At 35.6% G+C, this 70,358-nt stretch overlaps 5 protein-coding genes and 1 pseudogene across 5 annotated transcripts; all 6 read left to right on the forward strand.

Moving 5' to 3' along the window:
• The first annotated feature begins 12,402 nt into the window (after window positions 1-12,402).
• On the forward strand, window positions 12,403-19,543 carry LOC128196595 (uncharacterized). The gene is made up of 2 exons (XM_052878067.1): window positions 12,403-15,938; window positions 16,117-19,543. The coding sequence occupies exons 1-2, from the start codon at window positions 12,403-12,405 to the stop codon at window positions 19,541-19,543; spliced, it is 6,963 nt and encodes a 2,320-aa protein (XP_052734027.1).
• Window positions 19,544-26,188: 6,645 nt separating this feature from the next.
• On the forward strand, window positions 26,189-26,917 carry LOC108323687 (uncharacterized). Its single transcript, XM_017556200.1, has one exon. It carries the CDS (start codon window positions 26,189-26,191, stop codon window positions 26,915-26,917), a length of 729 nt encoding a protein of 242 aa, XP_017411689.1.
• A 2,292-nt stretch (window positions 26,918-29,209) lies between these two features.
• Window positions 29,210-29,521, forward strand: LOC128196596 (secreted RxLR effector protein 161-like). Its single transcript, XM_052878071.1, has one exon. The coding sequence runs from the start codon at window positions 29,210-29,212 to the stop codon at window positions 29,519-29,521; it is 312 nt and encodes a 103-aa protein (XP_052734031.1).
• Window positions 29,522-33,143: 3,622 nt separating this feature from the next.
• On the forward strand, window positions 33,144-44,330 carry LOC108326371 (uncharacterized). The gene is made up of 5 exons (XM_017559848.2): window positions 33,144-33,252; window positions 33,391-33,476; window positions 34,399-34,991; window positions 42,976-43,151; window positions 43,227-44,330. Exons 2-5 carry the CDS (start codon window positions 33,455-33,457, stop codon window positions 43,681-43,683), a joined length of 1,248 nt encoding a protein of 415 aa, XP_017415337.1. The 5' UTR covers window positions 33,144-33,252; window positions 33,391-33,454; the 3' UTR covers window positions 43,684-44,330.
• A 10,122-nt stretch (window positions 44,331-54,452) lies between these two features.
• Window positions 54,453-58,299, forward strand: LOC108326460 (putative disease resistance protein At3g14460; annotated as a pseudogene).
• A 1,301-nt stretch (window positions 58,300-59,600) lies between these two features.
• LOC108324324 (putative disease resistance protein At3g14460) lies at window positions 59,601-63,612 on the forward strand. The gene has a single exon (XM_017557254.2). It carries the CDS (start codon window positions 59,804-59,806, stop codon window positions 63,362-63,364), a length of 3,561 nt encoding a protein of 1,186 aa, XP_017412743.1. The 5' UTR covers window positions 59,601-59,803; the 3' UTR covers window positions 63,365-63,612.
• The last annotated feature ends 6,746 nt before the right edge of the window (window positions 63,613-70,358 follow it).

The following is a 70,358-nucleotide window of genomic DNA, read 5'->3' on the forward strand; positions in this document are numbered from 1 at the left end:
ACCTTTAAAACGTATTTTTTTGGTATTTTTGAAGAAAGAGAAAAGGTTTTTGGCACAAGGACGATGCGTGCGATCACACATGTGCCTAAACCTTTAAAACGTATTTTTTTGGTATTTTTGAAGAAAGAGAAAAGGTTTTTGGCACAAGGACGATGCGTGCGATCACACATGTGCCTAAACCTTTAAAACGTATTTTTTTGGTATTTTTGAAGAAAGAGAAAAGGTTTTTGGCACAAGGACGATGCGTGCGATCACACATGTGCCTAAACCTTTAAAACATATTTTTTTGGTATTTTTGAAGAAAGAGAAAAGGTTTTTGACACAAGGACGATGCGTGCGATCACACATGTGCCTAAACCTTTAAAACGTATTTTTTTGGTATTTTTGAAGAAAGAGAAAAGGTTTTTGACACAAGGACGATGCATGCGATCACACATGTGCCTAAACCTTTAAAACATATTTTTGGCGTTTTGATGTAAGAAAAAGAAAAGGTTTTTGGCACAAGGACGATGCGTGCGATCACACATGTGCCTAAACCTTTGAAACATATTTTTGGGATTTTGTCAATTCATTATTTATTTTATTTATTTATTTTTGTAATTTTTGTTCAATATAAAAAAGTGAGCGTGCGTAGTGTTTGGCAAATAAACAAAACAAATACAGTACAGAGGGATGGGGGTTACTTTACAAGGGGATTACACGATATAAATTAATGACCAAACAAATAATAATAAAATTAAGAAACTAAAGCGTAAAAAACAAAACAAGAGAAAATTAACAAAATTAAGGGTACAAAGATAAAACCAGGATTGACGTGTGAAATTGATGCTCCTTTGTTTGGGCCAAAAAACCCTTCTCTTCAACCACTTGTCTGCCACGGGTGTAAAGATGAATTTGGGGTTGCTATTGATTATTTGCTTGTCAGGCCCAATTCTTCTTTTTATTTTTTGTTGACAGAAAAGCCTTCTATATATTTTTTTTGAAACAATAGGGGTGCGTATAGGAGACAGGTGTGTGCAAAGAGAGAATAGATATATTTTTTTGATATTTTTCTTTTGATTTGGTCCAGGTTCCTTTGGCAGAAAGGGTTTCTCCTCCTTCTTCCAGCCAAGCCTCCTCGTCGCCGCTGCCACCGGCGACTGCGTCACCGCTTCTACGAGCAAGCTTCCGCACCACCACCTCTTCCGCGGCGTTGCTCCCTTTCTCTTCTTTCGTCTCTCTTCACGCGCGGCCCAGATTTGCTGCCGGTACACGCGACCAAACCGGAAACCGCCTCGGCTCCACCACCAAACGACCTAGGATGCCACCACTGCCACCGCGAATCGCAATCCTTTCCTATCGGACACCGACATTGAAGTTCTCGAGAGGGAGATGAGGATGGTTAGGCTAAACTGGAAAAGGATGAAGATTGAATATTGGGTGAAGATGGATGATTGGTTTCCGAAAATCTGTGTGAGTCTGTGATGGAAGGAATGAAAGAAGAAAAGGGCGAAGAATGAAGGGGTGAGAGTTTTGCAGTGACGGGTGTTGGAGATCTATGGTGTTGAAGATGAAAATTGATGAAGATGGTGGTACTGTGATGGTTGTGGTAAGGTGAAGATAATGATGTTGGCCGGGAGGAAAAGATGAAGAGGGGGTGATAGTAGAGAGGGGTTAGTGATGGCTGGGAAGATGAAGGTTGTTGAAAGGTGAATGAACGGATGATGAGAGTGAGAAGTATAAGGGTGATAGCTGGCTGTAGTGTATGGATGTTGGCCGTAAGGTGCTAACAGTGGTCGTGGGTGTCAAAAATGGTTTTTGGTAGTGAGCGAATATGGAGGATGGGTAGGTGAGGATAGGTGGTGGCCGTGAGGTAAGGGTGAAGATTGATGATTAGGTGTGAAGGTGGAGAAAATGCTCAGAGGTGTTGACTACAGTCATTAACACTTGATGATCAAAATGCAGAAAAACAAGGTGATGATAGAGGTTGGCCGTGAGGTAAGGTTGATCGTGGCATTGGGTTCGGGATGTTGGGGTTGAAAATGAAGAAGAAAGGGATGTTGGAATGGATGGATGAAGATCAAGTGTTGGAGGTGAATGAAGAGATGAAGATGATGGGCTCCTGGACACAAAGGCTCCTTCAGAGTTTTTTAGTTCGGCTCTGGTATCCCCATCTCAACTGTCCTCCTGCTTTTTCTGATGGTAAGTGTTGGTGAAAAATGAAGATCAGCCCCCTCCTTCAGTAGATGTTGAAAGTGCAGATTTTGGTGGGAATCAAGTGGGAATCATTAGTGGGAATCCGTGGGATGGTGGAAGCTGTTGGTGGTGGTGAGTGGGAAACAGTAGTGGACGTTGGTGATGGTGGGGAATAGTGGGAAACAGTTGGTGAGTGCAGCACTGGAGGTTGGATGGTTGGAGCACTCAAGAATGACTGACCCTACCACCCACCAGATGTCTCATCTTGCTTCTCTTTTCTCTACTGTTGCACCTTTGTTGAATCTTCTGGAAATAGTAGCTCTGTGGTGCAGGCCGTGAGCTTCACAGCTGCTGGATGGTGGACCGAAAATGCTTCCCAAACTGCTGGAAGCGTGAGCTGCTGTTGCAATTTTGGAGATGCGCTTCTGCTGAACGTAGAACACCAAAGTGAAGACGTGAAGGCTTGCTTCTTCTCCCATGCTGGATTGGACCGTGATGTAGATGAGTTGATTGAAGCTGGAGCTGCTGTCCGTGTGTGCTGGACGAGCGGCAGACCGGGAGTGATAAGGACGAGCGTCAGAAAAGCAGGACGAGCGTAGATGAGGGGGAACGAATTCGGCGAGCGGTTGTGCAAAGGACGAGCGCTCAAAACCGAATGGAGGGAAAACGAACGCTGGAGGAGACCGAATGTTCAAAAGAGAAACCGAACGTCCAAGTGATGACCGAACGCTCATTAAACAATAAAATCGAACGCTCAATAAACAATATAAACCGAACGCTTAATAAACACAATGACCGAACAGTAAATATGAGAGGTTGAACAGTTGAGGGCGAGGACGAACGTCCAAAATGAACAAATGGCCGAACGGTCGAATAGTGAACGTTTGAGGATGACCGAATCGGTTGACGATGAGGACGAACGTCCTAAAAGAAACGAAATGCCGAACGGTCAAACAAGGCAAAGGACGAACGGTCGAACAGTGCAAAAGGACGAACGGTCACTGTTTGGACGAGCGCCACAGCAACAGTGGGGAAGGACGAACGGTTTAGGCAACAATGAGGAAGGACGAACGGTTGAACAACAGTGGGGAAGGACGAACAGTTCAACAGTGGGCAAGGACGAACGGTTGAACAATGGGGAAGGACGAACGCTTCAACAGTGGGGAAGGACGAACGGTTCAACAACAGTGGGGAAGGACGAACGGTTCAACAACAGTGGGGAAGGACGAACGGTTGAACAATTTGGACGAACGGCCTCAGCAACAGTGGGGAAGGACGAACGCTTTCAGCAACAGTGAGGAAGGACGTACGCTCACTATTTGGACGAACGGTTGATCAATTTGGACGAACGGCCTCAGCAACAGTGGGGAAGGACGAACGCTTTCAGCAACAGTGAGGAAGGACGTATGCTCACTATTTGGACGAACGTTTGATACCTTTTTTTTTTTTTTTTTTATTTATTTTTTGCTATTTTATTTTATTTTTTAATTTTTGTTATTATATACCCTTTTTTTTGTATTTTTGATATTTATTTCTTTTGTTGGTGAAAATAAATTTTATTTAATCAACCCGGACGAAATTGAGTGTTGACAATATATATATATATATATATATATATATATATATATATATATATATATATATATATATATATATATATATATATATATATATATAATGAAAAAAGTAAAAAATATAAAAAATAAGTATAAAATGAATAATTTTTATGTAGGTAGGTTTTTTAGATGTAATCATTGAATTTAAAAAAAAACAGTTTCAAAATCGTAAAGCAATAAAATTATTTATATAGATGAGTGTAAAACTTGTAGTAAAATGTATATACCAAAATAATTATAAAAGTGAATCTCATTAGAATAGTTATAGATATATAATAATATTGTAATATAAATAATTAATATTTTTAAATTAAGTTTTAATTATTATTAATAATAAAGTAATTTAATAAATTAATTTAATAAATAATAAGTTTTTCAATTTATTCAATCAAAGATGTTACTTCTCTAATTAAAGATCTAAGAAATATTTAAATGATTAAGTGTTGTTTTAAAAGAATATTAAAGTAAGAAATTTGGTCTGAAACAAAGTTTTAATCAGTTTGATCTCCCTAAGAATATGACACTATAACGGAGTATATAATTATATTTTAAAAACTGAGTTTAAATATGGATTATTTTTTATTAATTCAAAATACGATTTACGCATTAAAAATATTAATTTATAAACACATGTCTAAGCACAACTCTCTCTTCATTCTTCTTATGATAAAAAAAAAAGAAAAATTATATTATAATATTTATTAAAATATAAAAATTATTAAATTATAAACCATTTCATAAAAATTATTACAAAAAGATAATTATTAAAATTTTATTGTAAATAAATAGTTAAAAGGTATAATTGTTATAATGGTATAGATAAATTCTAACCAATATAATCTTTTTAGTTTCCTAATTATTTTTGTCTATAAATAAAATCAATATAAAAGAACAATTAAAATGAAAATATAAAATGTCATACCGTTATTCTGTATAATTATACATATATTTCATATTTACTACTCTAAAAAGAAAAGAAGATAAGAATGTATATAAGGTTTTTTTTCAAAAGTTAACTATATTAAACTAACTATTATACTCCAACTATAAATTATTGTGTATAACAAGTCAAACTATTAAATATTAGTTTTACGATTATCAATTTCTGTTTTTACTGATACGTTATACATTCTGTATAAAAGTTGCATTGCTTTTCTGTTTTCAATAATACAGATATTTCATTCTTCACTTTTCTCTCTTCCAATTCTTCAATAAAATTGGTATCCAGAACTAAGGTTTTAATAATGCTAATTCTTACCATTATCTAAGCATCATTTTAGTAGCAAAATCAACTCTTTTTTAGCTTATTACTTGCTTAAATCCTCTCTTTTATTTAGTTTTAGTATTTATCTATATTTTGGGCTACATTACGTAAATAATACTCTAATCCCTTGTTTTCTTTGATCTATTTTGATGTTAGGAAGATCCTCCATTACATTGAAGAGCCTCGATGATCCAGGAAGTCATTGATTTAACAGTCATTTTCGCTTAAGCGAGAATAATTTAGCTTAAGCGAGAATGACTATCTTCTCCAAGAAGAATTCTCGCTTAAGCGAGAATAATTTAGCTTAAGCGAGAATTCGGGCAGTATATATACTCACGAGGCAGAAAGAAAAATGGTCTTTGGTTCTTTGGAGGTGCGATTTCACGTCTGGAGCTCATGGAGGGCGCGAGGAGCTTGTGGGCACATCTCCTCCTCTTCCTTTGGGTCTTCTTCTTCTTCCATCTTCCATGTTTGTAAGCTTTAGGGTTCTCCATGGAAATGGAGAACCAGATTCATCTTGTTAGGGTTAGATGTAGCCTATGAACTCTTGTGTAATGAATGATTGTTTCGTATTTATAAATGCATTTTCTATCTATTACTAGTATTCTTGTTTCCGATCTTAAAGCTTGCATGTAATGGGGACATTCATGACTTGATTTTAGGGTTTCATTGAGCCAGGGATGGGATATGAAATCTTGAACTGAAACAAGAGTCCTTGTGGGTCATTGAGCCAGGGATGGGATATGATTCACATGTTGTCTTACATCCTAGTTCTTAATGCGGGTTTGCTTGTTAGATTGTCCAAGGGATTGGAGTTTGATAAGGAAAACCTAGGCTCTTTCACCTAAGGGATTAGGGCTAGAGTGTTTTAGTGGATTGACTTTAGTAAATTGATAGAGAGGAGATGAAATTGGTTATACACAAGAGTGCATTGGTGAAAACTAACCTTAACAATGTCATTTCATACTGTCAACACTCAATTTTGTCCGGGTTGAAAAAAAAAATGTGTTTTTATTTTATTTTTATTTTTATTTTACCTTTTTGTTTTACTCTACTTTTATGTATTTAGATTTTTGCTTTTAATTCAATTTCTATTTTTCTTATCTTCAATTTGTTTTAATAGAATTAATTAAAAATTTAGAAAAATAAAATTAAAACTGAAAATAATTAAAAAAATAAAATAAAATTGAAAAAAAAATAGAAAACGTGGAAAATGGCGCGTATGGAAGGCGTGTCTGAGGGGAGGGGACAAGGTGGTTAAGGAGAATTTTTCCAAGATTTTTGGAAAAAGGGGGGCCAGGTAGTTAGAAGGGGATTTTGCCAAGATTTTGGGGGAGCAGAATTTTGTTGGATCAGAGAGAGAAAAAAGGAAAAAGGGTGCACACGAGAAACCATCATCTGGGATCATCACCCAGAATCATCATCGGCACTGGCACCGGCAAGAGGAGGTCACCGGATACACAGCTAGCAGTAGCAGCAGCCATAGCAGCAGGTAGGTCTTTTGTTCACCTGTATGCTCAAATTCATCATGTATGCTTACTGCATAAGCTCCATGCACCCCTGTCTCGCCAGCCCATGCACCATTGTCACAGAATCATCTATCCCACTCATGCTCATATGCACACTACACACTCATCATTTCCAATACCAAATGGACAAGATTCAACCAACATTAAACCCATCAGTAAACATTAAAAAATTAGGGGAGGCAGAGAGGGAAAAAATGGTGTTGCAGGGGGGCATTAGGCCTTCGAGAAAATCCTCGAATGGGGAGGAAGAGGGTGGCTGATTGTTTCGTGGTTGGCGGTTTGGAAGTAGTAGTCTGCTGTGTGGTGGTGGCAGTGGCGTCGCTAAGGTCGTCCTGGTAGGTGATGGTGACCGTGTGGGTGGCCGAGGAGGTGGACGAGTATAGGCACGGGGGGGGGGGGGGGGGGGGGAACATTATCGTGACAGTGGTCGTGTTCTTCGTGGAGGTTTTAGCAATGGTGAAGTTGATGTTGATGGATGATGATAGCACGAGCGGATCGGAGATGAAGACGGAGGAAAACCATCCCTGAGAATCTCTGGTTTTCGAAGAGAGAGAAGTGGAGACGGTGGTGTCTTGGCGGACGGTGGTTCTGGTGGTGCGAGGGGTAGCCAGAGAGGCCAAGGCGCGTTTTGTTTGAGGTGACGGTGGCCGGCTATGGCAGAGGTGGTGATCAGTTGTGGTGCTGAACAAGAGACCTTGAATCTCTGGAGAAGGTGCGAACTGGCGTGAAGGAGTGGGAATGAGGATGAATCTCTGAACCCCTAGGAAATTCTAGGTTAGAAAGCATTGGACTAGGCCAGGCCCAGAAATGAGCGTACGTTCGGGAGCCTTGGGCCTCTTTTGGAACGCTCGTTATATAGCGTCCGTTCGCCATCTCCCCAACACGAACGCTCGTTATCAAAATGAACGAGCGCTCGTTAAACTTAAGCCTTTTAGACCGTTCGCTCATCCTTCTCACTAACGAACGTTCGTTATCCAAACGAATGAGCGCTCGTTAGCTAAAGGAATGAGCGTTCGTTAACCTTAAGCCTTTACGTCCGTTCGCCATTCAATAACGAACGTTCGTCCTTAAGCTTCCATTTTTGAACGTCCGTTCGTCATGTCAATAACAAACGTTCGTCCTTAAGCTTCCATTTTTGACCGTCCGTTCGTCGTTTCAAACAACGAGCGTTCGTCCTTAAGCTTCCATATCTGAACGTCCGTTCGTCATGTCAATAACGAACGTTCGTCCTTAAGCTTCCATTTTGAACGTCCGTTCGTCATGTCAGTAACGAACGTTCGTCCTTAAGCTTCCATTGTTGAACGTTCGTTCGTCATTTCAATAACGAGCGTTCGTCACTCAGCCTCAATTTCTCAACGTCCGTTCGTCATCTCTTCAACGAGCGTTCGTTATTCAGCCTTCGTTCCCAACGTCTGTCCGTTATATCTCTCGACGAACGCTCGTCATTCAGCTCACATTTCTAAACGTCCGTCCGTTATATCCCGCAACGGACGTTCGTCCTCTCCCCAACGAACGCTCGCTATCCTTAATATTGTCCCCAACGGACGTTCGTCCTCTCCCCAACGAACGCTCGCTATCCTTAATATTGTCCCCAACGTCCGTTCAGTCTCTCCAATTTCTTTTGTTTATTTATTTTTCTTTATTGTCTTATTTTATTTTGTTCTATTTATTTATTTTAGACATTTACTTATTCTAAAATATATATTTAATAATACAATATTTATAGTTTAAATAAAAAGAATTTAATAAAAATATTTTGAAAAGGTTTAAGCACACGTGCGACCGCTCGCGTAGGCCTTGTGTTGAAAATCTTTTCCTTTTCTTTTACAAAAAGTTAAAAATCAAATAAAAATATTTTGAAAAGGTTTAAGCACACGTGCGACCGCTCGCGTAGGCCTTGTGCTGAAAATCTTTTCCTTTTCTTTTACAAAAAAGTTAAAAATCAAATAAAAAACATTTTGAAAAGGTTTAAGCACACGTGCGACCGCTCGCGTAGGCCTTGTGCTGAAAATCTTTTCCTTTTCTTCTACAAAAATTAAAAATCAAATAAAAATATTTTGAAAAGGTTTAAGCACACGTGCGACCGCTCGCGTAGGCCTTGTGCTAAAAAACCTTTTCCTTTTCTTTTACAAAAGTTAAAAAGCAAATAAAAATATTTTGAAAAGGTTTAAGCACACGTGCGACCGCTCGCGTAGGCCTTGTGCTAGAAAACCTTTTCCTTCTTTATTAAAAATACTAAAATATTCCCAAACTACAAGTAATCTCTCAGCTAGAACTACGTTACCCTTGATTCTTCACCAAAAATGGAGATACGTAAGAGCAAGGCCAGTCCTTGTCAGGTTCATTTCCCAAAAATACAAAATCATTTCCAAACAAATTTCTCAAACAGTTTCAGAAAGAACTACGTAACCCTGATTTCTCATTTTGAATGAGAATACGTAGGAGCAAGGTCAATCCTTGTCGGGCCCAAAAAACTAAAAAATATATTTTGTTTATTTAGACTTTTATTTTAGGGGATAGTTAAACATTTTGAAAACCACCTCACATTCGCGTATTTAGTTAAAGGTACTGCTTTTGGGCAGGCGCTGTAGGGTGCTAACACCTTCCCTACGCGTAACCGACTCCCGAACCTAGAATATGGTTTTCGCGGACTGTGTCTTATTATTTTATGGTTTTTCCGTAGTTTTCCATAATAAACTATGGTGGCGACTCCAAAATCTCTTTTCGAAAACCCGTTTCTTTTTGGATCGTCGTCCCGTCGCAATTCCGGTTGCGACAGATGGCGACTCCGCTGGGGACTGTTAGAGAGTCGAGCCATTTAATTAAATGCGCGAATTCGATGTGGTTTTGCTTATGTGTTTTTCTTTCCCTTTTCTCTATTTGTGCTTGATATTTGGAATAACTGCAATAACTGTTGGATATTGAACCCTAGGGTAGATAATATGTTTATATCTGCCTGAGGATTTTTTCTGGTTGTTTTGCAGGTGAGGGTTTGGGTATGCATAATGTTCTCCCTTCACACACACTTCTAGCATATCATGAGTGGGGCCCTATACCCGGGTCTGAGCGTAGCTTAGAATTAGAGGAGTTGTGTAGCGGTGTCACTCTGGGATGTACTTCCTGTTTGGCTATCTTGAGAACTCCAGCTAGAGTCTGTTCTCTTCATATGTGTTTCCACACCTAGTTGATTACTCGACTGTTGTGGAGATGCTATGAAGGGGGCCATAGCTCTAGTGACCTTTGACCTTTAGGTTCAGGGAATCATCCTTGTGAGATTGCATATACTTGACCTTGAACTCCAAGCAGTGAACCTTTGGTAGGGCACGATGGGAGGAATATGTACTTCTGTAACCCTCACGCTGTTCATTTTTTTTTTGTGATATTACATTTCATACCATGCATGTGCTTTGTTTCGTCATGTTGTTTTATTATCATGCATCATATTCATACATCATTTAGTAACATGTTAATTTTAAAGGAAATCACAGGTACCTACTTGACTTCATACAAGATGGATGTTAACACAAGATCCGATGCTACACGGCACACCGATTCTTCCGATTTAAGAAAGAAGTATAGTCTAAGAACCTGTGTTGGAAACTTGACCGGGCTGATAAACTTGGGCAAAAGGCTTAAGACTATAAAGAGAGAAACCTTTCAAAGAAGATATGGAAATTTGTTGAATTTAATGGAGGTTGAAGTACAAATACCCGCTATCACAGCCTTGGCACAATATTATGATTCTCCGTTTCGATGTTTCACATTTCAAGACTTTCAGTTGGCGCCAACCATAGAGGAGTTCGAGCATATCTTGGGTTTGCCACTGGAGGGCACCACTCCCTATCAACATTTAGAGCATCATGCCTCTATACCCACCATTGCTACCATTATGAAATTACATCCCAAGGAGCATGAAGACAGGATGATGATGAGGAATCAATTGCATGGGTTATCACAGGGATATCTAGAGCAGTATTTACATCACCTGGCTGATAAAGAGGATTGGGAAACTTTCATGGATGTATTAGCCCTCACCATATACGGCATTGTCTTGTTTCCCAAAATAGAAGAATTCGTGGATTACACCGCGATAGACGTCTTCGTGGCGAGTAAAACCAGATCAGAGAATCCTGTAACAGCAGTCCTTGCGGATGTTTATGGGTCCTTGAGTTTTTGCCATGAGAGAAAGGGAAAGAAGATTCTTTGTTGTTTACCGGCGTTGTATACATGGATGACAGCGCGCGTGTTTAAGGAAATGGTCGACATTAAGAGTCTATCGGAGACTTTGTCACACCAAAGGCTTAAAGGTAAAGGAGGAAACGATTGGGCCGGATTCCTTGTTGGCTTGAACGAAAGAAGTATAAAATGGCGCCTTCCTTGGCTTGGAAATAAACTGGCTATACAGCATTGTGGTAGTTTTCCTAACGTGCCTCTCATAGGTTCCCGGTACTGTATAAATTACAATCCTCTTTTGGTGCAAAGACAATTTGGGCATCCTATGAAAGGGGCACCTTCATCAGATTACCTTGCTACCCTATTCATTTATTACGAAGACGGGCATTTCATCGAACCGTTAAGAAAGGTTAAAAGTGCCTGGGAAAATGTTGTTCGAGCAGAGAAGGACTTGAGGGATGGAGTAGTGGATAGCAGGGTTAGTTATCACACCTGGATTCTGGAGAGAGTGAAAGTAGTCAAGCTGCCTTTCAAGCCAATCAAGGATCAATCAGTTAGTGAAGGACCATCCCAAGCTCTAGAAAGTGAAGAGGTGCAACAATTAAAAGCTGAGATGGAGAAATTGAAAATGAGGAATGCTAGGTTGGAAAACGAATTACAAAGGGCGCGTAATGATCTTGTGGATATGAAAAATGATAATGAAGAAAAGTCGCGGGCTTATGAAAACCTTGTCAAAAGCCAGAAGGCTGAGAGGGATTACACATTTCGAGTGAAACAAGATCTAGCTGCTGCGAGTAAGGAATTATCCATGAGGGTAAATGAGAAGAAGGTGGCTTTAGAAGAGGGGAAGGAGTGGAAGCACCTCTACAAAGAAGCCAAAAGAGATAAGCGAGAAGCCCTGAAGAGATTAAGAGAAGCGCAGATTCAGATAGAAAAAGCGGGGCATGAGATGAAAGAGATGGCCATGTCGTTTGAGGCGGATATGAATCGGGAGCGTTGGAAGCTAACAGAAGCAGAGGAAGAGCATCGAACTCTGATAAAACAAATGGAGGAATATATCGAGGAACGGGAGGAGCGATGGAGGTCGATAGAATTTGAAGAAAGGCATCAGGCCTTGATAAAGCGAATGGAAGAGCACATCGCCGAGCAAGAAATGGCTGTAAAGCATTGGAAGGAAAGATTTTCTCAGTTGGCTGCTTTGGCAAACGGGGCAATTGAAGACATCCCCAGGATGGTGTCGAATGCTGAAGCAAGCACTCATTTTTGTAACTCACCAGCGGAAATAGAATTGTTTATTAATCATTGTAAATGGTTGGTGCGAGAGATGAAATCTTTCATTGCTCGGGCGCGGGATTGATGTACATCAGAATTATGTGTTTTGTTCCTTAGACGATGTAATGGATCAAATTTTCTTGAAATGAAAGATAGGGGATGTTTGTTTGGTATCGGCTTGTGTTAATTTTCCATCAGTATTGTCATTGTTATCTTGTGATTTCCACTTATCACTAGCATGCATCATGTTTTCTTTTTGCATTTTTCATCCTTATCTAATTTAATTTAATAAAAAATAATCATCAGTACAAGTGAGAGAACAACGACAAGTTTTCCAAGACATCCGTACAGGACCAGAGCTAATTCGAAGGTCATGGAGAATTGGGAGCAGTCACACGAATCTATTAAGGCCGATGTCAGCCAGTTGAAGGATCAGATGGCCCAGATTGTGGCTGCTCTCGAAGCCCTGAAGACTACGGGAGGGGTGACGCCTGCACAAGTTGAGGGAAGTGCTCAATATTACCCTCCGTTGTTCAATGCTGGGAGCCAATCTGTTTCGTTCCCAATGTATGGATTACCTTCAGGTTACACCCCGCCTGTGGGAGAATACACAGAAGGGGAGCAGACTTCATTCTCTTTCCCTACCACTGCTAACGTACCGCCAATCAGTACTCAGGGACCTGTTGTAATGTCTGCACCTATGGTAAATGAAGGGATGCATGCAAGCATGACTGATGGAATACGAATAACCCCGGTGCCACCTGTGATTACCGGAGAGGGCTTTTCTACAAGGGTTGCGCCATATACTTCGTTTCAGGGGGTAACTAGTAATGTTGATGGGGCGAAGGATAAACTGGAGAGCCTAGAGGCAAGATTGAGGGCTGTTGAGGGGTATGAAAGTTATGGATTTGGGGATGTTTCTAGATTGAGCTTGGTTCCTGGCGTCAAAATACCACATAAGTTCAAAGCGCCAGATTTTGAGAAGTATAAGGGAAATACATGCCCAAAGAGCCATCTAACCATGTTTTGCAGAAAGATGGCTGCATATGCTTATGATGAGCAGCTGCTTATCCATGTTTTTCAAGATAGTTTGGCTGGAGTGGCGTTAAACTGGTATACCCATTTAGAGCCGACTCGAATTCGTTGTTGGGCGGACTTGGCTGATGCTTTTGTGAAGCAGTATATATATAATACACATGTTGCGCTAGATCGTTTACAGCTGCAAAACATGTCAAAGAAAGACAACGAAAGTTTTAAGGAGTATGCTCAGCGGTGGAGGGAATTGGCTGCACAAGTTGAGCCACCTTTGTATGATAGAGAAATGGTGGCAATGTTTGTAAATACGCTCCAACCACCATTCTATGAACATATGGTGGGGAATGTATCTTCAAATTTTGCCGATATCATCGTGATAGGCGAGCGGATAGAGATCGGGTTGAAGAATGGGAAGATTGCATATGGCTCATCGGTGGTTGCAAATTCCAAAAAACCCAATTTCAACTCAGGAAAAAGAAAGGAAGGAGATGTGCATGCAACATCTGCAACCCCGGTGTGGAGAGGTCAGGCTCCCACTCATAACTATCGACCATACTGGGGTCAACATCCACATGCAGCTAACGCGTCATTTGGTCATCAAATTAGGCCTCAACAGCAACCAGGGTACTATCAACCACAATACATTCCGACGAATAATTGGAGGGGAGGGGCAAACGTAGGTTCCAATATGAATGTGGGTCCAAATACTTATCCAAGAAGTAACCAAGAAAGAAATTATGTTAACTTTACCCCAATTCCTACTACTTATACGGAATTATTGCCTCATCTTATCAAACAAGGTCTGGTTGTCGTTTGTCCCCTGAAGCCTTTGCAGCCTCCATACCCAAGAGGTTATGATGCAGATGCAAAGTGTAGTTATCATGGAGGGGCCGCTGGTCATTCCACTGAGAGCTGTCTGGCTTTCAAGCATAAAGTGCAGACTCTAATTGATTATGGGTGGTTAAAGTTCCAAGAGGATAAGCCTAATATTGAGGCCAATCCTTTATCTGGGCATGAAGGTGCTTCGACGAATGCTGTCGAAGTGAAAGAACATGAGCTGGTGAGGAATGTGAAAGAAGTCACGAGCTCTGGGAGGTTTATTTTGGAGGCGTTGCTGAAAGTGGGTATCTTGAAGGGTGATTATGATGAGAGTATGGCATGCGCGCTCCACCCAGATGCTGAGCACTCTATTGAGGAGTGTGTTAAGTTTGAAGAAATTCTGCAAGACCTGTTAGATCGTGGCCTGATGCAGGTATGCTACAAGAAGGAGGAGGGAAATGTATTTGCACAAACTGGTGATGAATCCGGCATGATTTTACCAGAACCATTGGTGATTCGTTTCACTAAGACTACCTCTATCCCACCAACTCAAGGAAGGTCGCCCGTTGTTATCCGTGTACCAGCTCCTTTTCCTTACAAGAACGAAAAAGTCGTCCCATGGAGATATGGGACACATGCGTCAAGCGAAGCACAAAGCGCTGACCCTGTCGTCAAAAACATATCAGGGATAGGTGGAATGACTAGGAGTGGTCGAATTTTCACATCACCAGAGTTGGCACGAGAAAGAGTCAATGATAAGGAAGCAACGATGGCCGCGAAGGCAAAAGAATTCTTAAAGGGGAAGGGTGCACAGACAGAGGAGATCCCCGACAAGGAAGAGAGGAGAGAAGTTTCTGAAGAGGAGGCTTGTGAATTTTTAAAATTCATACAACAAAGTGAATATAAGGTGGTGGAACAGTTAAACCGTATGTCTGCTCGTATATCCTTGTTAGACTTGCTCATGCATTCAGCATCACACAGAAAGTTGCTAATGAAGATACTCAGTGAGGCTCACGTAGAGCAAGGTATTTTGTTGAATAAATTCGAAGGTATTGTTGGCAATATTGTTGCTAATAATTATCTCACCTTTACGGATGAAGAGATACCAGCTGAAGGAAGAGGGCATAACAAGGCTCTTCACGTCTCTGTGAAATGCTTGGATCATGTTATAGCACGTGTTTTAGTGGACAATGGGTCCTCTTTGAATGTCATGCCGAAAGCAACCTTGGAAAAGCTACCTTGCGAAGGAATGCATATGAGGCCGAGTTCAATGATTGTGAGGGCGTTTGATGGTAGCAAACGAGAGGTAATGGGAGAGGTGGAATTACCAATGCAAGTTGGCCCGTGTGTTTTTCAAATAACATTCCAGGTTATGGATATTCTGCCTGCTTATAGCTGTCTGCTGGGACGCCCATGGATCCATTCGGCTGGGGTTGTGCCTTCTACACTACACCAGAAGTTGAAGTATGTGATGGGAGATAAGCTGGTGATAGTATCAGGAGAAGAGGATCTTCTTGTGAGTGGGCCATCATCCACACGCTACATCGAGGCGGCTGAAGAAGCTCTCGAGACAGCCTTCCAGTCGTTGGAGATTGTGGGAAATGCTTGTGTGGAACCGTTTCCAGTAAATCCTCGTCTATCATGTGCTTCTATTATGATGGCCAAGATTATGATAAAAGAGGGCTATGTATATGGGGAAGGTTTGGGCAAATATCGGCAGGGGCGAGCATTCCCTATAGAAATCGTTGAAAACAAGAACAGATATGGCTTGGGGTACAAACCTACCAAGGAAGACAGGAAAAGGATGATTGAGGAAAGAAAAGAACGCAGTCTGGCCCGTGCAGAAAGACGAGGGCCCAAAGAGAGGAAAATTCACATTGTTGACATCAAGGAAAGCTTTCGCAGTGCTGGGTGGATCAACACTGGCCAGATAGCAGCTATGGAGGATGAAGAAAGGCCTCAAAGTTTGAGCTTTGTGTGGGCTTGCTCCCCTGATACTCAACTCAACAATTGGGAAACACTGGATTTACCTGTGATGCTTAATGTGAACAAAATGTAATAGTTTTAATTAAGCTTATAGTTTCGATTGGGGCTTTAGAACTGAGATTTTGCGGATTGATTCTTTTTTTACTTTTCACTCAGCGTGATAATAAAGATGCATTTCATCATCATTTGGCATTTTTCTTTGTTTATCTTATTTATTTATACTTTTTCATAAATTTAAATGATGCAGATGTGACAATGATTGTTTTGAAAATAACGATATCAATGTTCCTAATTTTGAGCACCCTATCAATAATACGGAAGATGATTTCGAAGATGATGTGGAACCCTCTCCAGAATTGTTGAGATTAGTGGAACAAGAATCTAAGGAGATAAAACCCCATCAGGAGGAGATTGAAATACTCAACTTGGGGGAGAAGGATGAGATAAGGGAGGTGAAAATCGGTACTAGTATGAAAACGGAAGTGAGGGAAAGATTGCGTGTCCTGTTGAAGGAATTTAAAGATGTGTTCGCATGGTCTTACAATGACATGCCGGGTCTGGATACCGATATTGTGCAGCATAGGCTCCCACTCAAGCCGGAATGCCCTCCAGTCAAGCAAAAACTGAGAAGAATGAAGCCGGAAATGTCCCTAAAAATTAAAGAAGAGGTCCAAAAGCAATTTGACGCAGGATTTTTGGCTGTGGCAAGATACCCACAATGGGTAGCGAATGTTGTACCAGTGCCTAAGAAAGATGGGAAGGTTCGAATGTGTGTTGACTATCGTGATTTGAATCGTGCAAGTCCGAAAGATAATTTCCCGTTACCACACATCGATACTCTGGTTGATAATACGGCCAAATTTTCGTTATTTTTGTTCATGGATGGATTCTCGGGATATAATCAAATTAAAATGGCACCGGAAGATATGGAAAAAACGACCTTTATCACGTTATGGGGAACATTCTGTTATAAGGTGATGTCTTTCGGACTCAAGAATGCTGGAGCAACATACCAAAGGGCAATGGTGACACTCTTTCATGATATGATGCATAAGGAAATTGAAGTTTATGTGGATGACATGATTGCAAAGTCGGAATCAGAAGAGGAGCATATTTTCAATTTAAGAAAATTATTTGAGAGACTGAGAAAGTACAAACTCAGGTTAAATCCTGCTAAATGCACGTTTGGTGTAAAGTCTGGAAAATTGTTGGGCTTTATTGTCAGCCAAAGAGGGATAGAAGTTGATCCTGACAAAGTAAGAGCGATAACGGAAATGCCTGCGCCTAGAACAGAAAAGGAGGTTCGAGGTTTTCTGGGAAGGCTGAACTACATTGCTAGGTTCATCTCCCAATTAACTGCTACTTGTGAACCAATGTTTAAGTTGCTACCGAAAAATCATGCTGTAGTCTGGAATGAAGATTGTCAAATTGCTTTCGAAAAGGTCAAACAATACCTGCAGGACCCTCCTGTATTGCGTCCACCTATGCCAGGAGGACCGCTCATTTTGTATTTGACCGTACTGGATAATTCAATGGGTTGTGTATTGGGTCAGCATGATGAAGACGGGAAAAGAGAGCATGCCATATATTACTTGAGCAAGAGGTTCACAGATTGCGAACAACGATATTCGTCGTTAGAGCGAACTTGTTGTGCACTGGCGTGGGCTGCTCATCGTTTAAGGCAATACATGTTGAGTCACTCTACTTGGTTGATATCTAAAATGGATCCTATCAAGTACATTTTCGAAAAGCCCGCTCTCACTGGAAGGATAGCTCGATGGCAGATGCTACTATCGGAGTACGACATTGTATATGTTACTCAGAAATCTATCAAGGGTAGCGCTTTAGCAGAATTTTTAGCCCATCAGCCCATTAGTGATTATCAGCCGATGCAACCTGAGTTTCCTGATGAAGATATCATGGCTTTATTTGCTGAGAACAGAGATGACAAAAATGAAAAAGCTTGGACGGTTTTATTCGATGGGGCATCGAATGTAATGGGGCATGGAATAGGGGCACTGCTTATCTCTCCTAAGAATCAATACATTCCAATGACGGCAAGGTTGTGTTTTAATTGCACGAATAATATCGCCGAATATGAAGCCTGTGCTATGGGTATTAGAGCAGCAATAGAGTCTAAAGCAAAAATTCTGGATGTATACGGAGATTCAGCTTTGGTTATCCATCAATTGAAGGGAGAATGGGAGACTAGGGATACTAAATTAATTCCATACCAAGCTTACATCAGGGGATTAATTGAGTATTTCGATTCCATCACGTTTAATCATATACCGCGAGAAGATAATCAATTAGCAGACGCGTTGGCTACCTTGTCGTCGATGTTTGAAGTTGATCGAGATGCAGAATTGCCAATGATTGAAATGAAGAGTCATGCGGAGCCAACTTATTGTCATTTCATCGAGGAGGAAGTAGATGGTAAACCTTGGTACTTTGATATCAAGCATTATCTTAAAACTCGAGAATATCCAGAGAAGGCATCCGAAAACGATAAAAGGGCGTTAAGGAGGTTGGTTGGCAGCTTCATTTTGAGTGGGGATATTTTATATAAGAGGAATCATGACATGGTTCTCCTTAGATGCGTAGATGCAAAAGAAGCCGAGCTGATACTAAAAGAAGTACACGAGGGTACATTTGGCACGCACATGAATGGGCACTCAATGGCCAGGAAGATACTGAGAGCGGGGTATTTTTGGTTGACTATGGAAAATGATTGTTGTACACATGTGAGAAAGTGTGAGAAATGCCAGGTGTACGCAAATAGTATCAATGTGCCACCCACGACCTTGAACGTGTTGTCTGCGCCATGGCCCTTTTCGATGTGGGGAATAGATGTCATCGGAGCTATAGAGCCAAAGGCGTCAAATGGACACCGTTTCATATTAGTCGCAATCGATTACTTCACCAAATGGGTTGAGGCTGCTTCTTATGCTAATGTGACTAGAAAGGTGGTGACCAAGTTCATAAAAAGGGAGTTGATTTGCATATACGGGCTCCCTAATAGGATCATCACTGATAATGCCACTAACTTGAACAACCAGATGATGACAGAGTTATGTGAGGAGTTCAAAATTCATCATCTTAATTCTTCTCCTTATCGTCCAAAGATGAATGGGGCAGTGGAGGCTGCTAACAAAAATATCAAGAAGATTGTGCAGAAGATGGTGGTCACATATAAGGATTGGCATGAAATGTTTCCTTTTGCTTTACATGGTTATCGCACTTCGGTACGAACATCGACTGGGGCAACGCCTTTCTCGCTTGTATATGGAATGGAGGCAGTACTTCCGTTTGAAGTGGAAATTCCGTCCTTACGAGTTTTAATGGAAACCCAATTAGAAGAGGCTGAGTGGGTTCAAGCTCGTTTCGACCAGCTCAGTCTCATCGATGAAAAAAGATTAATAGCAGTATGCCATGGACAATTGTACCAAAGAAGAATGAAGAAGGCATTTGACAAAAAGGTACACACAAGAGAATTTCATGAAGGTGAACTGGTGTTGAAGAAGATCCTACCTATACAAAAAGATCATAGAGGCAAATGGACTCCAAATTATGAAGGGCCATTTGTAGTGAAAAAAGCATTTTCTGGTGGGGCACTAATTCTCACGAGAATGGACGGAGAGGAGTTACCATTGCAGTTAATTCTGATGCAGTAAAAAAGTTTTACGCATGATGATTCCGTGATAGTGGTTGCTATTAAAGGGATGTTGATATTATCGTTAAAGATTATTGTACTCTGTGTTTTTTTTAATAAAGGAAGTTCACTTGGTTCATTCATATTTTGGTTGTTTGCATTCCATCTGAAATATTGCATGTCACGCTGAGCTGTTAAGTAATCAAGGAAAAATGAAAATGAAAATAAGTAAACGCATGTTGATAAAAGCATCACAGGTATATCAGGTTGGTGAGCTCGGTCCTGGAGGATGTCGAAAAAGGAAAACGAAAAAAAGGTCACATGTTGAGTTTGTTGTTAATAAAGTTGTCAAGGACATAGTATTTTCACAAAAAAAAAAAGGAGGGTTTTGAAAAAATACCGTTGGAGAGCCCTTTCTTGATTCAAGGTTTTGGGTGTAACCGGTGTTCTTTTCTTGATAAAGCGTCTGCATTCACATTACTTGAACCCTATTTTTTCCGTTTCCCACAAGACGAAGGATTTCGCCATACGCCTAATATTGGGGCAGTTTTCATCATGTTACATATCACCGATAATCTGTTGATTAGGGAGATAAAAAAAAAGAAGAAAGAAAGAAAGAGAAAACAAAGGAAACAAAACAAAGCAAAAATAAAGTTGATGTGTCAAGTACTACATAGTTTAGTTTCAGGGTTAAATTCAAGAGAAAGTCAGACAAACAAGATTCAGAGTGACGTGTGGCCGTTTTTTTTCGTTACCCAATCGTCAAAAGCAGTTCATCCAATTGCACCCCTTTTGAGCCAAAATGCATAATTGTTTTCATCACCCTAGACAAGAATCATTAGCAGGTCGACGTCAATTTAAAAGGGTACATCATAAGCATCCAAAGAAAAAGGAAAAAATGAATGAAAAGGAAAGTATCATAAAGGATCACAACAGGGGCAACGAAAAGAATGATCCAAAAGGAAAGAAAGAAAAAACAACAATAAATATGCCGGAAGTTCAAATCCCTAAAGACAGTTGACTGGGCACCTTGCAAATGATTCTTGTCTAAAGACTTTAACCGTCAAACAATTATTTGGGCCTTCATTATCCTTTCTTTCAAAACCCTTTGACCTTTAGCCACGGTACAAGCCGATAAAAGTCCACGCTGACTGAAGACTGTTGGTCCTAATCTTTCTCACGAATTTAACTTTGAAACAGAATGATGTGGTGAACGACGCATTCAGTTTTATTTTCAAAAAAAAAAAAATAAAATAAAATTGGAGGGAATCCTTCATACCCAAATCTTTTCACTTATCTATTGTGCAAAATTGGGGCGGTATGGGAGCACAACATGTTAATAGCACTTTCCCCCAAATGAGGGACACACGTACGTTAATTTTTGCTCACAGAAAATCATTATTCTTCCACATCATACGGGGTTCAAGTTAATTTGGATTGCAAAAAAAAAGCGATAAAAAGGATTTTAACTCAGGGTTACACTTTCTTCCTGCTCATTAAAGGGTTCTATACCTATCAACGTTGTTGTTAAGGAATGCGTTTTGAACGTACATCGTGTTTGATGACAATATTAACAATGGATTCCAAGCATGGAATTTTCAAAAAAAAAAAAAAAATGAAAGTCTCATGTGTCTATGCATTCATGCACCATCATGACATAACATCATCTCAGAGGGAACGAGGAGAATTGTTTGTAAAATCTTCATGTTTAATTCGGCATTTATCAACTTTTCAAAGCTACAAATTAAGGTTTTAATTTGCTGTTATCGGCCCTCTGCATGGCAATGGTCAGATTTAAATTTTTGTTCTGTGAGTTTGGCCCTCTGCGAGGCAATGGTCAAATCCAGGTTTTAGTTTTCTGTTATCGACCCTCTGCATGGCAATGGTCGGATTTAAATTTCCGTTCTGTGAGTTTGGCCCTCTGCGAGGCAATGGTCAAATCCAGGTTTTAATTTTCTGTTATCGGCCTTCTGCATGGCAATGGTCGGATTTAAATTTCTGTTCTGTGAGTTTGGCCCTCTGCGAGGCAATGGTCAAATCCAGGTTTTAGTTTTCTGTTATCGACCCTCTGCATGGCAATGGTCGGATTTAAATTTCCGTTCTGTGAGTTTGGCCCTCTGCGAGGCAATGGTCAAATCCAGGTTTTAATTTTCTGTTATTGACCCTCTACATGACAATGGTCGGATTTAAATTTCCGTTCTGTGAGTTTGGCCCTCTGCGAGGCAATGGTCAAATCCAGGTTTTAATTTTCTGTTATTGACCCTCTGCATGGCAATGGTCGGATTTAAATTTCTGTTCTGTGAGTTTGGCCCTCTGCGAGGCAATGGTCAAATCCAGGTTTTAGTTTTTGTTATTGATACTTTACTTGACATTGGTCATTTGGCATCGTGACTTGAATTATTTTGTTCGTTTTCTTTCATGATTGAAACCCGGACAAAATTAATGTCTTTATCTTTACTTAGCTTTACTTAAATAATACGAAAAGATTAAATTTTCATATTATTTAGTAATATCTAAGTAAAGAGGGGCAGCTGTCAACACTCAATTTTGTCCGGGTTGAAAAAAAAAATGTGTTTTTATTTTATTTTTATTTTTATTTTACCTTTTTGTTTTACTCTACTTTTATGTATTTAGATTTTTGCTTTTAATTCAATTTCTATTTTTCTTATCTTCAATTTGTTTTAATAGAATTAATTAAAAATTTAGAAAAATAAAATTAAAACTGAAAATAATTAAAAAAATAAAATAAAATTGAAAAAAAAATAGAAAACGTGGAAAAGGGCGCGTATGGAAGGCGTGTCTGAGGGGAGGGGACAAGGTGGTTAAGGAGAATTTTTCCAAGATTTTTGGAAAAAGGGGGACCAGGTAGTTAGAAGGGGATTTTGCCAAGATTTTGGGGGAGCAGAATTTTGTTGGATCAGAGAGAGAAAAAAGGAAAAAGGGTGCACACGAGAAACCATCATCTGGGATCATCACCCAGAATCATCATCGGCACTGGCACCGGCAAGAGGAGGTCACCGGATACACAGCTAGCAGTTGCAGCAGCCATAGCAGCAGGTAGGTCTTTTGTTCACCTGTATGTTCAAATTCATCATGTATGCTTACTGCATAAGCTCCATGCACCCCTGTCTCGCCAGCCCATGCACCATTGTCACAGAATCATCTATCCCACTCATGCTCATATGCACACTACACACTCATCATTTCCAATACCAAATGGACAAGATTCAACCAACATTAAACCCATCAGTAAACATTAAAAAATTAGGGGAGGCAGAGAGGGAAAAAATGGTGTTGCAGGGGGGCATTAGGCCTTCGAGAAAATCCTCGAATGGGGAGGAAGAGGGTGGCTGATTGTTTCGTGGTTGGCGGTTTGGAAGTAGTAGTCTGCTGTGTGGTGGTGGCAGTGGCGTCGCTAAGGTCGTCCTGGTAGGTGATAGTGACCGTGTGGGTGGCCGAGGAGGTGGACGAGTATAGGCACGGAGGGGGGGGGGGAACATTATCGTGACAGTGGTCGTGTTCGTCGTGGAGGTTTTAGCAATGGTGAAGTTGATGTTGATGGATGATGATAGCACGAGCGGATCAGAGATGAAGACGGAGGAAAACCATCCCTGAGAATCTCTGGTTTTCGAAGAGAGAGAAGTGGAGACGGTGGTGTCTTGGCGGACGGTGGTTCTGGTGGTGCGAGGGGTAGCCGGAGAGGCCAAGGCGCGTTTTGTTTGAGGTGACGGTGGCCGGCTATGGCAGAGGTGGTGATCAGTTGTGGTGCTGAACAAGAGACCTTGAATCTCTGGAGAAGGTGCGAACTGGCGTGAAGGAGTGGGAATGAGGATGAATCTCTGAACCCCTAGGAAATTCTAGGTTAGAAAGCATTGGACTGGGCCAGGCCCAGAAATGAGCGTACGTCCGGGAGCCTTGGGCCTCTTTTGGAACGCTCGTTATATAGCGTCCGTTCGCCATCTCCCCAACACGAACGCTCGTTATCAAAATGAACGAGCGCTCGTTAAACTTAAGCCTTTTAGACCGTTCGCTCATCCTTCTCACTAACGAACGTTCGTTATCCAAACGAATGAGCGCTCGTTAGCTAAAGGAATGAGCGTTCGTTAACCTTAAGCCTTTACGTCCGTTCGCCATTCAATAACGAACGTTCGTCCTTAAGCTTCCATTTTTGAACGTCCGTTCGTCATGTCAATAACGAACGTTCGTCCTTAAGCTTCCATTTTTGACCGTCCGTTCGTCGTTTCAAACAACGAGCGTTCGTCCTTAAGCTTCCATATCTGAACGTCCGTTCGTCATGTCAATAACGAACGTTCGTCCTTAAGCTTCCATTTTGAACGTCCGTTCGTCATGTCAGTAACGAACGTTCGTCCTTAAGCTTCCATTGTTGAACGTTCGTTCGTCATTTCAATAACGAGCGTTCGTCACTCAGCCTCAATTTCTCAATGTCCGTTCGTCATCTCTTCAACGAGCGTTCGTTATTCAGCCTTCGTTCCCAACGTCCGTCCGTTATATCTCTCGACGAACGCTCGTCATTCAGCTCACATTTCTAAACGTCCGTCCGTTATATCCCCCAACGGACGTTCGTCCTCTCCCCAACGAACGCTCGCTATCCTTAATATTGTCCCCAACGTCCGTTCAGTCTCTCCAATTTCTTTTGTTTATTTATTTTTCTTTATTGTCTTATTTTATTTTGTTCTATTTATTTATTTTAGACATTTACTTATTCTAAAATATATATTTAATAATACAATATTTATAGTTTAAATAAAAAGAATTTAATAAAAATATTTTGAAAAGGTTTAAGCACACGTGCGACCGCTCGCGTAGGCCTTGTGCTGAAAATCTTTTCCTTTTCTTTTACAAAAAGTTAAAAATCAAATAAAAATATTTTGAAAAGGTTTAAGCACACGTGCGACCGCTCGCGTAGGCCTTGTGCTGAAAATCTTTTCCTTTTCTTTTACAAAAAAGTTAAAAATCAAATAAAAAACATTTTGAAAAGGTTTAAGCACACGTGCGACCGCTCGCGTAGGCCTTGTGCTGAAAATCTTTTCCTTTTCTTCTACAAAAATTAAAAATCAAATAAAAATATTTTGAAAAGGTTTAAGCACACGTGCGACCGCTCGCGTAGGCCTTGTGCTGAAAATCTTTTCCTTTTCTTTTACAAAAGTTAAAAATCAAATAAAAACATTTTGAAAAGGTTTAAGCACACGTGCGACCGCTCGCGTAGGCCTTGTGCTAAAAAACCTTTTCCTTTTCTTTTACAAAAGTTAAAAAGCAAATAAAAATATTTTGAAAAGGTTTAAGCACACGTGCGACCGCTCGCGTAGGCCTTGTGCTAGAAAACATTTTCCTTCTTTATTAAAAATACTAAAATATTCCCAAACTACAAGTAATCTCTCAGCTAGAACTACGTTACCCTTGATTCTTCACCAAAAATGGAGATACGTAGGAGCAAGGCCAGTCCTTGTCAGGTTCATTTCCCAAAAATACAAAATCATTTCCAAACAAATTTCTCAAACAGTTTCAGAAAGAACTACGTAACCCTGATTTCTCATTTTGAATGAGAATACGTAGGAGCAAGGTCAATCCTTGTCGGGCCCAAAAAACTAAAAAATATATTTTGTTTATTTAGACTTTTATTTTAGGGGATAGTTAAACATTTTGAAAACCACCTCACATTCGCGTATTTAGTTAAAGGTACTGCTTTTGGGCAGGCGCTGTAGGGTGCTAACACCTTCCCTACGCGTAACCGACTCCCGAACCTAGAATATGGTTTTCGCGGACTGTGTCTTATTATTTTATGGTTTTTCCGTAGTTTTCCATAATAAACTATGGTGGCGACTCCAAAATCTCTTTTCGAAAACCCGTTTCTTTTTGGATCGTCGTCCCGTCGCGATTCTGGTTGCGACACATACCATTTCTAGTCTTTTCCATTTCCAAGTGCCTTCAATACCAAAGTCCAACCTTGTAATTACTTGTGAATTTATCTTTTTGCACATATTCTTAAATGATGAGTTGTTCTTGAGTCTAGATGAGTTGTTAATCGCACAATTTTCTAGTATTACGAGTCTCTTGGGAAAACGATACCTGGTCTTACCACGGTTTATTACTTGAACGATTTGGTGCACTTGCCAAAGAGTTTAACAGGTTTGCGGAGAGACATGTGGTGCTTTAGAATCACAAATACAGTGCGACTAGTCAGTGGCTGAAGCAAGAAGACGAAAAGTTGATTGTTAAGACTTGAGTTCTTGAAAATTAAGTGTTTGAAGAATGGTAGAGAGCGATATCTCAACATCTAATCTTCCAATACTCAAAGAAGAACTACAATAGATGGAGCACTCAAATGAAAGTGTTGTTCAAGTTTCAAGATGTGAGTGACGTTATTGAAGGAGATGACCGAGAGCTTGGTCTTGGTGTTACAGAAGATCACAAAGCTATGATCAGAAAGAAGGAAAATAAGGAACTATTCATCATTCATCAATGTGTTGACGATGCACATTTTGAGAAGATTCAGAATGTGAGTACTGTCAGAGAAGCCTATAGTATACTTGTTCGTTGTCATGCAGGAGGGGAGAGGATCAAGAAAGTGAAGCTTTAAACCCTTAGAAATGGAGGACATCAATCGGTTTGGTGAGTATTTTAATCAATACTGACCATAACGAATCGAATGAAAGGGTGCGGGGAATCCATCAATGATATGATGATCATGGAGAGAATTATGAGATCGTTACCACGAAAGTTTGACTATATAGTTATTGCAATAGAAGAGTCTAAAGATCTTTCAAAGATGAAGATTGAAGAGCTTCAGAGTTCACTAGAAGCCCATGAAATGAGGATGATTGATAGGAATCCAGTCAACAACGATGAACAGGCCTTCAAAGTGCACCATTCAAGAAATGATGAGAAGAAAAAGTCAAAGAAGTGGAAAGGGAAACATACAAAAGGGAGTTGGAAGGATTATAAGACTAAGGATGATCAGGATGATAAGTCTGTATTAGTGGAGAAAGATAGAAGAGTAGAGAAGAATTATCCAAAGAAGGATAAAAGAAGTATCGAATGCTTCAACTGTCACAAGTATGGACATTTCTCATATGAGTGTTATGCGGAGAAAGGGAAACAGAAGAAACATCAAGGAAAAGAAGCGCGTGTTGCTCAGGAGGATTCAGATTCAGAACTGCTAACCTTGATGGTGACTACTTCGGTTGAAAGCTCTAGTTCTTATGCTGACTTATGGTACCTAAACTCTGGGTGCTCAAACCATATGACGTGCCATCAAGAATGGCTAATCAATTTTGATGCCATGAAGAAGAGTAAAGTAAAGTTTGCAGATGACAGTACTCTGAAGGTGGAGGGCATGGGATATGTTTTCGAAGGAAGAATAGCTCGCATGCTATGATCACTGGCGTGCTTCTTGTTCCTAACATGAAGTGCAATCTGTTAAGTGTTGGACAGTTGATCCAAAGAGGGTTTAAAGTGGTGATGGAAGATAACAAGGTCGAGCTATTTGATGGTGACAATAATTTGATCTTGAAAAGCAAGATTTCCAAGAACAGAACATTTCAGATTAGCCTGGAAGCGGTAGAAAGTTCTGAGTGCATGACTTTAGTGAAGAATCGTGATGAGAGCTGGCTATGGCACCTGAGGTATGGTCATCTAAATTTCAAGAGTTTGCAGCAACTCAATATGAAGGAAATTGTTTCTGGCCTGCCTGGAATCATCTTGCCAGAGGAGGTTTGCGAAACCTGTATGGCTGGAAACAGACGAGAAAATCTTTTAAAACCCACTTAAGCATGAGAGCAAAGGATTGTCTAGGAGTAGTACATTCAGACATTTGTGGTCCAATTAAGGTGCCTGCAGTTGTTGGAAATAGGTACTTCATCACATTCATTGATGAATATAGTAGGATGATCTGGGTGTATTTGATTAAAGTGAAGAGTGACACATTAGAAATCTTCATACGATTTAAGGCACATGTTGAAAGGGAAAGTGGTAGACAGCTGAAGATACTCAGGATAGACGGGGGAGGAGAATATACCTTTGCCGCTTTCGAGAGTCACTGCCAGATGCATGAGATCACTCATGAAATCACCGCTCCATACACTCCTCAGCATAACGGGCTTGCAAAAAGGAGGAACTGAACGATTCTCAGCATGACTAGAAGCATGTTGAAGGAGAAGGCGTTGCCACGAAAGTTGTGGGGCGAGGCAGTGTCCACAGCTGCCCACTTGCTTAACAGGTGTCCAACGAAGAAGCTAGAGGGAAATGTGCCACTTGAGGCGTGAACAGGTGAGAGGCTGACAATTGGCCATTTGAAAGTGTTTGGCTCACTCACATTCGTGCATGTCTCGGATCAGAAGAGATCAAAGTTGGAGGATAAAAGTAGGGCGATGTTGTTCATTGGTTATCACCCCACTGGTGCTTACAAACTCTTTGATCCAGTTGAAGAGAAAGTTACCTTGAGCAGAGACGTGGTGGTTCTAGAAGACAAAAGTTGGGATTGGAATTAGAACCACACCAGTCTGGTGAAGACCAAGATAGTGGAGGATGCTGATAACTCTATCTCAACAGAGTTAGAAACGACATTGGAAGACAAGAGGCGAGTGCCGAATAGTGAAACTAGCAGACCACGAAGACAGCGAGTGCAACCACAAAAATGTGGTGAGTGTGAAGTTTACTCAGATGCACAAATCGGTAATGAAGGAGATTTGGTTCACATGGCTTTGTTGGCTAGAGCAGAACCTATACATGAAGTTGAGGCATTGAAAGAACCGGTGTGGGGAAATGCAATGAAAGAAGAGATCGAATCCATTGAGAAAAATGGAACATGGCGGCTTGTTAATCTTCCAGCTGGGAAGAAGAGTATTGAAGTGAAGTACGTGTTCAAATGCAAGCTAAAGCTTGATGGATCAGTCTCCAAGTATAAAGCCAGACTGGTGGCAAAGGGCTTCCTCTAGAGGCAAGGCTTAGATTTCACTGAGGTGTTTGTGCCAGTTGAAAGGATGGAGACTATTCGATTGGTAGTAGCTGTGGCATGCGTAAGGTGCTGGTCTTTGTTCCAGCTCGATGTGAAGTCCGCCTTTCTCCATGGTCCATTGGAAGAAGAAGTATATGTACAACAACCACCTGGGTTTGTTGACAAAGGTAGAGAACACCAGGTGTACAAGCTGCAAAAGGCATTATATGGATTAAGACAAGCTCCTAGGACATGGAATAAGCGCATTGACTTGTTCCTGCTGAAGCTCAATTTTGCCAGATGTGTGGTTGAACACGGTATTTACTTAAAAGAGGGTGAAGGAGAGGACTTGTTGATCATCTACTTGTACGTGGATGATTTGCTCATCACTGGATCAAATCCAAAATGTATAGACGAGTTGAAGAGGGTTATACAGTCAGAGTTTGAGATGACTGACTTAGGCAAGTTGAGCTACTTCTTGGGCTTGGAGTTCACCTATACTACAACAAGGTTGATCTTGCATAAGAAGAAATATGTTAAGGAGTTGCTAGAGAGATTCGGCATGACTATGTGTAACTCAACAAGGAGTCCAATCGAAGTAAATCTGAAGTTGGTGAATAATGAAAATGAAGAAGATGCTGAAGAAACCGTGTTTAAGCATATTGTAGGCCTCTATGATTTTTATGCAATAGTAGACCAGACTTGTCATTTAATGTGGGACTGATAAGTAGGTTTATGGACAGTCCAAAGAAATTGCATATGCTTGCAGCCAAGAGGGTGTTGAGGTACGTTAGAGGCACTACAGACTTTGGGATATTATTTCCAATTGGAAGTAATAAGAATGATGTAGGAGACTTGAAACTTGTTGGCTTCACGGATTCAAACCATGGTGGTGATTGTGTTGAGAGGAAAAGTACATCAGGTTATATATTCATGCTAAATGGTTCACCCATTTCATGGTGTTCCAAGAAGCAGCCAGTGGTGGCGCTATCCAATTATGAAGCGGAATACATAGCACATAGTTATGCAGCATGTCAAGGGGTATGACTGGAGGAAGTGCTGAAAGAATTGATTATTCTTGTGAAAGCACCGTTGCATCTTAGAATTGATAATATGTCTGCCATAAATCTTTCCAAAAATCCCGTGAGCCATGGTAGAAGTAAGCACATGGAGATGAAATACCACTTCCTTAGAGATATGGTGAAGAAAGGAAGAATAAAGTTGGTGTACTGCAACACTGAAACACAATTAGCATATGTCTTTACAAAAGTTGTAAACATTGAGAGATTTGGATGGTTGAGAGAGAAAATTGGAGTTAAATCCATTTGTGAATGTTCGACTTGAGGAGGAATATTGTGTATAGCAAGTCAAACTATTAAATAGTTAGTTTTATGGTTATCAGTTTCTGTTTTTACTGATACGTTACACACTTTGTATAAAAGTTGCATTGCTTTTCTGTTTTCAATAATACAGATACTTCATTCTTCACTTTTCTCTCTTCCAATTCTCCAATATAAATCTGCACTATCACCTCCTAGCATCTGCGCCATCGAAACATCCTCACCATCTGCTCATACCAACCAGGTGATCATTGTCAAAGAGATCAAACATACACAAACAAATAAATAAGAAACACACAAAAGGGTAAGCTAATGTAAAAAGAATGAAACACATGATATTAAGGTTCATCATGCAACACTTTTTATACAAAGCTAAACAATCATCCTAAGCATACCATCAACCTAGACTTGAGCATCATGATATGAATGTCAAGCTATGACAGGTCATGCACTTGTGGTGTCCTCTATTTCTATATAGAAACATTACCAATGGATTTCACCCTACCACACACACAAGGTTAGTCTATTCCATGTCTTAGACCATAATGGAGCACCTAGACTAGAATCTCATGCTACTCTTACCACATGCATTACTCCTCTTTAATTAAAAATGAATGACCATTAGAGTGTCAGGATAACCCCCAAGACTAAGCTTCCTACATTCATACCAACAACACTTGATACAACCACTTAGAATTTTTTCTTAGAAACTCTTATTCCATCACACTTTGAAACATACATCAACCTCATTCAAAACCATTAATAACACTTCATAAATCATACCAAACATATCATACAATATCATCAAATCCATAAAAGAAACCACAAAAGCCAAAGAAGGAGAAAACAAAGATAAAAAGCTAAGTAAACTAGCATTGAGCGACACCTCCTCGCCGTTGAGCGCCATCCCTCTCGTATTCCTAACGTCTAACCGCCACCCTCTACATCTGGGCGTCAAACCTCTCGCAATTTTGGCGCTCAGGCCCCGCTAACAGCTATTGAGCGCAACACCAGAAAATTCTAGTCGCATGTCTTAAACTACGAATTAAAGAAAAATGAGCATAAACTTACTTAGAATGAAAACTAATAGGTAAGGATTAGAGATCAACACCGTGATCTCCTAGACACTTCCAATCAATTAAATGAGTACAGAGTCAGAAATCTTAGAGAGAAGAGAAGAAAACTCAAAGAACAAATTTTTATAAAGATGATGAGTGTTTTAGATAATAAGACGAGTTTATGAAATTCTATTTATATTATTGAATTATTTTAACTTTAAAATACTCGATCTCATTATTTTAAAACACCAATAAATTTTAATACTCTATTTTCTATGTTCTTATCATTTTCTTACCAATTTCAATAATATCTATATTTATATATTATGAGATTTTTTTCCTATGTTTATATTTATTTTTCAATTTTAACTTTTAAACCAAACTTTTTGAATTAAAATAACTTCTTTTATTGATTTTATTATTTAAGTAACTATTTCTTTCAATTTAATGATTTTTTTAATTTAACTTTTTTTAAACTTAATAATTTATTTAATTATAAAACTACTTGACAAAATAAATAGAAATTATTTATAATCATAAAAAATATTTATATTTAATTTTATAATTATTATAACAACAACAACAATAATTTTATTATTTTTTATTATCATAAAAAAATAATTTATAAAAGTGAATGTCCTATAAGTATAAATATAATTTTTAATAATTACATTAAAAAATTTAAATAATATAGTTCAAATTACACATAACTTTGTTAGAGTGACATTAAGAAATGTATATGATAGTTATTTTTAAGTTGAGAAATTATCATTTAGTTATTTCAGGAGAGACAGATCCTCAATTTTTTTTATTAATAAAAAATAATTAATTTATTAATAAATAAAACTATTTAATTGAAAAGTAATAAAAAGGAAGTTACAAAGAATATATGTCTTCCATAAAATAACATAAATTATAGATAATTCAAAATAGAAGGTATAACTCCCTGTTCGGTACCTCAACCACAGAAGTTTTATTTAAAACCAACGTCAACCTGGGTCCACCAAAATGTTCGGTCCAAAAATTGATGGTCAAGATACAGTTACATTCATGATGAATCTTTATAACAGTTGAAAAGTAATACAATTGAACGGTGGAGATTCATTTATAACCTTTAAGGGATGGTCACACACAAAACAAAATATCTCACTAAAGTTATCTCTTTCCCTTTCCACAATCTCACTCTTACACACGTGTCCTCTTCTATTCTAAGTGTTCTTTTTTCCTAAACAGTTTTTTTTAATGGTTTAATAATAAATTTCAAATTTAATTAACATGTAATAAAAAATTTATTTGTAACTTAGAATAATTACATTAAACGTCTATGTAACTCTTTCAGTGAGTTCAATTTAGATTTTTTAATGTAATTATCTCTTTAATCTCTATTTTTTATATTTTAAATTGAATTTAGTATTTTAAGTTTCAATTATTAATAATAAAATTAATTTTATAACATAATGTAAAATATTTATCATAAATATAAACTAAAATTTATATGTTCAAAAAATATTTATTACAATTTAAAGGATAAATTTTATTTCATGTAGATTTTACAATTTTCATAAAATAAATCTATATATGTATATTCACCCTTTTAAAATACTTGTTTTTAATTAATATATTTTAAATGAAAAAAAATTATAATGTCCATTAATGAGATTTTAATGTAGCGCTATAAAAGTTAATAAATAAATCTCTCTTATATATGTTTGTAATTGAATAATTTTATAGCAGTTATTACTAATCTATACTATTATAGACATTGATTTTATTGGGTGTTTACATTTTATTTCCTATTTTTTCTTTAAATAGTTATAATAAGAAACCTTTTTTAAAAAAATATAAAAATTTCTATAACAAAATTATAAAATTTAATATTACACAGTTATCTTTTTCACTAATATTAATTATGTGTACTAAATTGTTTAACTTTATAGCAGTTACTATTAAAATAAATTAAGTATAGTATTAAATTGTTTGATGATACATTTTGTTTTATATTATTACCCATTAAACATTATTTTGAAAAGAATTTATTAAAATTTATTTTTTTGAAATAAAATAGTACATGTAAAAAGTAAACAATTAAGAAAATCAAGTATTTAAATGAAAAAAATAATAAAAGATAATGGATAACTTTCTTTTATTAATTACAAGAAAAAAAATATGGATAATAGACTGAAAATATTCATTATACAATTATCTAATTTACAATATAGATATATAAATATTATTTTACTGCCGGTGGGTCCCACTTTTCTCTTTGTAATGCTTAACTCACTCTCTATGTAAGAGAAGAGAAAGAAGAGAGTTTTTGTGTATATAAAATTCAATAAGCAATTTCACTCAAACCCCTCTCTCTCTCTCTCTCTACAATCAGGTTCTCTTCTCTGTAAAAGCTTCTCTCTAATTTTCTTGCTGTTCCTTGTTTTCTGGGGTTTTCTAGCCTGTTATTTCACGCATGATGTGCCTTTGGTGGTTTTGCTATGGATGTTGATGGTTTGTGTTTTCTATGCAGCGGAAGTTTTGTTTATAGGAGGATCTGATGTACTCGCTGGTGGATCTCAATTATATTCACGATCATGATGGCCCTTGAAAATTCGGGTTCGTATTTTAATTGCTCTAATTGCTAATTTTTGTTCTGAAAATTTATTTTAAATTGGTTTTTTTATTGAGGTAAATTTTTTCTATGGGTATAAATTTCGGCTTCTGGTTTTATGGTGCGGGTGCGTTTCTTTTGCGTGTGTAGTGCTTGATTAGGATTTTTTTTCCTGTGGGGAGTACTGTGTCATTGGCTGCTTGCTTCATGGTGGTTCAATTTTGGTTTGTTCCGTAATTTGGTGCGACTGGGAGTAATGCATGTGTTAATTGGGTTTGGAATGGGTGGTTTTTAGTTGTTTAGGGTTTGAATTTGCTGGTTGAACTGCAGGGAAGGTGGATTTTTCGGTTATGCAACTGAGGTGCTTAGATTTTGATTATTAGACATTTTGGAGTGAGGATGGGAAGTGGGTACCTAGTGTGAGAGTGTCTGTTGGTTTGAGTTGGAGGATGCGTGAATAGCTTAGACTTTAGTGTCAAACGTATATGCCAGAATGAATAGTGTAGGAATTCTGACACGGGGAGCAGAATTTTGGAACTTAGTTCATTAGATAAAATATATAAATCTTTTGGATAGCAATTTATTTGACTATACTTGGTCAGCAGACCCATATTGGTTAATGTGCATCTGATAGCAGAGTGTGAATAAGACTTTTTTCGTGGTGAGAGATATTTTGATTACTTGTTGTGCATCTTAAGTGTTTGTTGAAAATTAAATGAAAATTGTCAGTTGTCATCTTTCATTAGAAATAGATTCATAGTTTCAGTTTTGTATATTATCCAATCCTTTGGGGGAAAACTGAATATCTTAGTGTTATATGTGCACATAGATTCTCTTTAGTCTCTGGTCTTTTATATGCAAATTTTTTTCAAGATTTCCATGTTCATGTTTCGGCCTATCATGATCCTTTCTATTTCTTTTGTGCAGAAAATATGCAAATAAACTGTGAGGCATCTTTAAAATGCCTCCCGGGCAAGGTATTTCCTTGCAATTTTCAGAGTAATGGAAGTTCTATGGAAGGTTTTACAGAGGTTAAAAATGAGCCTGGTACTCACCCAGCTGGGGATGTTACTGAGCCTAACTGCCATTTGGGCAGTGAGTTTCTTGAGCCTTCCAATGAATTTCACAGCAAACCTACTTATCATCAAAACTACAGCACCTGGACACCCTGCCATTTTAGTGCTCACAAGGTGCAGCAATGCCAAATGAATGGTTTTGATGGCCATTTTTATCCTTATCCTGTTGAGAACCAGCTTCAGTATGTTCCAATTAACATGGTTGCTCAAGGTTATCCACGTGAGCAATATCAAGAATTTCAGTATTTTGTGGTGATAGACTTTGAGGCTACCTGTGACAAGGATAAAAATCCCCACCCTCAAGAAATAATTGAGTTTCCATCTGTTATAGTGAGTAGCATCACTGGCCAGCTGGAAGCTTGTTTTCAAACATATGTGAGGCCTACCTGCAATCATGTGCTGAGTGACTTCTGCAAGGATTTGACTGGTATCCAGCAAATTCAGGTGTGTTAAGGAAAATATTACAAGCCATTATAAGTGTTTTTATTTGTTGTGATTTTTACCTCTTCATTTGTCCTTACGTAACTAACAATTATATTGCTGTGATTGTCAAATGTCTTGATTTCTGAAGTATTCATAAATGGTGATTCCCTGGGCACAATATAGGTGCCCATAGTACTCTTGTTAACCAGTAATGTCTGCTGGAGAGTGGTAGTATACAGCAAGATTTTATGGAGTAGAAATTAATTCATTATTTGTATTGAATTAGAGAAACGCTTGAGGCTAAACTTATGTCTAATCAACCCACAGTGGAAACTATCTATACAGTATGCAATATTAATTATTAATTACAGGAAGAATGGTTTGTTAGATTCTTACCCAATAGTAATGCCAGCAAAACTCACACTTACACATAAGCTTAATTTTAGCATTCTACCTCTAAGCTGGAACATATATCTCATATGGCCCAAGTGTTCAACAAATTAAGTCAATCTGAGCTGCAAGCTTAAGAGATTTAATAAATAAGCTAACAATGTTTGAGTTGACAGAACAGAACCAGTAGCAATTTCTCTTGCAAGGACCCTTTTATGAGAAAATGGTAGCCAATCTAAATGTCCAGTGGATCTTGGTGTACACGAATCTATTTCATTCTGTTAACTTCTTCCATTTTCGAGTTCATTGGTTTACAAATTTGTTAGCTACTCAACTTTTGCAATAGATCTATCAATTATGTTCTGTATTTTGTAATTCTCAATGAGATTAAGTTACTTTCTGTCAAAAACCAATACTCTGTAGTTTATGTTCTATTTGATGATAAACTTGCTCAACCAGGATCAAAATAGCCAACAATTTTAGCATTGCCTTTGTTTTCATAAAGTAATTCTTTTGCTATTGCTCTCTTGATGAATATAAAAATGCAAACACATCCCAACAATCATGACAAGAGGCATTTAAAAAATGGCTTACCACACTCAAAGCAGAAATAGCTCCCTCCAATTAAGGTTAGAAGGTAAAGTAAATGATTTATGATAAGATGTCTATATCCAATAGGGTATGTAAGTGGCTCCCCTTAGGACTTTGGCAATCGGATCTATCAGAATATCTATGTACTATGGTTTGTTCTTTTGACTACATCTATAAGCATACTTTCTTCTGAGTGATGACAACATCTGCATTCAGTTGGGGAACTTGATCTACTATTCTTTTTGGGTAAAATTGATATAAAATGTTGTTTAAAATTATAAATTCTGCTTTGATCATTACTTTTAGAATAATTGCTAAGTCTATGTATGTTAGAGTAATCATTAAAGTCTAAAAGTAGGGAGTAGTGTGTTGGGAACCTCTTCCCGTTGTACCTAGTTCTATACCTAGGGGTCTAGGGCAGTCTTTTGATCTTTCATCTTCCCATTGTATCTATTTTCTTTCATTATAAATAGAAGATCATAAGAGGGGTCTTTCAAGCCCTCCAAAATATATTTTCTCTCTGGTCGATCCCACTCTGTAGGTCTCTATCATCTTTGGCGCATTATCTCGCCGTGTTTGCCTTTCGTCATCGGGCCCTGCCGGCCACCATCATAGTTTCTTCCGGCGACCATTAGATCTAGATCGCCTCTTTGAGTGACAGTCAACCCTGTCCCGCTCGTTTCCACACTTGGCCTTCTCCTCGTGTGAACTTCATCGCGCCACCATTATAGGTATCGTGGAAGCTCCCTTTCTTTGTTCTAACCATTTAAACTTCATTTCGACAAAGTCCAAAAGTCATCCTAGTTATGGTCATCCTAGGGTTTTCTCTACCCTAGTTGTTTTCCTCTTCTCTGTCAAAGGAAATGTATATTAGAGTTGTTGTCTCATTCTTGGGAAGTCTTTCCATTACTTCCGAGAAACTAAAAGGATAAAATTACCTCTCTTGGTCTGCATTTGTTGAAATGTGGTTCCTTGGCTAAGGTTATCATGAAAACCTTGAATATGATGGAAACAATGTGTCTCATGAGAAAGATGAGCAGTGGAAGCAAGTTGATTTCCAGCTGTTTGTGCTGCTGTGGCAGTCGATTGAACCAAGACTATTGGGAACACTTAAAGCTTTTAAAACATGTAATTCATTTTGGAAGAAAGCTCAAAACATTTTTGCGAATGATGTTCAACTTCGTTATGACTTTGCCAATAGGCTTGCGTCTCTTAAAGAGACTAATCATGATATGGTATCCTTCATGAATGAAACCCAATATGTAGTTGAAGAACTAAAGATCTTCTTGGAGGTGGAGTTTTTGGATGAGATCAAGAACAAACTTGACATACTACATGGTGATGATCCTTTGTGCTCTACATCCAAACTTTGATCATATTAGAGATCATCTATTAACAAGTCATGAAGTCCCATCAATGGAAAGTTTGACTACACAACACCTCTGAGTTCCAACACCTCAAAGTAAGGAAGTTCATGAACCTGTGGAACCCTTTGTCATGGTCTCCACATGAGGAAGAGGAGGATGATATACTAGAGGAGGACATGAAGGTTGAGGACGTTAACAACTTGCATTTCACAATTCATGGAGGGACAAAATTCATGGATAATTGACTCAGGTGCTTTTGATCACATATCCGGTAATACTTCTTTGTTCTCATCTCTCTCTTTTGAAAAAGACCATCATTTCATAACCTTAGCAAATGGTTCTAAAACTTCTTCAAAGGGTGTTGGTCAAGTTTCCCTTTCTTAAATCTCAAATCTGTTCTTTTTGTTCCATATTGTCCTTTTAATATGATTTTATTAAGCCAATTAATCAAAACGTTAAATTGTTCAATAACCTTTGATAACAAGTCCTTTGTGATACATAAGCGTGGTTTGGGGAAACAAATTGAAGAAGGATATGATATGGAGGTTTATACCATTTTGGATGTAGTTCGCATGTGTCTTGTTTTGTATCTCTAAGTCCTAAACTTTTACATGATTGATTAGGCCATCCCCACTTGTCCAAATTGAAAAAAATGGTTCCTAAGTAGTCTCCAGAATTTGGAATGTGAGTCCTATCAACTAGGAAAACATATTAGATATACCTTTCCTAAAAGGTCTGAATCAAGGTGTAATTCTAGTCTTTCTATTATTCATTTTTATTTTTAGGGACCAAGTTGTGTCTCATCCTTTTGTTTCAAATATTTTGTAACATTCATTGATGAATATTTCAGATATACTTGAGTTTATCTTATGAAAGATGGTTCTGAACTATTGCCCATCTTTACATCATTTTTGAATGAAATCAAGAATCAATTTGGACAAACAATTAAAATTTTAAGAAGTGATAATGCCAAAGAGTATGTCTCCTTTAATTTTTTTTACAGTGTTAAGTTCACGTGGCATATTACATCAGTCTACTTTGTCTTCATACCCCCAACAATATGGTATTGTAGAAAGGAAAAATAGACACTTGTATGAGATTGTTCACACCTTAATGCTTGGTGCTAATATTCTGGTCCATCATTGGGGGATGTTATTGCATGTTTTCTTATTAATAGGATGTCATCCTCTTCTCTTGGTAATAAGGTTCCTTTTTCCATTCTATTTCCAAATGATCCTTTCTTTCATGTTCCTCCTTGTATGTTTGGTTGTATATGTTTTTCTCATGATTTGTCTTCACGGATAGATAAACATTGTGCCCGCGCTATCAAGTGTCTTCTTGGGTTACTCTCGACCTTAAAAAGGTATCAATGTTACTCTCTTGCGACCACAAAGAACATGAACACGAATCCTAATGCAAGTAGAAACAGGTTCGTTTTGGATTTAAAGAAGAAACCCTCTTGACTTGCCAACTCGGTTGCATACTTGCGAGTTCAATTGAGTTCACAACTAGTTTACCGAGTTTGCTTCAAAAGTGAGTTTGCTCCAAAAGCGAGTTTGCTTGAGTCAACTCACCCAAGTTGAGTGGGAACGTAAACTCGGAAGAGTTTGATAAGCATGGAACACAAACATGTCGATATATATATTAAAATGTACTAATTATACTTTATAATCTACGAAAAATCAAGGGAAACATTTATAAAAAGTCTATATTTAAATAACTATATTAATAAAAAAATTAAATAAATATATTGAAATAGTATATAAATATAAATAATATATTAATTAATATTTAAATAATCAATCAGAAATTTTAAATAATTATATATAAATATAAATAATATTTAAAAACTATATGAATAAAAAATTTAAATAACTAAATTTAAATAATATATAAATATATATAAAATACTAATTGATATTTAAATAACTATATTAATAAAAAATTAATTTCTTTTTGTAGTTGAATAGAGTATATGATGGAAGAAGAAATAGGAAACATTTATAAAGTGTAGAATTGTGATTAGTGAAAAGCATTGGGTTGGGTTTGTAAAGTCAAAATTTAGCATATAAAATAATGCAACAATTATTAAATCATTTAGAAAGAAAAGTTTTCTTTTATCCATACTCTTCTTCCTTCACACCCCTTCCTGTTCCTTATTTCCTTTGTGAATCTGCAACTCTACTTGTGTCCATGGTGTCGAATCTGGCGCTTCTCTAGTGCTTCTAAGACGTGGACAATGTCTTCTTCTGTGTCTGGAAACAAGGGCGTGTCTGGCCCAAATAAGTGTGTCTGACACTGCGTTGTGCACACACTTGACAGGTGTCCATATCCGGAACACACTTGACAGGTGTCCATATCCGCACACATCTGAAGGGAAACACAGCTCAAAGGCCATGTCGGAGCTTCATAGGTTGTATTTGGGTTTATTTCATGAAAGATAGGTCTAAACTATTGAAATTTTTTGAGATTTAATTACTGAAATTAAAAACCAATTTGGCCAAGTAATCAAGATCTTAGGGGGTGATAATGCCAAAGAATTTTTTTCTCCTAGTTTTTCTACTCTTTGAAAGTCACATGGTATTTTACAGCAATCCACCTGTCAACATACATCCCAACAGCAAAAAGAAAGAACAAACACAGATGAAATGGCCCGTACATTATTGATTGGTGCCAATGTACCTGCCCATCATTAGGGTGGTGCCATTCTTACGGTTTATTATCTTATTAGTAGAATGTCGTCTTCTTCTTTGAACAATAAAGTTCCATATTCCTTTGTGTTTCCAAATGAACCTCATTTCTCTATTTCTCCTTGAGTATTTGACTGTGTGTGTATTTGTTCATTATGTCTTCAGATTTGGACAAACTCCTCTGCTTGGGCTATTAAATGTGTCTCTTTAAGATATACTCATCTGCAGAAAGGATATCAATGTTATTCTCCTAACACTAAAAAATATTACATGTCTGCAAGGGTCACCTATTTTAGAGAAACTTTGTTCTTCCCTTCCTCTACACAAGATGTAAACTCTGTCCAACAGGTCTTGCCTGTGCCTTTTGTTGAACCCTCTATTTATACAATTCCAAACACTAGTCCAATACTCCAAATTCTTCTCATCAATGTAGTTCTCTTAGACCATCACCTCTGACTCAAATGTCTAGTAAAAAATGCCACATGTGAGTCCTCTTCATCAAGTCCCACATTATGACTCCTAATAATAAGGGTTCTTGTTGGCCTATTGACATTTGCAAAGGTACTTGCAACCTTTATCCTATTTATAATTTTCTAACTTATCATTGCTTGTCTCTTGGTATTATTCTTTTATCTCCTCAGTCTCTTCTATTAACATTTCTAAAAGTGTGAAAGAAGCACTTGATCATCCAGGAAGGTGACAAATCATGATTGTTGAAATGCATGCCCTTGAACAAAATGGTACATGGGAATCAGTTCCTCTTCCATCTAGAAAGAAGACAATTGGTTGTCGTTGGGTCTATTCCATAAAGGTTGGTCCTAATGGTGGAACTGATCGCTTTAAAGTCTGATTGGTAGCAAAAGGATATACTCAAATCTATGGTTCGGACATAGTGATACTTTTTGTCCATGTTAAGAAGTAGACTTTAAGCCTAATTCGATCCCACAAAACCGGCTTGTAAGATGAGGTTTGCACCCATTTATATACTATAAATTGGTCTTATCTTTAGTCGATGTGAGATTTCCAACACACTCCCCTCACATCGAGATATATACATCTCGAATGTGAGACTAGACATTAATGGATGGTCCAATAACGGCTCGATAGTGGGTGGAACAATGTGCCCAACAAACAAATCTCGCTAAGATAGGCTTTAACTTGACTCTGATACCATGTTAAGAAGTGGATTTTAAGCCTAACTCAACCCCACAAAATCGGCCTTAAGGTTGAGTTAGGTTTAAAATTCATTTCTTAACATGATATCAGAGTCATTGGTTAAAACCTATTTTAGAGAAATTTGTTATTTGTTGGGTTTATTGTCTACTTGCTATCGAGTCGCTATTGGACTACCCAATAATGTATAGTTCCTTGCTTGAGATGTATGTACGCAGTGTGAGGGGTGTGTTAAAAGTTCCACATTAACTAGAGATAAGACAATTTCATAGGATATAATAAGTTGGTGCAAACCTTACTTTAAAAGTTGGTTTTGTGGAGTTGAGTTGGACTTAAGATCCACTTCTTAACACATACAATTTGTATGCTCTAGTTCCAGTTGAAGGGGGAGTGTTAGAATAAATAATCTTTCATAGGATTTATTGTTAGGTGTTGTGTGTTGGACCTAGTTCCTAGCAGCATGCTTTGTGCTAGATCTAGTTTCTAGGAGCATCTTCTAGAACTCTTTTTCTCTCTCATTCATTGTATATGTTGCTCAAACTACTATAAATATGAAAACCTAAGAGAGGGGAATACAAGCTCTGTCAATTACTCTTAAATATAATCTCTTTTATTTATCTTGACTTATCCCAAGTTATTATAAATATGAAATTCTAAGACAGTGGAATGTACTCTCCAAAATGCATTATAATATTCTTGGGTATCTTTCTCAAGTACATCAAATGGTCACCAAGCAATCAGAATTGTTCAGGTTCTTTTAAAGACAATATTTCAGTGCCACTTGATCTGGTATAAACATTTGCAAAAATGCTCATCACTGGAAAAAATCCTAAACCTGCAATGCCATTGACATAAAATGTCATATTGCTCAACTCCACTATGCCATAACACCATGTTACCACCATTATCGACATATGACATTTAGACAACACTGCATAGTGGGTTAGAATGAGAAGGTTTGAGGTAAAACTGTGTCTCCAATCAGATAATGCAGAGAACTATTTATAGTATGTGCAGTATTAATTGCAATAGGCATCATTATTTAGATTAGAGGTAATCATCACTGATTAGGAATTACATGTGAGTTAGTGGCTTAGTAATGTTACTCTTTGTTCACGTGCTTATTTTATTCTAAAGTAATTATTCTATGTATTGTGGAAGTTACGAGAGGAGTCATTTCCTAATGAGAGCTAACCAGCTCCGATGACCTAAGAGTTAATGATAGCAAATTGCTTTCATTGTACATGTGCTTAAAGATAACATATAGTATTAACAATTTGAATTCCTCTATGGTAGGGACGATCTATGCTTATGCAGTATAGAACTAAATTATGATGTGCTTTGCAATTATGATTTAAAAGAACAAGGATGCTGGAAAAAATTATCAATGATATCTTTATTTGATGCTCCTGATCCCCTCCCTTTTATTCACTAGGTTTTCTTTGAGTATGGATGTGCAGTGCTTTTATGGCTTCTCACATAATTTTGCATCTGTTCATATTTATCATCATCTGTGTGCATTAGTGCTTGTCTATTCTGTCTGTCTGGACAATAAGTAATATCCATTTTAAGGTTGACCCAGCTCTATGTGGGATGAGCCCACTAGATTTTTATATCCTAAAGTTACCTTTCTAGACACAAAAGTTGCGTCCCAAACTGACTGGAATGGTGTATTCCATTGCTTTATAAACTTTTTATACCTTGTAACACTTCTGTTACTCCTCAACTCTTGCATTCACCCATTCAATATTGCTGCAAATGATTGCTAATTGGATTTATTACCATTTGGTTCAGGTGGACAGAGGTGTTACATTGAGTGAGGCTCTACTTAGGCATGACAAATGGCTTGAGAAGAAGGGAATAAAGAATTCCAACTTTGCTGTGGTTACATGGTCTAACTGGGATTGTAGGGTGATGCTTGAATCTGAGTGCCGATTTAAAAAAATACGGAAGCCTCCTTACTTTAACCGGTAAATGCTGAAGCATAGAAATGTCGTGTTTACCAGAATTTCATTTCATCTGACTTTTGTTTATCTGCTTGTTAGCTGGATCAACTTAAGGGTTCCTTTCCGTGAGGTATTTGGTGCTGTGAGGTGCAATCTAAAGGAAGCTGTTGAGATAGCGGGCCTGGTCTGGCAGGGCCGTCAACATTGTGGCCTTGATGATGCCAAAAATACTGCTCGCCTGTTGGCATTGCTCATGCACCGGGGTTTTAAATTTTCCATTACCAATAACATGATGTGGCAGGGACCTTCTGATACGTCAGTGGGTTCGAAACAGTCTCCAGAACAACCAATCATTTTCCCCCATTGCCCCTACACAGCAAAGGATGTCACCGCCCTCACGGCTCAGTATAACCCTTGTTGCTACTGTGGGGTGAAAAGCAGCAGGGGCATGGTGAGGAAGCCAGGTCCCAAGCAAGGGAGCCTTTTCTTTGGATGTGGAAATTGGACTGCAACTAGAGGTGCTCGCTGCCATTACTTTGAATGGGCTTCTAACTGAGTGCACCTTTTGATCAACTGTGATCAAATCCTAAGTTTTCTTATCTGTTCTATGTAAAAAAGGAAATGAAAAAAAGAAAATAAAAAAGGGAAAAGAAAGAGAATGTGAGTTATGAAAGTAGTGAGTGGTATTGTCTCTAGTGGAAGCATGTATTCCTGACTTAGCGGTAAGGTTTCTGCTTCTTGATGAAGTGTAGAGAAAAATTAGATGCTCAATTGCTATTACTCTTGACTGCTAAACATAAAAGTAGTCTTTGTGTCTGTCTTGACTTAAGAGAGAGGGAGCTTCAACCTGTAAAGTTGACCTGTTGACTGGAGAATCATTGGGGAATGTGAGGAATGGTAGTGGTTAGGATTGATGCTTAGGCATGGTAAGTTATCATTAAATAATCCGTCAATAGGACTGGTTGTTTCCTTGCTCGGAATGGGAATTGCTATAGTTTCCTGTGCTCCCCTTTGCTGCATGTCAGTAGTCATTATTACATTTTAACTCTCACCTTTGATGCACTGGCACCCACTTATGTTAGGGAAGCCTGTAGTGTGTTGGGGGGAAGGGTTTATCTTAAAAATGCTTATAATTGGTTGCCACCAAAGGGATAACAAAAGAGAGCAATTGAAGTTAATCATTTAGCAGAGTTTGTTGTTTCCTCTCTTGTTCGTTGATTTTTCCTTATGTGTTATATCTATCTATTGTTAACTTAAAAAAGAGATTAGGGATATATGGCCAAGTATTACTATGCAAAAAAATAAAATATATAATTTAGGCTCTAATGAACTTCAAAGCTTAATGTAGTTTTAAACATGGCAACGCTCCTACAATCTCAATAAATTCTTTCAACACCAACTAAGAATTTTCTTTACCTTCTCAATTGCCTTATCTAGATCTAATTTTAGAGTAAAATTTTTACATTCTGGAATATAGAAAGAAACTAATGGACTGTGGATTGTAGCCCTCTTGAACACTTTGTTTGTTAGGAGACTGGCTGTTTGAGGAATGGTTTGATATGATGATTGTGTGTGGTTTATCTTCTGTGGCAATATTTACATGCTTACTTTTTTTAATAATTATTATTGTATTTTTATAAATAGTAATTTTACATCCATAATAGTTTTTAATAAATAATTACTTAATTTTCTCTATTTGTCTTTTTTCAATTCAAAATATGCTTAGGTTTAAAAAGTTATGCTTGAGAACAATTTTGACATTATATTAGAAGATAAACTACCATGGTTTATTAATTCAATTAAACCAGTTACATAAAGTAATAAATATTTTATTCATTTTTATTTTTTCATTAAACTAAATAATTTACTTTTCACATATTTTCTCTCTGAATTAGTTCAAATTAATTATTATTTCCACACTCCAGCCAAACAGTGTAAAAGATAAAGGTAAACTAAGTATCTACGAGACTCTGAAGCATGGTAATTATGGGTACAAAAAATTACACTTTCAAAGAAAATTTTGATAGGTACCTAAATATAACTTTATATATATATATATATAAATATATATATATATAAATATATATATATATATAAATATATATATATATATATATAAATATATATATATATATAAATATATATATATATATATATATAAACAATATAATTAATTGTAAATATCATTAAATTTTAGTTAAAACATAGTATAGTAACTAGTGAAAACAGATCGCATGCGTATTATTATTCTTTTATAATAATAATAATAAAATTATTATTATTATTACTATAATTATAAAGATAAATATAAAAAAGTTTTACAATTTTATTATATATATTTTTTATTTATTTTGTAGATAATTGTGGTATTATAAATAGTTATTTTAGTTTAAAAATAGTTAAATTTAAAAAATTAGTCAAATAGTAAAGGATCAAATTTAAAAAATAATTATTTAGGGGATAAATCGTTAAAGTAATATTTTTAGTTTAAAAATGTTATTCAAAATATAAAATTGAAAAAAAAATATATCAGAAAGAGAATAAAAGAGAGAGAATCTTTGATGTAATAAGATAGTTGGTGATGAGATAATTGGAGATAATAAAAATATGGGTATATGTAGATAAAATTCACATAACTTAATAATCATATATATTCATTATTTGTAAATAGAAAATATTTCAATATCTTTTTATAAACAGATTATTTATTATTGGTAAAAAGTTAAAATTAAAATTACTTTTTATTTCATTAAATTAAATTAAATTAAAATTTAAAATAAATTATAATTTTATTAGATTAAATTTAATTAAAATTAAATTTTAATTTAATATTTATATTGTATTTTGTAATTTTTTATAATTTTATTTATTTTTTATTTTAAAATTTAATAAAATATGTTTTTTAAATATTCATGAATATTTATAATATTTTTAAATTTTTAAATATTTACGAGTACTTTTTAAATAGGTATACGAGAATAATAAATATATTTTTTATGGTGAGTTAGGTGAGGGATGAACAGTATCTAACTTAATGTTATATTTGCAACTCAAAATTATAAATTAACATGATTAAAATATATCTCAATAAAAAGCGAAAATATGTATATTTTAAAAAGTATATATACCAGAAGATCTATAATTATTTTGAATTAATAATTATTTTCTTCATGCTTTTTAGACGATTTTTTTAAAATCTGATTAGATAATGACTAATAAACTTTAAAAGCTTTAGTCTCTTCGGGTGTACGGATCTCATTTATCCCTACTAATTTTTCATATTTTGTTTTTATCCTTTTCATAATAATAATTATTAGCTTTTGAGAATATGTGCGATTTTTATAATAATTATTAGTGTTTGAGAATATTTGAGATTTTTATATGTAAAAAACTAACTCTTTATAGATCTTTTAGGATTATATCTATTTCTTTCAGTAGAATAAATAAATAAATTTGTTCTACTTTTTTTAATCTATTGAAATGTGGAAATTACAATACTATATATGATTCATCATCCTTTATGCTTCAATCTATCTTCTAAAAAATTAAAATTAGTCAAAATCTTTTCTTTTGTAAATACGTGTTTACATATTTGAGTTTGAATTCGTTAACTTAATATCCAATGGAATTATTGTTCAATAGTAATTGGATTTGCTTACTGATATGTCTGCTTACACTATTGAAGAAATGTTGATTTTTTTACTAAGATAACTTAAGATAATGAGACAATTATATTAACATATTTTCAGTTTTCGAAGTATTTGCTTAGCCATTTTGAAAGACAATTAATTTTTTTTTTTGATTATTTCTTAACAAATATTTTGGAGTAATATAACTTACTATAAACGCATTCCGAATAAATTATCTGAGTATGAATATTACTCTAAATAGAGGATTTATAATAATAGAGTTTGAACGAGAAAGATGAAAATAAAATTAAAGGCACCAGTCGTGTGACTTTGTAATATTATTACGGTGTATTATTGGTGAGAAAAACTAATACATTACACTCTGTTATGCCAGCTGAACTTAGAAACAAAAAAGGAGTTACAAGGCAGTTATGGACAGTTATTTAGGGTATCAAATCAATGTAACTTTCGAAAATTACAAATAAAAGAAAAATAGAAAAACTAGATAAAGCCATCACAGTACAATTAAAACAAACAACATACATATAGCACTAATATCCTGAAACTCAAGGTCAGGTATCTGAGCCAATGAAATTCGTTATATTGAGTTTGCTTATGAGCAACTAAATAAATGGTTTGGTGAGAACATGGCCATTGATAAGATTGAGAATGTGAAACAGATTTGATTGGAAAACACTTATTCGTGAACAGAAAAGACATCTATTGTTATAAGATTGAAACTACCACCTCCTTCTGTCTCTTTCTAGTAAAAAATTCTTTAGTTTTCAAATCAAAATGTTTCAGAATTTGAATGTAGTCTCGTATAGAGGAAAAGTGTTTCAGAATTTGAATGTAGTCTCGTATAGAGGAAAAGTGTGTTCCAACTTCATACTTTCAAACCGAGATTAAATCTACATCTCTTCAAGACCGACGGGTGGTGTGTTTACAAAAAACACTTCAACAATCAAATTAATCAAGTGTATTAGATAATTGTAAATATTGTAATAATGAGTATATGTGTCATTACCTTGTGAATAATACTATTTATCGTAGACTTATGGGTCTTTACTTGAGTTGAACTTGCGAATAATTACCTTAATCAATTTTGATTGGCAACTTGTGTCATCCTTCTTAACCTTAAGTCATATTTTCAATTAACCAAAATTATCTGAACCATCTTAGGTTAATAGCATATAGGCCATCATAGGCTAGTGTTCAGACCAACATAGACCAAGACGTATCAGGCCAACATAGGTCCATATGTATCAGGTCAACATATGTCGAGAAGTATCAAACCAACATAGGTTGATATGTATCAAGTTAACATAGGTCGTGATGTATCAAGAAAACATAGTTCGAGATGGATCAAGCCAACATAGACTAAGATGTACCAGGCCACTTTAGGCTGTGATGGATCATGCCAAGATAGGTCAAAATGTACCACGAGACTATAAGTTGAGATGTATATCAAGCCAACATAGACCGAGATATATCATGCAACATAGGTTGGGATGTATCAAAGTAACATACGTCAAGATGTATCAAACTAAATAGGTTGAGATGTATCATACCAACATAGACTGAGATGTTTCCATATGTATAGGTCGAGATGGTTTTGGATTCATATAGTACACTAGCCTCCCATACTTGATATGATCCAATTGAGAGTCTTGAAATATCGAGAGGATCTAGGCAACAATGGATCAATATGATGCAGAGTAATGCAAAAACAATTTCATATTCTTTGGTTATCTCGTCCCATAATTATAATCTCCATATGTTTGATCTTGGGGTGAAAACATGGTTATGAGTGATAATATAGAGGACCAAGAATTCATGTGGATGTAATGAGGGATTGTAACGTCCCGGCAACTCACCCATCCCATAATTGCTCCAGGCTAAGCACGCTTAACCATGGAGTTCTTATGAGTTAGGCTACCGAAAAGCAAATGCATTTTGGTGATATGAGTAGTCAAATCAATTCCTTTAAGATATCCTTCAACTGTATAGTCCCATACATACATAGTCTCCAGATCCCTCTCATTCCGGTGTATGTTCGATTCATCCATGTGTCCCTTCCATTGAAAGCCTGCCAGGAGCCACTCCTTGTCTGTGTCCCCTGTACCATGCCTCTTGCACCGGCGTCACTCCCCGCCCTCGTCAGTGCCCGGGTGTTACAGGGATCAACACGAAAATGGTAGACAATAGTGGTGTGACCATAATTGAGGAAAATTTGACATTGGAAATTAGCAAAGTTACAACCACAACCCCGACTAATAAAATTGTCGAGCACTACCACTATCTGAGAAGGAGGTAGAACTATTGTCGTAAGGGGTGGAAATGTAAGACCTAGGAAAAATAAAGGTTTTAGGAATAAATTTTTAAGACTTGAGTATGTTTTCTTTTAAGAGTTTATATGTTTAATAAGGTGTTGTGTGTGAATATCTTTGTTAAAACATAATTATGTTAATTCTTTGATGTTATTTTAATTAAGTATAAAACATGATTGGTATGTTGTTGATTTGGTGATGTGTGTGTTTGATAGTATCAATGTGATGGGTTGACTTGTTGATAAAAGGGTGGTCTAGGATTAAATGGTTGTGCGTTCAATTCTAAGTAGGAAGAGAGTTAGGGGAAACCTTTAGTTATTTTATTTTTGTTTAGGGATAAAATGGTCTTTTACTTTATTTAATTGGTGTAGAAATTCAAAAATGGGGTGTAGGAAATAAAAGGGGTGTGAATTAAATAAAATAAAGAAAAATGGGATAATGAATGTGAGATAAAAGGAGAATAGAGATTTAGATAGATTTGATTTTTAAAATATATTATTATTAGTGGTAAGATATTAGAGATAGAGTTGGGTTCATTTATAAATATTAAGATATAAAGAGATGGATGGATTGTGTGTTTGAGAAACCCTAGAAACTCTAAATTTAAGATAGAAGCAAAGGAGAAAGAGACGTTTAGGAGAGAAGAGAAAGAGCAACAAAAACCCTTAGAGCAAAGGGAAGATTTCTGGTGTTTTGGGTTGTAGATAAAGCCTTAATATTGACCAAGACATGAGTAGGGCTGGGCATAATTCACCAAACTATATTGAAACTACAATTAACTGAATTATATTATACTTAAAAAAACTAAACTTATTTTAACTAAAACTAATTAAACTATTTTACAGTTCAGTTAAAATAAACTGAACTCTACATAATTTAAGTGTAGTTAACTGTGAACCACAGTTTCTCCCTAACTGAGAATTTCACCCCCAAATTGAAAACCCTTGAAGCTAGGGTTCGAAAGGATTAGGGCTGCTGTGTGCTTCTTCATGTGGCAGTCGTTTTTTTCTCTGTGTGGGATCTTCTTCCAACTCTCCAATCACCATGCCAATCTTCTCTGCTGCTGGACCGTGAAGGTCTTCTTCAAGGTGCTGGACGTCTTCTTCTTGTTGCTGGACCGTGAAGGTCCTTGGACAGCCATCCATGCATCCACTTCTTCCAGCTGCAATTTACGTGAAGTTTCTTCTCCTCCGTGAACATGCTGGCTGGCTTTTCCAATGAAAAATATCACTTTCTTGGGTGGATGGATCCCATAGGACGAGACATCACTCCTCTTTGCTCCGTGTTCTTTTCTTCCTTTCGGCATGAGTTCCCATGTGTTTGTCGTTTACAAATTCTTTAATCAACAAAAGTAAGAAAAGGGGGCCATGTGTCCTTGTGTTATTTTATTTTCCAGACACTTAAGCAAATGAGCACAAAGTGTAATATAAATTAGGTTACTGAACTGCACTGTACTATGAGTGAACTAAAAACCAGTGCAGTTCAGTTCACCCGAACTACTTTTAGTACAGTTTAGTTTAGGAGAACTGTTTTATAGTTAACTGCAAATTTTTATAGTATAGTACAGTGCAGTATACTTTGCCCACCCCTAGGCATGAGAAAGCTTACCTTTATTTTCCTTTTGTTGTATGTTATATGTTCTTGATTATCTTGATTAATAAACCTTGTTTTGATGCATGCATACATGATTATGGTTATGATCATTTGTGGTTATGGTTGAGTAAGAGTTTGTGTATGCATGTGAATAGGATTTATGTAATATTTGTGATTGGTTTTGCCCCATGAATGTATGTATGGTTTTGTTGGGTTATCCCATAATAGGGTTTGTTGCTAAGGGGGAACAAAGTTGTGATGCTTAGGGGTTTTACTATGCAAATATATGTTATAAAGATGGTATGGTAATCATATGTGGAATATTGAGTTTGCTGGGGTTATAATCTGCATAATGATGAGTTTTAGATGATTCAAATGATGTAATATATATTAAGATCTGTTCATAAGGGTATGTGAGACTTGAATGCATGCATGATGTGTTGGGTATGTTCCCTCGTGATATAGAGTCAATGTGTGTGTGTTTTGGAACACTTAAATTTTGTCCAAGATGTGTTTTGATTCGATAATAATCGATTATCATTGGTTATAACCGATTATCACTACAAGAAAAAATTGAATTATATACCACTGAAATTCGTATATAAGGCCACAAATCCGTATATAACACTTGGTTATATACTACTTATATATGGACAAAAATCCATATATAAAACTGTCACAGATAAATTATATACAAATATATCTGTATATAATTTATATACGGATTTTTTTGTATGTAATTACATACGAAAAAATTTATATATAAAATTTATATGTAATTACATACGAAAAAATCTATATATAAAATGTGTATGTAATTACATACAAAAAAATCCGTATGTAACTATGATTTAATAAAAAGCACTCAATAAGTAAGAGTTATTTATATCTAATAAGAATCAAATACAATTGTCAAATTGCGAAAAATAGTACCGAATATGTTAGTTTTTATTAAAATGTATATATACAACAATAATAAATACACAAACTATATATATAGAAGAGTGACTTCAAATAACTAACATAATTAAAGTGTATAGTTAAAAGTGTAATATATATTTATACAAAGTTCCAAAGTTCTTTGATTCTCTTAAGTTTCCTAATCCCTTCCTTGCTGCTTTAAGCCTTACGTTTGTCTTGCTGTCTCAGTCTCTCAGATGCACACCAATCACGAAAACTCCTTTCTTCTTTGCTATTTTCTCTTCCCTGTGTTAGCAAAATGGTAAGAGATCATAAAACAATATCAATTTCCTCATATATATATATATATATATATATATATATATATATATATATATATATATATATATATATATATATATATATATATATATATATATAATGTTGTTCATCACATTATAACAGAATCAAGCATCAAACGAAAACACAATAGAGTCCATGACCTATTACATAACAGAAGTGCCACATCCTAAATAACCCCTGAACTAAGAGTTATGTAAGTAGCCAAAGTTGTTACTATTCTGTTAATTATTTTCTAAGCATGCCATTTCAAAGAAATAAATTCTGGACACGTATGTATAAGAAAAACACATATATAATTATCTGGTATATATAATTTTTTTGGAAATAGAAAAAGGTTATACTTCAAAACAAACAATGACAAAGAATGGGGTTATGGACTTTATATAGTTGGAGACCAAAGTCATTGATAAATTAAAACATTACTGTAAAAGTAATTGAATAAAATTATTATTCTTTACTAAACGTACTATTCGAATGGCCCACATGAAAATGGTTTAGAAAGTAGTAATTACTACCTAGTATGCAATTCATGTCTTGAATGACTATTAGTATAAATTATTATTTATTTTTTTCTAGTAATGAATTATATCCTGTCACACCATAAGAGAAAATAAATTTTCAAATTAATTATTTATAAGTCACAATTTTATAATATAGTAATGCGTGATATAATAACAAAAATAGCAAAAATTTATAAAGTAGTTAAAGTTATTAACATCAGAATTAAATTAGTATTTATCATAGGAGCAAATTGTCATTTTAATATTTTGTCTCTTAGGTTTTCTATTAGGTTTAATTTTTTAATTTTGTTTTATTATTTATTGTAAAATTTGTGTATAACATCTGTATATAAAGAAGAATCCACTTATATACAGATTTTATATACGGATTTATCTTTGGCAAAACTCTCGATAAAAAACATCACCATTACATACAAATGTTACATACGGAAAATCCGTATATAAATTATTTTTTCATTATATAGGAAAAATCCGTATCTAACTTATCCGTATATAAAATCTGTATGTAATGAGAATTTTATGTACGGATCAAAATTCGTATATAATAATCTGTATGTAAATGATATTTTTCTTATACTGTATGTGTACGTTGGTTTGAGTTTTGTCTCGCGGTAATAATCGATTATATGAGATGATAATAAACTATCCTTTCATGTGTGATGAATATGAAAATTTGATATGATAGAGCTACTGAAATAATTGATTATCAAAAGTGATAATCGATTATCACAATATATTTTGTGTAATTATGAACTTCTCGGGAACAATAGATTATCACTTATGATAATTGATTATTCCAAAGCATTTTTATTAAAGATGGCAAATTTAATAAAAAATGGATATGGACCAAGCTTGATGATATAATTTGTCCTAAGCTCAAGATATTATTCTTCACGCTTGCCACATAATATACATTGAAAATAAATTGATGTACACCATTCTTTAGTTGATGAGGACATTATCTTTATCTTTCATTGTTTTCTTTTATTAATCTCAAATCACATAGAAAAACTAGAGGGGAGGGAGTAGGATGAATAGTGTTTTTAAATTTGTTCGCAAAGTAGTGTGTAATGAATTGTAAGAGATATATAATTTTAAATATGATGTTTAGACACGGGTTTTTCTAAAGTTCCTAAATAGAAAACGTTTCAAAAAGCAAAGTTATAAAGCACAAATTTTATACTGGTTCATTCAATTATGAGCTATGTTTAGTTTTTCGTTACAAAATCTTAAAAAATTTTACTAAATTACCCAAATTTTACTTCTCCATATTTACAATGATTATAGTTACTATTCTTCGTTAACCTAATCGACACGACTTATTTAAATTTTCTAAAAAAAATATTTAGAAGAGAACTATATCTAAACAAAGATACTATTTTCATAAGTTCATTAATTCCACCAACGAATTTTCTAAAAAAAATATTTAGAAGAGAACTATATCTAAACAAAAATACTATTTTCATAAGTTCATTAATTCCACCAACTATGAATAAACCATTATCAAAATTTGACTCGTTTTGTAAAAGAATTTTTAGAAATTTGTGATAAATTAAGTTAATATTTTCTTAATTGTATAGAATGTGTTTAAATAGTTTATATTTGCTTACTATAAAAAAGTCACAAGTTTACTAAAATAAGAAAAAAAGCGAGAGACTGATATGCTCTTGAACTTTTTTGTCCCATTATTATTTCTTTTTAAATTTCTTTACTTTTCCTGATTACATCCTTATGGCAAGATATATCACTTTTTTTTCTCTCACTCTTTCTTTTATTTTTATAATCTGAATATATCATTACATATATCACTCGCTTGTTATCTTTTATTAATTTACCACTATTTTCTCTTTTTTATCTTTCCTATCTCATTTCTTAGCTTTTTATCATCATCATCATCATCATTATTATCTTATTATTATCTGTTATCATCAATTATGTCTCTTCTTTATGTATTTTTTCTTGTTTCTACTTCATTCACTCGAAGACCTGGAGGATGGAATTTGATTCATTTTCTACTCTTGTACCTAATAATTGACAATTCTTAGAAAATATAGGTAAAGTTGTGAACCTTCACTCTATCACAACCACTCATTCATTCATGCTAATGGAGTACAGCTTGTGAATAACAGTGCTGTCGGAAGACTCAAATACTCTTTATTGCTTGTTGACGAGCCATCAAGGGAAAAAGTTCACCAACCTTAATTCAAGGCCATCATTCAAAAATTACCTTATTAATTTTATTTCCATTGCACTGCACCCAATCACACCCATAAGCTTCACTTCAAATCTCACAATTTCATTCATGGCAGCAGAAATGGTTACCGGTGTTCTTGTTTCTACTTTCCTCGGGAGGACTATCGACACTTTGGCTTCCCGTCTTGTCGACATATTTCGTCAAATACAACACAAGAAGCAACTCAGCAACTTGAAGATGAAGCTCCTCGCCATTGATGTTGTGGCTTTTGATGCAGAACAAAAGCAGTTCATAGATCCACGTGTCAGAGATTGGCTTCTCAGGGCCAAAGATGTTGTCTTTGATGCAGAAGATCTCTTGGATGAGATAGATTATGAACTCTCCAAAAGCCAAGTGGAAGCTGAGTCTCAGAGTGATGCTAAGAAGGTGTGGAGTTCCCTCAACACTTCTTTTCTCAGTTTTGATATTGAATCCATGATGGAAAAAGTTGAGGGCTTGTTCTTGGATCTAGAAGTTCTTGCAAACGAAAGCAATATTCTAGGTTTGGAAAAGGGTGGTGGTGTTGGGGTTGGATCAGGATCGGGTAGTAAATTAACATATACATCTTTGCCAAATGAAGGGGATATCTATGGCAGAGATGATGACAAAGACTTTGTCTTTAACTGGCTCACATCGGACACTCACAACAACCTATCTATACTTTCTATTGTGGCCATGGGTGGGACGGGTAAGACTTTACTTGCCCAACATGTATTTTATGACCCAAAGATTGAAGGTGAATTTGATATAAAAGCTTGGGTCAGTGTTCCAGAGGAATTTGATGTTCTCAATGTATCAAGAACAATTCTTGCTACAATTACTGGTTCAACAGATAATAGTGTACAAAAGGAACTGATTCAGAGAAGATTGAAAGAAGAATTGTCGGGGAAGAAATTTCTTCTCATTTTGGATGACGTTTGGAACGAAAATCCATTTAAATGGGAAGATGTGCAGAAGCCCCTAGTTTTCGGAAGCCAAGGCAGTAGGATTCTTGTCACTACACGGAGTGAGAAGGTTGCTGCTGCCATGCGATCAGAAAAGCACCCCCTGCAGCGATTAAAAGGAGATTATTGTTGGGACTTGTTCGCCAAGCATGCATTCCAAAATGCTAATCCGCAACCAGACCCAGACTTCATAGAGATTGGTAAAAAGATAGTTGAAAAATGTGATGGACTTCCTTTAGCCTTGAAAACAATGGGAAGTCTATTATACAATAAATCATCCCTTTGCGAATGGAAAAGCATCATGAGAAGTGAGATATGGGATTTTTCAGAAAATGAAAGTGGTATACTTCCTGCTTTAAGTTTAAGTTATCTCCACCTTCCTTCCCATATAAAGAAATGCTTTGCTTTTTGCGCCTTATTTCCCAGACGTTATCGCTTTGACAAGGAGAGCTTAATTCAACTGTGGATGGCTCAAAATTTGCTAGAAAGTCCTCTACAGAAAAAGAGTTCTAAAGAAGTTGGTGAGCAATATTTTAATGATTTGTCATCTTGGTCCTTCTTTCAACAGGTAAGCAACGAAGGGGCAAATTATTTTATCATGCATGACCTTCTAAATGATTTGGCAAAATATGTCTCTCAAGACATAAGCATCAGGTTAGGAGTTGATGAACCAAAAGGTATACCCAAAACAACCCGTCATTGTTCATTTTCATCCTCTAAATTATGGTTTGGGATTTGGTTTGGGATTGCAAGATGTCGATAGATGACTTGTTCTCCAGATTTAAGTTCATTCGTGTGATATCTTTGAATCATTGTCGTAACCTTACAGAGGTGCCTCAATCTATTGGAAATCTTATTCATCTTCGTTCAATAGATCTATCCTGGACTGAAATAGAAAAACTACCCGACTCAATAAGTTCACTCTACAAGTTGCAAACACTGAAGCTGAACTATTGTCATAGATTAAAGGAGCTTCCTTCGTGTTTACATCAACTTGACAATTTACGTTATCTTGAATTAGTTGTTATTGGAGTGAAAAATGTGGTAGCATATTTGGGAAAGCTGAAGAATGTTCAAGTGTCGATGAGTTCATTTCATGTTGAGAAAAGTAAGGAAATGAATATTCGGCAATTAGGAGAACTCAATCTTCATGGAATTCTAACAATTGATGGTCTGCAGAATATTGAGAATCCCTCTGATGCATTAGAAGCAGATTTGAAGAACAAACCCCACCTTGTGAGGCTAGAGTTAAAATGGAATTTCATTGGCAGCTCCTCTATTGATTCAGAAAAAGCTGAGGATGTAATTGAGAATCTACGACCTTCAAAATACTTGAAGGAGTTGTCAATAAGTAACTATATTGGTAAACAATTTCCAAATTGGTTACTCGATAATTCATTACCGAATCTGGTGTCCTTAGAGTTGGAGGGATGTGAATCTTGCCAACGCTTACCTCCGCTTGGACTTTTGCCATTTCTCAATTACTTGAGCCTTTCAGAGTTTGATGAGATAGTGAGTATTGATGCTGATTTTCATGGGAACAACTCTTCTTCATTTAAATCCCTTCAAAAATTGTATTTATTTGATATGAGGCAATGGGAAAAGTGGGAATGCCAAGCTGTGACAGGTGCTTTTCCACGTCTACAACTTCTATGGATAGAAAATTGTCCCAAGCTGAAAGGACACCTGCCAAAGTTCGTTGGTTTAAAATATCTATATGTCTTTAACTGCGAACAACTTGAAGCTCTGATTGTGAGTGTGATAGAATTACGTCTAGAAGAGTGTGGAAAGCTGCAGTTGGAGCGGTCTACAATGAAAAAGCTCACAACGGATGGGAACGGCATGGCAGCATCATTGGTGGCAACTGTTGGACATATGTTATTCGACACTTCTCTTGAAATCTTGGACATTGGTTCAGCTCTGGAGTCAAAAAGTGATGACTGTGTCTCTCTAAAGATCTTTCCACTGGATTTTTTCCCAACACTCAGGAACCTTGAACTCGATGGGTTTCCTGATCTACAGATGATCTCACAGGATCATGTTCACAATCATCTCCAGTATCTGACAATCAAAGACTGTCCAAGACTTGAGTTGTTCCCTGAAGGAGGTTTGCTATCAAATCTAATGGACATCCAACTCATTAATTGCTTTAGACTTGTTGGCTCACTGAAAAGAGTTTTCGGAGACAGTTCTTCGTTGGAAAGTATAATGATTGAAAAAGTAGAGGCGGAATGTTTTCCTGATGAAGGTTTGCTTCCACTCTCTCTTTCCTCTTTAAGAATATATGATTGTCCAAATCTAAACAAACTGAACTACAAGGCTCTCTTAGAACTCTCATCTCTTGAATCACTGCGTCTTTGGAACTGTCCCAACCTCCAATGCTTACCAGAGGAGGGTCTTCCCAAATCAATTTCATCTCTTCATATACGCAACTGTCCTTTGCTGAAACAGCGTTACCATGAAGGAGGCGAAGACAGGAAAAAGATTGCTCACATTCGATACATACATATATGGTAGTGAAGTTGTTTCTTTTGTTTAATTTTGTTTAATGGTACGGATACTTTAATAGTGGTGTATGAACTATTTTTCGTCTTTTGGTAGTCCGGTCATGTAACAAATTATAACTCCATAATTATTAAGCCTTTATCTCTTTATTGATGATTAGGTTTAGAATAAATTCTGGTATAACAAATGTATTTACTTTAAACTTAAAGTCTGCCTATCAGTTTTATTTTAAATACTCTATTAAATGCAATAATGGTAAAGCTTAAATAAGTTTTAAGTTTCTAACATTATTTTTGTAAATGAAATACATAATAAATTTAACTCCTTGAAAAATATACTTTTTTGTATTTTTTTTCTTTCACATTACATTGTGTCTTTAGACGTATTTTTGAAATATTTATATTTGTCTTTTAATTCTTTACCTTATTTTTATCATAACATCTATATGTTTTTTTTTCTATAATGGCATATAATAATAGAAGTGATTTAGTGTATGTGATTCTTCAAGAATCTAGATTTTGTGATAACATGTTTATGCAAGACTTAAACATGCAAAATAGAACTGATCTAGATGAATAAAATTATTTAATTTATTAAATATCTATTTGAAAAAATAGTTTAAAGTAAAAATCAATCTTATATTAAAGACTAAAACTTATTTAAATGCAAATTTAATTATCATTTTTTTATATTTAAGAATGTTGATATAAATGTTACTCGGTAACTATTTGAAATTTTACTTAATATTTACTTATATGTACTAATGATTATATTAATTTTCAATTAAGAGACTAAACTTAATTAGTAACGATTATATTTATTTTTTAATTGAATGATTATATTTGATTAATAACGATCAGTTTAATTTGTATTTAAGTGACCGAATTTGATTAAAATATCAAGATTTAAATGCACTTAGGTAGGATAGCTTACGTTTAATGCACGGAAAATAATTTTATGGTGTGGGTAATTCATTTTTCTTTTAGTATTAATATTTTCAAATTAAACGTGTAATGTAATCCGAATAGTTAAAATTAGTTTATCATGGGATTAGTTAATATTATTAACAGCGTATGTCATGGCAAGGAGAGTTATGAGGATGACTTTTTCTATGTGTATATGATGCTCTTCACGCAACTTCATGTTCGACTTCCTTTTAATGAATTTACTATGGGCGTCCTTTGACTTCTCAACATTGAACCTACACACCTATTTTGCTTAGAGAGTTGCAAAATCAGGAAAAATGGTCAAAGATTCAAGATGCATTACAAATTGAATTCACAGTTTGGAAATTTATACAAAGAATGAATCGCACCTATGAAAAAGAATGAAATGTTTACTTGAAAAAGGAATAATGTAGTCCAAAGAGCTGAGTAAGTTGATACACCAAGAAGGGAGAGATGAAAAATGTCAAAACAAGGTTGGAAAAGAAAGAGAGAAACTCATGTCAAGTGCATACGATTAAAAATCCTTTATAAGTGGATTTTTGTTTATCCTGAAAAACCATATTTTCTTGATACACGCAACCTTATATCATTTGGGTATGTTTATTGACTACGTTGCAGCCAAAATTGACCATTGCTATTAAACCTGCACTGAGCGATTGCCATTAGCTGCACTTTCGTTCATCTACTAGATTCCCTTTCCTAATTCCTACCATGGCTGCAGAATTGGTTGGTGGTGCTCTTCTTTCTGCTTTCCTTCAGGTTGCATTTGATAGGCTGGCTTCTCCTCAAGTTCTCCACTTCTTTCGTGGAAGAAAACTTGATCAGAAGCTGCTGAAAAGGTTGAAGCGGAAGCTGCGGTCCATTGACGCTCTTGCTGATGATGCAGATATACAGCAGTTCATAAATAAACGTGTGAAGGCTTGGCTTGCTGATGTCATAGATGCTCTGTTTGAAGCTGAGGATCTCTTAGATGAAATATATGAATTCTCCCTGCGCGAAGTGGAAGATGAATATCAGAGAACATCTAACAAGGTGTGGAATTTGAATTTATCCCTTTCTTCTGTCAGTTTCTTTATCGATGAAAATGAAATTGAAACAAGGATGGAACAAGTCCTTGACGACTTAGATGAACTTGTAAACGAAGGCAGTCGTATAGGTTTGAAAGAGGCTAGTGGTGTTGGGGTTGATTCAGGATCCAATAGTAAAGTGTCACAAAAATCGTCATCAACATCTTTGTTGAGTGAAAGAGACGATATTTATGGCAGAGATGATGACAAAGATATTATCTTTAACTGGCTTGCACCAGACAGTGACGATGGTGACAAGTTATTAATACTTTCTATTATGGGCATGGGCGGTTTGGGTAAGACCACGCTTGCCCAACATGTATACCATGATCAGAGGATAGAGGGTAAATTTGATATCAAAGCCTGGGTCTGCGTTTCGGATGATTTTGATGTTTTCAAGGTAACAAGAACAATTCTTGAGGCCATCACCAGATCAACTGATGATAGTAGAAACCTAGAAATGGTTCAGGGAAGATTAAAAGAAATACTTAGTGGTAACAGATTTCTTCTTGTTTTGGATGACGTTTGGAACGAAAGCTGGTCTAAATGGGAACAAGTGCAGAAAGCTCTTGATTCTGGAGCTCATGGAAGTAGGATTCTTGTCACCACACGTAGTAAGAAAGTTGCTCTTTCAATGCGCTCAAAAGAGCACCACCTGAAGGAATTACAAGAAGACTATTGCTGGCAGTTGTTTGCAAATCATGCATTTCAAAATGATACTCAAGCAAATACAGCTTTCAAGGAGATTGGTAAACAGATAGTTGAAAAATGCAGAGGACTTCCACTAGCCTTGAAAACAATGGGAAGTCTTCTACACAATAAATCATCCATTTCAGAATGGGAAAATGTATTAAAAAGCGAAATATGGGAATTAGAGGATAGTGATGTTATCCCAGCTTTAGCACTGAGCTATAACCATTTTCCGTCCCATCTCAAGAGATGCTATGCTTACTGTGCTTTATTCCCTAAAGATTATGAGTTTGATAAGAATTGCTTGATTCAATTGTGGATTGCTGAAAATTTTGTACAATTTCATCATCACAAAAGTCCAGAAGATATAGGTGAACAATACTTTGATGATCTATTATCGAGGTCTTTCTTTCAACAGTCAAACAGATATAAAACATGTTTTGTCATGCATGACCTTTTAAACGATTTGGCAAAATATGTTTGTGAGGACATCTGTTTCAGATTGGGAGTTGACAAAACAAAAGGTATTCCCAAAACAACCCGTCATTTTACATTTGCAACCAATCATGTGGAGTATTTTGATGGGTTTGGAAGTATACATGATGTTGAAAGGTTACACACATTTATGCCAACAGATTGGAGTTGGCATTGCAAGATGTCGATAGATGACTTATTCTCCAAGTTTAAGTTCTTACGTGTCTTGTCTGTGTCTAACTGTTCTAACCTTACAAAGGTGCCTGACTCAGTAGGCGATCTTAAGCATCTCCGCTCATTAGATCTCTCCAACACTCACATAGAAAGATTGCCTGAGTCAACATGTTCACTCTACAACTTGCAAATACTGAAGCTCAACAATTGTCCACTATTGAAGGAACTGCCATCAAATTTACACAAACTCACCAATTTGCGTCGTCTTGAATTTATGGATACTGAACTGTTAAAGGTGCCAGAACATTTGGAAAAACTGAAGAATCTTCAAGTATTCATGAGTTCGTTTGATGTTGGAAGTAAGGAATTCAGCATTCAACAACTAGGACAACTCGATCATCATGGAAGGCTATCAATTGGGGAGCTGCAGAATATTGAGAACCCCTCCGATGCAAAAGCAGCAGATTTGAAAAATAAAACTCACCTTCGGGAGCTAAAGTTAAAATGGAATAGGGACCAGGTCCCTGTTGACGCATTGAAAGAAAGGGATGTAAATGTCATGGAGAATCTCCAACCTTCCAAGTACTTGGAGAAGTTGTCAATCAGCCACTATGATGGTACAAAATTTCCAACTTGGTTTGGAGATTATTCATTATTGAATGTGGTGTCATTAAGCTTGTTCCAATGTAAACAATGCAAATGTTTGCCTTCCCTTGGACATTTGCCATTTCTCAAGGACCTCACAATATCAGGGCTTGATGGGGTAGTATGTATTGATGCTGACTTTTATGGGAGTAGCTCTTGTTCGTTTCCATCCTTGGAGACATTGAAATTCTCCCACATGAAAGGATGGGAGAAATGGGATTGTGAAGCCATGAGAGGTGCTTTTCCACGTCTTCACCATCTTGCTATAGATTATTGTCCCAAGCTGAAAGAGCGCCTGCCAGTGCAAATTCTTCATTTTGAGACAGTATATATTCGGCACTGCAAACAACTTCTGGGGTACGATGGAATGGTGAAAATGAATGGGAAAGAGGTCACCATTTTTCGAGTACACCACAACATGGAAGTATGGTTTGTGGAATGGATAGGGAAAATGATATCCCATGATTCTGTTGAAGACTTGAAAGTTTATTCGTGCCCCAATATGAGTATTTTAATGAATCAGCAATATAATTTCCTTGTAAGTTTGACTGTTCATGACAGCTGTGACTCTCTAACCACCTTTCCTATAGACTTCTTCCCAACACTCAGATCGCTTTATCTCCTGAGCTGTTGTAATCTACAAACGATTTTACAGGTACATGCTCATAATCATCTCCAGGATCTGGCAATCATTGACTGCCCTCAATTTGAATCATTCCCAGAACGAGTACATATCCTGCTTCCATGTCTTGAATTCCTAAGCATACGAGATTGTCCTAGATTTGAGTCCTTCTCTGATGGATGTTTGCCATCAAATATAAAAAGGATGTATCTCACTAACTCCTCCAAACTTGTTGCTTCACTGAAAGGGTCTTTTGGAGACAATCCCTCTCTAGAAACCTTGTTTATTATTGGAAAGTTGGAAGCAGAGTCTTTTCCCGATGAAGGCTTTCTTCCACTCTCTCTTACTTCTCTAGGGATCTATGATTGTCAACATCTTAAAAAACTGGACTATAAGGGTCTCTGCCACGTCCCCTCTCTCAAGGAATTGCTTCTTGTTAACTGCCCCAGCCTCCAATGCTTACCAGATGAGGGTCTTCCCAAATCCATTTCATATCTTACCATTTCAGGCAATTGTCCATTGCTCAAACAGCGTTGTAAGTATCCGGGAGGCCAAGACTGGGGAAAGATTGCTCATGTTCAAAACCTGTCTATTTTATAAATATGAACTGATGTGGATTTTGTAAGTAATCATTTATGGAAGGCTCAAAGGGTTTTCAGGGGGTACACTGATCTGGGAATTTGTACCTCAAACATAGCTTAAATATAGCCAGGAGTGAATTTACCTTCGACGTTTTTACTTTTAATTGAGTAATATGAAATGACTTTTGTTGCATTAGGAAACTATCACTAACAAGAATATGGCATCATTGATTTCAAAATGGGAGCAAACTCGGTTAATGATGTAAAACTGAACCCAAGAACTTTAAACCTTTGCCTGCAGAGATTGCCATAACCAAAGACTTGTATGCATATATAAATTTGGCTACAATAACCATGATTTTATCTCAAGTCCAATAAAACTCAGTTTACCTGACCATGATGTATATATACTAGGCAATAACAAATATAATAGCAACCACTTTCAAATTAAAAATCTTTTCCCCTTCCAAATAAATTTTCTAAAGGACGACAAACATTTAGCTCTAAGCAATTTTGTTGCGATCCTCTGCATACTTAATGTGAAATATTAACCTTTGTCAGTTAAGCATTGCTCTGCCATGAATGATTAGTGTTGGTTTTGCCATGATTTTTGCTAGAACTGGTTGAACCTCATAATGTTTGGTTTGAGTTGTCTCCACGATCATTTCCACTTGTTTCATGGGGATAATAAACAGGCTTAAGAGGCTATGTATGAACTCTTTCTTCCAACAAATCCACAACTCTCTTCTTTGAAGGACGGTCATTTGGTTTCAATTATATACACCAAAGAGCAACATTCATTCTTTTAACCAAAATCAAGAACAACAAAACAAACTAAACAGGGTGAATTAAGTATAATCTAAACAAAATCAAAACAAGATAAAAATCAAACTTATTTTAAAATTCGTTTAAATTGGATACTTTTCACTTTACAAGTTCGAAATCTGAAAACTTTGGAATAAAGTTATCATCATGAAGAATATTGAGGTTTGATATCAAAATATAGAATTTGCACCTCAAAGCTTTGATGAAGATAAGCAATTCCACAAGCTATGCCAAGAGATATTTCATTTGTTTTCTCCTAACTTAAAAGGGATACTTTTCTCTTTGAAAGATGTATTTATCCAATGAAGCATTTGTCATGTATTCATAAACCAAAGCATGCTTTTCTCCTTCAACACAATATCCAATAAGATGTACCACATTTACATGATGTATTCTTCCAATACTAGCCACTTCATTAATGAACTCTTCTCCATCAACTTTCGATTTTTTCAACATCTTTATGGCTATTTCTGGCCAACTTTGAAGTTTTCATTTGTATACTTGCTTCCTGCACTTCCATATTTCAAATCAAAAGACCATTTTATCTTATCTCTGTTTAATTATAATTTTTTATTGTACTGTATTTTTTATTTTTTATTTCGAATTATATCATTTGAAATATAAAATTTGTATTTTGAAATGATAATCAGAATACAAAATAAAAAAATATATATTTTAGATTGTATAATTTGAAACCTAAAATAAAAGATATACATTTCTGAACACAAAATGAAAAGAGAGTAGGAAGAAAGTATGGAGGTGCAAGATGCGTCCGTGGTTCTATGTATGTGCCAATATAACCCATAGTCCCCAAACCCAACTCATTCAAAATAAGTCCAATCTTCTTAATTCGCTTAGTGGGCTTCTTCCGTCACCTTCATATATTTGAAAATTCCAACTTTATCCTTTTTTTGTCTTGAATTTCGGAATATATAACCAGAAAAGTTTTAAAATATATAATTCAAAATAAAAATTTTGTACTTTAGAAAATAAAAAATGCATTTGGATTACATAATCTGGATTACAAATTTTGTATTTCGGATTGTAGAATCTGGAATGCGTTTTTTATTTTGTATTCTAAGATAAAAAAATTTATTTAATTTTGTACTTTTTTCTAAAACCTCAGCCAATTAACTAATCATTTATTAAAAATAAAACTGCTAATTAAACACAACAAAAACAATAAGTATCTACTAATATTTTGGAAAGTTTTCTTCGGAACACATTTCATATGTAAGAGTGTTTCAGAAAACTTATTTTGAAATATTATATGTATTCTGAAAGTTTGTTCTGGAAATCTCAATCCAAATAACCTTTTCCAGATAATGTATTTCATGCACTGTCTAATTCCGAAACTTTTGTTCTATAAACCTGATTTTGAAAACTTTATTCTGAAAATTTCATTCTGAAAATCCTATTTCGAAGAAATTTTTCCATAATATATATTTCTGAAAGTCACTTTTTCACAAGATAAAATGGTTATTTTCAAATTTTTGGGGTTCGCAAAGAAATTATAGGGCTTAAGAAGTAAAACCCAATATTTGATTCAATTATCTCCATACACGGATATATGTCCTCATCCTACCATCATTAAAGACTTGTGTTTGCATATCGTATTTGTTTTAAAAGATGAATTTGAGAAGATTTGAGAGTGAATTGATTGTTGTATTTTTAGAAAATTTAGAAATAAAATTTATAAAAATTAATATAAATTTGACACAAATAAAAAATATTATTTAATTAGTAGAAATTAAAGATTACTAAAATATTCTTAATTATAAAAATAATATAAAATGATAATTGTTAATGTTATATTTAATTGTAAAAATATTTATAAAAAAATTAAAATTAATTTTTAAAATGTAAAAAAATTATAATATAGTAAATTGAAATAATTTTTTTAAAATATAATATTTTTTAATATAATTTACTCTGAATTCAATTCCTTCCACACGATGGAGCCGAATCCATCACCAAGAAACCGAATACAACATGAAATTGTATCTCTTCTATACATTAACCGAATCGTGTAGTAAAAAAAATTATTCCCCAAATTGTTGTCGTTACCATAATTTAAACAAGAGAATATATATATATATATATATATATATATATATATATATATATATATATATATATATATATATATATATATAACTCAGTTTGAAAAACCTTTTATTGAAATACATTCATGTGTCCACAAAACTGATCCTAAAAAATTCATTTCAAAATATTAGTTATATACGTTTTGGAAAGTTTATTATGAAAATTCTATTATGAAAAGCTTGTTCCATAATGCAATTCATGTGTTTCTAAAATCTCATTCTCGAAATCCAAAAGTTTTATTTCAAAATTTTCATTCTAGAAATCATATTCTGAAGACTTTTCGCTCGTTTTGAAAGATTTCTAAAACATGTAATTTGAAATTCTATACTGAAATATTAATTTCAGATAGAAAAATAAAAAACAAAGGGATGGGCAACTCAATAAATCAAAATTAAATTAATAAAAATATTAAATTAAAGAAATCATCAATAACTGTAGTTTATATTATGATAGAACGCAGACAAGGCTATAAAAGAACCAAAACTTCAGATTCTTGGAGATATAATCAAGGGAAATTCAAACATTTTTTTACGAAATCAGAGAATAATCCTCAAGTCTCTTAATAGATATTTTTCATAAAAAAAGCATACTTTTAATTATTGATTTTTTATTTAAAATTATTTCAAGATTAGAGATAAAATTATATTGAAAAACATGATAAAAAAATATAGTTATAAAAAATTAAAGAATATTTTGTTTAACTTGAGTCTACTAGACCATTTTGCAAAGTCCTGAAGAGGTCATAAAGAGATTATATATTAAAACGATATTATTAGTATAAAAAAATGTTCAAAAATAATGATATTTTATGTTGGGAATCCAAATGTGAGTTTAAGTCTCAAGAGAAATGAGAAAGTAGAGTGGTTTATAAGTGGAAAGACCCATTAACTCATTGTCTTAAGGTTTTGGGTAAAGAGTGGTGTCAATCTCTTATAAGGTTGGACTCACATCTCATTGCTCATTGACTCCCTAGTCAAAAACCTCCCCCTTGATACTCCTAACAGTGGTATCCTAGCTTCCCCGGTCAATAGTTCTCTATCTAGATTTGGTTCGAGATGCAAATTCACCGAGATAGAAAAAATGTTAATTATAAACCTCAAGTATGAGAGGATGTAAATGTCTCGAGTTTCGTATGCATCAGCAGTGGGAAGCCTAATGTATGCCATGATTTGTACAAGACCAGACATTGCATGCGTTATGTTTTGGAGGATCAGAGTTTATTGTCAGGTGATCTTGATAAAAGAAAATCTACTACAGGCTATGTGTTTAAACACCGAGATAGAAAAAATGTTAATTATAAACCTCAAGTATGAGAGGATGGAAATGTCTCGAGTTCCGTATGCATCAGCAGTGGGAAGCCTAATGTATGCCATGATTTGTACAAGACCAGACATTGCATGCGTTATGTTTTGGAGGATCAGAGTTTATTGTCAGGTGATCTTGATAAAAGAAAATCTACTACAGGCTATGTGTTTAAACTTGCAGGAGGGGTGGTAAGCTGGTTATCTAAACTACAAACTGTTGTAGCTTTATCCACCACAGAAGCTGAATACATGGCAGCTACTCAAGCATGCAAGGAAGCAATCTGGATTCAAAGGTTATTGGAAGAACTCGGACACAAGCAAAAGAAAATTACTGTATATTGTGACAGTCAGAGTGCTTTGCACATTGCAAGAAATCCAACCTTTCATTCCAGGACAAAGCATATAGGGGTTCAATATCATTTTGTCCGAGAAGTAGTAGAGAAAGGAGATGTAGATTTGGAAAAGATCTGTACCAAAGATAACCTAGCAGATGTTATGACAAAGCCGGTCAATACTGACAAGTTTGTATAGAGTCGATCCTCTTATGGTCTATCAGCAACGTAGCATGAAACTGACAAGGAAGACAAAGTATTGTGAAGACATGATTGATTCAATCAAATCTTCAAGTGGGAGAATTGTTAGAAGTTGTTGTTGTTAGAAGTCCCACATCTAAAGTGGGCAAAGACTTCCCTCCCTCATTTGCATATAAATAGAGGTGTAAGGGAAGGTGTAAAATGCACCAAACTTACTTGTATCCTCCTTGCTCTAAAGAGAGGGTGTTGTAATCTCTTCTATCTAGTAAATATTTTTCTTGACCTTGCCCTTGGTCTTGTGTTAGTTATAAATTTTTCTCATCTTTATTTTAGTTGTCTGTGCTTGTGTTGTATGACTGATACCTAACACTTTAAACCCACAATAAGTTGTTTGCTAATTCTACTAACTTTGTTATCTTTTCTAAATTGTTTAAGAAGATACTTCCCAAAAAAAAAAATACCATAAGATGGTCATCTTTAAGCAATTTGATCATTATTGTCTTCCGAATATTTGAAAATTCTTTTAATAATATTATAAAACAGAAATGTGTGTGCAGATATTTTAAAAAGATAAAGTGTTTTCTTCATTCATTCCTTTCTTTTCTTTTTAATTTTACATCTAACATAATACTAGTTTGAGATTAAGATATATTTATTGTTGTATATAAAAGGAATATCTCACTAGTATAATATTTGGTTTTAAACTCGTACAATATACATTATTTCACACCAAACCGCTGTCTATCAAAACACGGTGACAAAAGTGAAATTAAGAAGACCTTATAGACCTCGGTTGCTTGAAGGACTGAAGTAGAAAAATGTTACGACCTCGGTTGCAGGAAGAATCGGTGCCTAAAACCCCTGACAACTTTTTGAAAAGTTGATACTACCTCGGTTGCATGCAGAACCGAGACATAAAGCCTCTGCCACACCTGCAGTTCCCTGAATACGCATTGAACACGCTTCTATGTATATTCTTGTAAATATAACTATGTTTATTTATTTTAATATCACTTATTTTAAAGGAGAGTGTAGGCATTAACAATTTACTGAATAGAGTATATTAAACATGTTTTTTTTCCAAAATTTGACCCAACAAAGAGTTCGTTATATATCCATACATAGCACATGGGTTGCATAATTGCCATTTGCAAATTAATTTATGACTTAATTAACACCATCATCACCACTTTCAGTGTAAACCTAAAAAAGGGCCAAAACTTTTGGTGCAACAGAAAAATAAATTGAACAGGTTTTGGATGGCTTTATTAGGTTTGGAAAACATGAAAAACATGTTAAATACAAAAGTAGTATTTCCATATTTTCTTCATCATTCTAAGTTAGTAAACCAAATTATTAAGAAAAGATCATAAGTACTTATGCACATGTTCGTATTAGGTGAACGTCTCTATTAATTTGTGGCAAATTATTTGAATACTAGATTAACTTCTGTTTAGTTGTCTAAACAAATAGTTTTTAAAATCAAATTATGGAAAAAAGTTTAAATTTATTCATAGTCATTGAATTTGTATTTAATATAATTAATTACTAGGATAAAATAAATAAAATAAAAAAATAGAAAATCTGGTAAACTTCCTCTATAAAATCCATTTTCTGAACTGTAACCATAAAAGAACAATTTTCTTATCACTTATCTAACTATTTAGAAGAATAAGAAAAGCAAAACTTATATTTCTCTCACAAAGAATTAAAGCTTTTTTCCTCAAAGTTAATCCCACACTAAACTTAGTACTACTATATTGGGTTTAAATAAAGTCTTATTTTTTTTAAATAAATATTTAAATATTGTCCTTAGGTATCATCCATGAATCAAAGACCAGAAGAGTTACTAACATATTACAACTAAAAATTGTACAATTCTAAGTTTTTACAACTAACTTTTCATGTATGTTATATTTGTTTACCTTTTTTTTTCTCATCATGTTACTAATTATATCTACTCTTCTTTATTTTTCATTTGCTTACTTTATCTTATTAAGATATGGAAAAAAATGAAAATAAAATTTTGATAATTTCAAAATTTAATACATTCAAAGTCACATGTTAATAACTTACATGACATCATCATAGTGCGGCCACTGACAGGTAACCGATTATATTTTTAAATTAATTTGTGTTCACATATTAATTAAATATTGGTATTCACGTTCACTTTAAGGACAACCTTAGTCACTTACACGTTTTTCCATAAAGGAACTTTGCTCCTCAAAGTAGTTAAACGTCC

Source organism: Vigna angularis, chromosome 5 (genome assembly GCF_016808095.1).
Source record: "Vigna angularis cultivar LongXiaoDou No.4 chromosome 5, ASM1680809v1, whole genome shotgun sequence".
Lineage (NCBI taxonomy): Eukaryota > Viridiplantae > Streptophyta > Magnoliopsida > Fabales > Fabaceae > Vigna > Vigna angularis.

Bases quoted from the DNA above. Each gene is read 5' to 3' on its own strand.
- LOC128196595 (XM_052878067.1), top strand. From the start codon at position 12,403: ATGGAGAATTGGGAGCAGTCACACGAATCTATTAAGGCCGATGTCAGC. The intron at 15,939-16,116 runs GTAATAGTTTTA...TAAATGATGCAG, and splicing joins ATGCTTAATGTGAACAAAAT to ATGTGACAATGATTGTTTTG.
- LOC108324324 (XM_017557254.2), top strand. From the start codon at position 59,804: ATGGCTGCAGAATTGGTTGGTGGTGCTCTTCTTTCTGCTTTCCTTCAG.
- LOC108326371 (XM_017559848.2), top strand. From the start codon at position 33,455: ATGATGGCCCTTGAAAATTCGG. The intron at 34,992-42,975 runs GTGTGTTAAGGA...CATTTGGTTCAG, and splicing joins CTGGTATCCAGCAAATTCAG to GTGGACAGAGGTGTTACATT. The intron at 43,152-43,226 runs GTAAATGCTGAA...TCTGCTTGTTAG, and splicing joins AAGCCTCCTTACTTTAACCG to CTGGATCAACTTAAGGGTTC.
- LOC108323687 (XM_017556200.1), top strand. From the start codon at position 26,189: ATGAAAGGGTGCGGGGAATCCATCAATGATATGATGATCATGGAGAGA.
- LOC128196596 (XM_052878071.1), top strand. From the start codon at position 29,210: ATGGACAGTCCAAAGAAATTGCATATGCTTGCAGCCAAGAGGGTGTTG.